General features: G+C 49.4%; 1 protein-coding gene across 2 annotated transcripts; it reads right to left on the reverse strand.

Moving 5' to 3' along the window:
* Positions 1-32,657: 32,657 nt before the first annotated feature.
* On the reverse strand, positions 32,658-35,336 carry C1QL2 (complement C1q like 2). 2 transcript variants are annotated; one of them, XM_012468483.2, is made up of 3 exons: positions 34,466-34,849; positions 34,166-34,420; positions 32,658-33,557 (listed from the first exon to the last, which is right to left on the reverse strand). In XM_012468483.2, the coding sequence occupies exons 1-3, from the start codon at positions 34,847-34,849 to the stop codon at positions 33,378-33,380; spliced, it is 819 nt and encodes a 272-aa protein (XP_012323906.1). In that variant the 3' UTR covers positions 32,658-33,377. The 2 variants fall into 2 exon arrangements, with proteins under 2 accessions (XP_012323906.1, XP_012323905.1); XM_012468482.2 differs by having other exon boundaries at positions 34,166-35,336.
* Between the last annotated feature and the right edge of the window lie 36,130 nt (positions 35,337-71,466).

The following is a 71,466-nucleotide window of genomic DNA, read 5'->3' on the forward strand; positions in this document are numbered from 1 at the left end:
GGGAACGGCTGGAGCACCCCAGCACGGAGTTCCTGCTGCACCGGGTGTGTGTCATCTGTACACCCACTGAGTTCCTCTTGGAGCTGGGAAGCCCCATGTGCACAGACACCAGGGAACACAGGAGAAAAGGTGGAGTAGGCAGGCTCCAGACCACTAATGCTGCCTGTGCACTGGGTGCCTGCCCTGTCCCCACCAATGGCAGTGCTTGGCTCTGAGGAGCAGAGACTGAGCCACAAGCCCTGCCCTGAGGGGTCCCACAGTAGCAGAGAAAGCCAAGTACCACAGATGACAGTTGATTCAGGGACTCTGATGGAGCACATGGGGAGAACAGGGGTGGCAGGGATGGAAGACACCTCTATGTAGGCAGAGGCTCACCAGGGTTGGGGAACCAAGAGGGGTGTGAGCAAAGCGTGGAGGAGCCCCACAGCCTAGCCCAGGTGGAACTGTTTCCCAGGTCATTCCAACTTCTATCAGAAAGGAGCCAAGCTGGGAATGAGCCCATGGATACAAACATGGCCCTTCACAAGGCCACTTCATTTCTCTGAGCGAGCTCCAAGCCAAGTCTATGTTCGCATTCATGTGGTCAGCATCAGGGCAGGATTTCTGAGGATATGCGAGCCTTCTGTGGGCATCCATTTCACAGACCAGCAAATGAAGGTCGGGAGACATGGAATGACTTCCCCCTTTAAGGCACCAGAGCTCAACTTGAGGTCAGGGCCAGGTGAGGAGTTGCAGAAAATAAAGACAGAAGAGCAGCTGGTGGCCCTGTCCTGGGGTGCCCTGGGGTAATCCCTGTGGGCCAGCATGTCCCCACTAAGGCTCCTTCAGATGGGGGAAGATGGGGCGGCAAAGGGGAAAGCCCATATCTAGCACATGTAGAAAATCGGCCGTAGGTAAGAGGGAGCTGGTCAAGGCATGTGGGCAGAGACAGGAGCTGGTGGACGCTGGGCTGCATGTCTCTGCCTAGCTGTGTGCACCTGTGGGAGCTGGGAGTGCGCTCAGTACCCTCATCTCATCTGCTCCCAGCCCCAGCTGAACACGCCAAGGCAGAAGGTCTGAGGGAGGAGGGAGGAGGGAGGAGGCAGCCTCTCAACGAGCTGGTGATTCTGTGGTCCAGCAGCCTTGGTGAGTGACAGCCTTCATGTGTGCTGGGGGTAGGGACAGAGAGGGGCTGCTTTTAACACCAAAGTTTGCTCAGGTGCTGTGAATCTGTGCTGCCACTGATGAGCTGTGTGTTATGGCTGCCAGCCTCCTGGCTGGAGGCAAGAAGGGCATTGCTTCCAAGTGCCCAGCCTGGCTCTGCCCAAGTGCTCTGCCAGTCCCTCCAATGGGACCTGCATTGGGCTCTCACCCTCTCTGGGCCTTGCTTTCCTTCTTTGCACAGGATGAGGATGGGCTGGATAGGCTCTGTTCTCTCCACCTTTGCTGTGGCACTCCTCCTGGAAAGGAATCTTTGTGGACGGTCCGCCTACACGAGAGCCTTTATGAATATTTATCACTTCATTCAGATCTCACCTCGAGACCGTGAGGTGGGCATTGCTTTCCCTGCATCTCAAAACATCTTGGCTCAGAGAGGGTAAGACATTCAGCCTGGCCACAAAGCCAGACAGCAGCAGAGCCATATTCTAAGTCTGTCTGAAACCACAGTTGAATCACCCAGGAAACACCTTTCTCCCAGGAAACACCTCCAGCTAGACTGGGAACTGAGGTAGGAGAAGGCTAGACCAGTGGCTGTCGAAGTATGGTTCCCAGACCTTCTGTTTCAGAACTCTGGGGGTGAGGCCCAAGAATCTGTGTTTCAGTAAGTCCTCAGGTTGGAGGAGTGCTGAGCTGGACCACACTGTCTTTGAGGAAGGGATTAAAATGAGCATGAGAGGGCATATAGGAGACCAGGTTAGACCACTTCCATTCCTATGGGCAGAATGGGGGTGACAAAGCCTCACCAGTTCCCACGGAGCACCGTTTTCAGTGAGGCCCTGTCCCTGGGCACTGTATTTGGCCTGCCTCATCCAATTGTAGCACGAATCCTGCTAAATCAATTTGGAAAGACTCCCCAGCCTCGATACTTGGCCACCCTCAATATCTGATCAAATTCCCCCGCCCACCCTTGACATCTGACCACACCTGCTAAGTCGGGTTGGTGAGAATCCCCCACCCTTGATGTCTCCTCTTAGTGATTTTCCATCCCCCAGCCCCTTGACTGCAGCTTGTCTGGAAACCCTTGTCGTCCCTGCTGTACTCAGAGTTGAGCCCTGTCTCTCTCCCCTATTGCAGTAGTCTTGACACTTACCAAAATGGTCCCGAATAAAGTCTTTCTTGCATTTTAACAAGTGTCAGAATAATTTTGTTTTAGCAGAGGGAAAGAGAGGACTCTCATTCTCCCTTCCCGCAGTTCCAAATACGGCATCTCAAACCAAAACGACTCAGAGGATAATTTTACCAAAATCACCCTGCAGAGCTCTGCAGGCCTGGAGTTTGGTCGTTATGAAATACTCCAACCTACGAAGGTAGATTGGGGTGGCAGCTGGAATTCGTCAGAGGCACACACAGTGGGCACCCTGGGCATGGGCTTTGACCCTAACTCCACCCCCAAACCCAGCCTCCAGCACTTGCTTCTGATCACAACCTTGTGACCCAGGTCGCAAGCCACGCCCCCTGCTGGCCAGAGCCGACACGCGCCTCCATAGGACAGCCTTCCTGGGGTTCCCGAGGCAATTTGCTGTGGCCTTTAGCTAAAAACCAACCTCTCTCAGACACTAAGCGGGTGGCTCTTCAGCACAGGACAACAGGCAAGCTAGGACTGGAGGTGTGGCCCAAGCCATGGACCCTCAGGGGAACAGGCAGCCCAGACAGAGGCTGGACCTATCACCTACTGAGCCTGGAAACGTCCAGCTGAATGCGTCAGTTAGGTCTCATCCAGAGAGAACGAGAGGAGGCTCCTTTCTTTTCTTTCATTTCCTTGTTTCTGAGACAGAGTCTCGCTCTGTCACCCAGAATGGAGTGCAGTGGCACAATCTCAGCTCACTGCAACCTCTGCCATCTGGGTTCAAGCAATTCTTCTGCCTCAGCCTCCCAAGTAGGTAGGATTACAGGCACTCCACAAACTCCCATCCAATTTTTGTATTTTTAGTAGAGATGGGGTTTCACCATGTTGGCCAGACTGGTCTCGAACTCCTGACCTCAGGTGATCCACCCACCTCGGCCTCCCAAAGTGCTGGGATTGCAGGCCTGAGCCACCATGGCTGGCCAGAGGCTCCTTTCATAGCAGGTGTTGTCTCCTTACAGAAATTCGTTTTCTCCCAAGCCTGTAGCTTTGGAGAAGCTTTCATGATCTTAGGCTATATTTTGTGTTTCCCATTGCAGGTTGTCTAGCAAATGAACTAGGATTTGGATGACTCCCCTGCCTACCAGGTGAACAACCTTGGTCAAGTCAAGGCATTCCCAGCCTCAATGATCCCATCTTAATAATGGAACTAGTAGTGGTCATCTTTGTCTACTCCTCAGAACCTGCTACCAACAGTCTGTAGGGACCTGGCTCACTCCATTTTCAGATGAGGAAATGGGTCCAGAGTGGGAAACGGATTCAACCAGATATGAGGCAGGAGTGGGGGCAGTGCAGTGAGATGTGAGTCTGTGTGAATTCACAAGAGCACCTGACAATTTATGACACCAGAAAGGTGGGAGGACCAGTCCTGGTCCTCAAGGAGCTCTCTGGGTACTGCAGAGGGCACCCATGGTCACCTAATCCACCCTGGACATGTGTGCTGAGGACAAAGGCAGCACGATGGCCATTTAGAACCCATGAGCCAAGAAATCTTTGGCAGCTTGGGAGAGGAGGCAACGGACCAGGGCAAACACCTGGCTCACAGGACCATAACAAAGGCCTCGGCATGTGGCCTGTGCCATTCAGAGAAAGATGCCGGCTACGAGCAGGGAGATGTTTGTTTCCACAGCCTGGACACCGCCTCTCTGTGGAGGAAGTGTTTCCTGTGCACAGAGCACCGAAGGCGCCTCCTGCCCATCCTGTGCTTCGTACCCAGCACCCCCTCCATCCTCCCAGACCCTGCTGGCAGAGCCCTCAGCAGTGTTTTCTGCTTGCCCAGCACTCTGTAGCAGCTGGGAAACTATCTCTGCAGTTGATTATCTTTCCCTACTTTCTCCAGAGTTTGGGACCTTCTCACGTGGCCAGAGCAAGTTGGTCCGAAGCTGTGCTGACTTTAACACCACCCATTCCTCTCCCGAGGAAAGAGCTTCTGTCCCTGGCTGCACATCAGAATTACTGGGACAGACCTGCAGAGGACAGATGCCCAGACCCATTGAATCAGACACTCTGGGGTTTGGTCCCCCACAACTGTATTTTTAAAGGTCCTCAGGAGATTCCAATGTATAATCAGGGATGAGAATAGCTGATGTAGAATCCCAGAATGTCAGGGTCAGAGGGACCCTTAGAATTGATCACAAGAGGGCTGGGCACCGTGTCTCAAGCCTGTAATCCCAGCACTTTGGGAGTCCAAGGTGGGTGGATCATCTGCGTTCAGGAGTTTGAGACCAGCCTGGCCAACATGGAGAAACCCCATCTCTACCAAGGATACAAAAAGAATTAGCCAGGCATGGTGATTGGGCACCTATAATCCAAGCTACTGGAGAGGCGGCTAAGGCAGGAGAATCTCTTGAACCTGGGAGGCAGAAGTTGCAGTGAGCCAAGATCATGCCACTACACTCCAGCCTGGGCAACAGAGCAAGACTCTGTCTCAAAAAAAAAAAGAAAGAAAAGAAAAAGAAAGAAATGATCACATGAGTGAACACCCCCCCACTACACACACACACACACACACACACACACAGAGAGAAGCATGTGCTTTTCAGATGGGGAAACTGAGTCTTAGAGTTTTGCTCAAGGGCACACAAGTCAATAATATGTAAGCTTGGACTCCTGGCTTACGGCTGTGTCATTTATTCCAGAAACAGTATTGTGCCTTACTACTATGTAGCAGACTTCCGACTTTCTATATCAATGACCAGCTGAAATCTCACCACCTCCACCTTCCTAACACACCCACAGCCCTCATCTGAACTCTCCCCTCCTCCAACTTGACAGGGTCTGAACTGTCTGCTTGTCCCTCATGCCAGGATGCATATCTTTTCACACACATCCTAGATCTGACATCCTTATAGGAAGAGAGAAAGAAAGAGAGTACCTTTAGAGGAAAATGGGCAGATAAAAAAACCAAAATTGGAGTGTCCTAGGACAAGCTCTTCTCAGGACCAGACTGCTTTCATGGCACTGGGAGATGCCACCTGGCCATGGGACCGTGGGAGGGGTACAGCATTTGTTCTCCCCCTGGACAGGACCCTTGCCTTCCACAATGCCCCCAGTAGGGTGGAAGGCTGTTACAGCCCATAGACCATTACAAGGGTTCTCCTATCACCAGATTCTTGTCAGCCTTGAATCAGGCCATTGTCACCGCCCGCTGCCACCCTTCATCCTGCTGTATCAGCACTCTAGCACTACACCCCAGCTCCAGTGTGGCAAGAATCCTCAATGCCCTAGGGCCCCCCAGGAAGGTGTACATGGAACGGGCTCCAGGTTACAGATGCAACTTGCCTCCTAGAAATGTTCCCTGCTCTAATCACTTTTTTAAACTCCACAAACACAATCTCTGCACCGTGATCAATTATTTAGCACAAAATGATGCATCGTGTTAGCAACTAGATGGCATTTAATATGCCCCCAGAATGCTAATGACACACCATCCCCGTGGGCCTAATGCAAAGTTTCCCTTGCCCATGTTTTTGAAGTCTTCCCGGAGTGGAGAGGAGCCAAGATCTATATGCTTTCGGGTGATGTCGGACTTAGGAAGCCCCCAGAATGTAATCAGCATGGCCGCTGCCGTGAGGTGTCCTTGCAACTTATTTGTTTTCTTTCTGCCTTGCAAATTACTCCTTTTGCAAGGTTGTTTGTTTAGTGTCAGGAGGTTATTAAACAAACTTAAAGCTTGGGCCCTTAGTCAAATCAGGCAGGAGCGGGGCCGGGGAGGGGTGATTCAATATTTAAGAGGCTGCTCCTTCTGCCATGCTGCCCACAAAGCAAAGCGACCTGCAGCTTGAAGGCCTGGGCCTGAGGACACGATTGGCTGTGATCAGAAAGGCCTGACTGTCTCATATTTCAAGAGCTGAGCCCCGGGACGCTGCCTGACAAAGGTGTAGAGGTGATCAAGGAGGAACAATCTCTGCATCACATCCCGTGGCTCCTGCTGTCCTCCGTCTTACTCTCCTGGTCAAGTGCAGGGCCCTCTTGGAAACATTGGTCAGGGCATCTGCCCTAAAGACCCTCAGCATCCCTGGGACTCAGACTCCAGAACAAACTCCAGCTATCTCCATTCGATCCAATTTTGTTACCATTTCCTGTGCATTTGCTGTGCACCAGCCTCTCCACTCATAGTTCACAATGGTGCCTACCAAGTGTTGAGCCCCTCCTGTGAGCCTGTTGCTATGCCAAGCATTTCGTATATGATATGTCTAATCATATACGAAATGCTTGGCATAACCTTGAAGTACTGAGCCCTTCAAGGCTTATGGTACCACGTCCATTTTCAAGAAGAAAATTCAGAGGTTCGGGGAGGTTCAGATGCCTCCCCGTGTCTCTTAGCTTGTATGTGGCAGAGGCAGAGTTCAAGCCAGGGTGTATTTGGCTCACACCAGGTTGACAGTATTTGGACTCAGAGAAGTCCCCAGAAACGAGGTGTTATGGGCAGAGGAGGGAGCTGTGGATAATGCGAATTTCACAGATGAGGAAGCTGAGACCTACAGACACCGCATTGCCCAGGGTCAGGCGACTAACCTCCATCTGTGTCCTGACTGTGGAGGGAAAAGTGGTCATACAAATCTACACACGTATTAAAACTCACAGCACTGCACCCCAAAGAAAGTCCACTTTACTGTATGATCATGTAAAAATATTAATAACCAGTTTTTTAAAAAGCAATATGTCTGGCATGAGAAGCATTTTAAGTAAAACACTAAATTAGGTCTCAGAAAATATTCTCATTTACCTTTCTAGAAAACTTTTACATGTAAAAGTTTTTACATGTAGAAAACTTTTACACATATATGTTACATGTTACATAGATCATTTGTAATATGTAGAGAAAAAGCTGGGGAAATAAAAGGCATATTTATTAACTGTGGTCACCTCTGGGGCTAGGAATGGGCTGGGAGGGGTACGAAAGGGTGTTCGTCTTTCATTCTGTGTACATCTGTACTTGAATTTTTTCATACTGACCCAGGTGTTACTCTCATTTAAATAAAGAAAAACTAAAAGAAAAGTTAAAAAAAAAAGTACAAGTGAGGACTCTAATTCATTGCTTAATGTTTTTAAAACGAATGCTCCGGAGCTAGGACGGTGTTTGTCAATACCAGGGTGACAGCTGAGGTACTTGGAGAAGGGACTCCATGGATTGGGAAGAACGGGAATGAGGCTCGTGGGCAGTCAGGTATCCCAAGAGTCCCACTGTGCCAGTACCAAGACGAAGGGCAAATCAACGCTTACATCTGCAAGGCTGTTCGCTGGGCAGCATGAGTCTACAGGAGGCCCCTGGCACCATTGGTGCCCACGAGGAGGACCTGAGACTCTATTTGAGAGGACAGGTGAATGTATAAAGAATGAGTGACAGGAGATTGAATAGCAGGAATGGCATGTGCTCTGCCATTGTCTGACCAGCACTGGTCCATGCCCACTGACACAGGTGCTTCTGTGTCATTTCACCTACTCTAACCCTCCCGCGAGGCGGCTGATACTCGTTCCATTTTACACACAGGAAGTGGCGGTTCTCTAAGATTCAGTATCCTGCCCACAGCCACACAGTCATGCAGTAGTGGGATGTGCATTCAAACCAGCTCTGTCTGAGGCCGAAGCCCATTCTCTTTCCAGTGATGATTCTGGTCCACGCAGTGGCTCTTATCAAGTATCTTGCCCATGACACAGCCTGGAAGACTAGAGCTGTCCCTGCTCAGTGGATGGAACATAGCTGTGAATGGGATAATTAAAAGTAAAAGAACGAAGTCCCATATCTTCCCCCAAAGACCAATTAATCATTGGTTAACATGTATGAAAAATAGAGATACCCACTTCAAAAACATAATTTAAGAAAAAGCATGCTGTAAAACTCCATACAGCATAGTCACATTGAATATTAGTGATCTTTGAAGATACTTTAGAGACATCTAATTCCCCTCTACGTGAGGACCAGAGAGGGCAATTGTTTAGTCTAAGTTGCACAGCAAGCAAGTTCCAGACCTGGCACTGGAGCCCAGCCTCTGGATCACTCAGAGTTCACTGCACAACATGAGACCACCTGGAAGCAGTCAGCGGGCTGCTGTCTCCGAGGCCTAAATCTTCCTCATCAGCCAAATCCAAATCCGCTACTTGCTTCATATCATCATCTCAGTTCCTGACATTTGCTTAATCAGCCTCCTAGTGTTGAGCGGATGCCCAGCCAAGGCTTCTGATCTCAGAGATGGCTCCCAGAAAAGATGACACGTTGAATTAGTGTAAACTTCTTCAGATACTCTCTCAGGAAAAACAATATGCTGGTGTTGTGCTATTTGCATACTGGCATGAACCCCAGGATCACTGGGACACATTTCCATTCACTTTGGTCCCCTCACAGCCTGTTCCTTAGCTGGTATGAGATGCTCATCTCTGGGACACGGATGGGCCTTGTCTCAGCTGGGTGTCTGTGGAATCACGGGAAAGGCTCCATGTGGCCGCCCTGTGCACAGGAAGGCAGCCAGTCTGAGCAGACAGAGGCCCGAGTGGGGAGGGTGTTTCCTGGGCTGGTTGGCTGGAGGGTCTGCAGGCTACCTCAGATCCCGGCTAGAGCAGAGTTCAAGATGCGAGGCATCCTGGGTCCCCCACTCTGTGTCTGTGTCCTCTTCCTCCAGGATCAAATCACAGACATTGATTCCAGGGCCTGAGAGAGTGCAAGGAAACTGAGTGGTACCTGGTGAGTCCCAGCAGAAGGGTGGATTATCCCCCGTAGAACTCCTGGAGAGTGGCCTCCCATGAAAGCTTCTGAAGCTTTGTTGAGCTTGTTTTGTTCTTGACCCTTGGTTTCCTTCTTATTCGATAGCCAGCTCCATTTTGTTCTACCAGGTTGCATGGGAACTAGCTGCTAGCAAGACCATCAGCAGCATCTTCGGCAGCGGCACAGTTGTTCAGGCACTGCCTTGGAAATGCCAAGACTCACCTGGGCTCCGGTCCTGTCCCTGCCACTTCTGCCTGTGCATGCCTGGTCACTGCACATCAGTGCTCAGCCTCCTCCCAGCGCTGTGGGGAGGAGGGTGCTTTGGAAGTGGAAGCTTGTGGCACTGTGAAAAATGTGACTGATTGGCTTAGTCCATTCTGGCTGCCACAGTAAAATGCCACAGACTGGGTGGCTTACACAGCAGACATTTTCCTACAGCTCTGGAGGCTGGAAAGTCCAAATTGAGGTGCCAGTTCTGGCGAGGGATCCTTTTCCTGTTGTGCAGATGACAGTCTTCTCACTGTGTCCTCACATGGCAGAGAGAGTGTGAGAGACTAGTGCCTCTTAACTAGTATGACACACTTGTCTCTTCCTATGGTGGCACTAATCCTGTAGGATCATGGCCCCACCATTCTGACCTCATTGAAACTTAATTATCCCTTTATGACCCTTATCTCCAAACACAGTCACATCGAGGGAATTACAAACTTACGACTTTGGGAAGGAACATGATTCAGTCCATAGCATTAATGAAAGAACCTGGGTTCTTCTCTGACACCTCAGTTTCCAGGAGGAGGAGGAGGATCAGTGTCTTCCTCTGGAGATGGCCAGTGGCCTCCTGCATTCTCCTGTTGTTCTTTTCTGTCCCTTTGTGGGGCTGGGTAGGAATGTTGGTTCTCTGGCGAGAATTTGCTGAAAAGCAGTTGCCTCATGGCCAAAGGTCACCCACAGTGGTCAAGACTGGCGACCAGTTTCCTTCTCCCCATCATTCTCCCTCCCACCGTAGACTCTGGGAAGGTCTGAGTGGAAGCAGCCAGAGTCCCTCCCAGAAAACTGTTTCCTGGGTCAGGGTCTCTCTGTGACCAAGGATTGTGGAGCCCAGACCACAGCCCTCATTCCAGCTCCTCAGCCTCACAGCCCCTTTCTACCTGCACTCCAATTTCACAAACACCAGCTGAGCCCCACGGTGGCCACGAGCCTGTTGTGGGCTCCATGATTCCTGGTCCCATGGTTTGAGGTGATGCCCCCAAGTCTGAGCCTGGAGGAACTCTATTGCATCAGGCAGTGAATGAGAGGAAGCAGATGCCTCAGGGAGCACCCACCCCACCCCTAGAAGCCTCTGGCTGTGCCTCCTACCAGGACTGGGAGCATCAGTTCAGTCCAGGGGCGGGGTGAGGGTGGTGGCCTCCAGGGCCTTACTCCATATTGAAGTGCACTCCCCGCCACCCGCCCTCCCTGGACAGCTCCCATTCAGCATCTGGAGCAGGAGTCTTTGTGCCGCCATCTCCTAACGAGGGCACTAATTTCTGAATGCTTACTTGATGACTTTAATTGAAAAATAAAACCACCCAAAGCTAAGTAATTAAAATCTCCCTGTCTGGATTTACAGCATTAAGACAGAGGTTAAATAGTTCCTCCTCCCCTTCTCTCCCAAATCTTGGCATCGGCCGTGTTCCTCTGGGCAGGCAGCGCACAGGCTCCACAGACCATCAATGACTTTTCTCACCCGCTCCCTACCTTCTATCCAGATTCTGGAACTTGCAGCTTAGGGTATGCTCACTCACTGAATCCCTTCATTAATTCATTCTCTCCGTGAATACCTACTGTGCGCTGGGGGCTGTCCAGGCCCAGTGGAGGCAGCGGGAACTGACAGATGCCTCTCCCTGCTGTGCCATGGGACTGTGGCTGCCTCATAATATGGGGATCTTGGCTGTCAGAAGTGGATGGACACTTCCAGCTCATCTGGTCCAACTCCTCCTTGTATGGAGGTCATGGGGCAGGGGTGCCCCTCACCCCTATTCATCCCTGAGCAGCTGATCCATGGCTAGAGACCACTGCCCCCCCAATCCCTTCTCCCCAGCCTCATAGAGTTAGTGACATCAAGGCCTCCTGACACCCAGCCTGAGACCCTTTCCCTTGCCCCTCCCATCCCCTCTCCCCAACTCAAAGCAGTTTCTCTGTGATCCTGGATAAAATTATCAGCATCTTCCATGCCCCCAGGTGTAAGTTCTCTGCAGTCAGCTCTACTCCCTGAGCCAGTCACACTTGCTGGCTGTTTTGAGGGTGACAGACACAGCCCCACCAGGGATTTCATGACAGGAGCACCCAGGGCCTGCTCCTGGATCCATCATCAGACCCCAAAGCCTCAGACTTTGCCTTTCTATGGGGTAGGAGAAAGAAAGGCACGGGCTTGAACTTCAGTTCTGCCTTTATTCACTTCAGGCCTTTGGACAGATCACAACCTTGCTGTGCCTTGGTTTGTTCACATGTAAGAAGGAGATCATTTAGCGCACTGAAGGATGTGAAGGATGTGAGCTCACATGTGAGCTCGTTTCTCCATCTCCTGTAGGTAGCCCACAAGCCCTACCATGGCTCCAGTACACAGCAGGTACTCAGGACTGGACACTGAATGACCAAGCTGGGCTGGGACAGGGCTGCAGGAGCCCAGCAGGCTGGCTGATGACCATTTGGCAGGCTGCAGGCAGGTGCTTCTTGGGAACGCCTTCTGGCTCGCTCCCTCTCCGGGATACTTCCTACCCCCGGCGCAGACAGTGAGAGCATCACTCCTTCCCAGACAGCTGGGTGGTGCCTGTGCCCTCCTCTTTGGTGACACATCAGTTTTGGGCCTGCTGGGGTCAGCTCTGTCCCTGCCCATGGCCCTTTAGGTTGTACAAATAGGAGACTGGAGGGCCTTCGCCCTTTTTGGTCAAGGCCTGCCTCACATCCCAGGCCCTCCTCCCTCTCGGATTTCTCACCTCCATCTCCCATCCTTCCCCTCTTTACCCATCATGAGGAAACCTCCACTTCTAGCTCTGTGTCACCACAAGTGAGATGAATTAAATACAAAAGGCACCCCAGGACTGTAAAGTTCAGTATCACAGACCCCAGGGAGCCCATCCCAAAGACCCAGGGAAAGCCAGTGTGGGTAGAGAGCGGGTCGTGTCGGGGAGGCTGGTAAGGCATCCTGGGCTGGTGGGGGAGGGGCTGGTGCCCTAGAGATGGGACTATGGAACTGGTGGATACACCTCTGTAGGGCAACAGATGGGGCCCCCAGAGGAAAGGAAGGGGCAGTGCCGAGGTGGCACCTGGTACTGTGAGCCAGACAGGTTGGGGTAGTGGGAGACCAGAGGAGCAGAAGAAAGTGGGAGCTACTGCTGACATTGGAGTGAGTGAAAACTGGGAGCCTGGCAGAGGGCGATGGCCACAGGGATGGAGGGAACAAGATAGGTGTAAGGGCATTTACGAGAAGGGCCATGGAACCCAGGACACTGAAGACTCAGAGCTGCAGGGGCCCAGCACTGGGGGACTCATGGGGGACCAGAAGCAGGGGCTGGTTTGGAGGGAGGAAGAAGCACGTCGTGCTGGTGCCCTTTCCTCCCTCAAAGCAGTATCATTCCCAAGGTGTCCGAATTTTCTCCAGTAAACACGTAGGACTTTTATGAGCCAGAAAAACAATTACAAAAGCTATTTCTGACAAAGAAAAATAAAAAGGAACATTCCCCTCCCCCCATCGGCTTCGGAAAATCTGATACTTTAAAAAAATCTCTATGGAATTATGGAAGAAACAGGCAAAATGAAAAATGTGTTCTCTCCAGCTTGTAACTAAAATGTCAGCACTCTGGAGGAGGGGACAAGCGGAGTTGGGAGAGCCAGGCCTCCCTCTTCCTGCCACACAGGGGGACCCCCAGCAGGGCAGGACAGACCTCAGGCTTCCACACCTGCCGCACTGCCCTGGATGGATGGAAGCCACCTAGCCACGATTTATGGAGCATCAGTCACAAGTCCCAGCTGTGGTCAAGCGGGTGTGAGCATCTCCTCCTCAGGTGAGAGCTGTTCAGGTCAGCCACAGTGGCCAGAGAGGGCAGGTGGGAGGCCGCCATGACCCACGCAGGCCTCAGTCTTTCTCAACACTGGGGAGCTCTGGCCTCCGGAAGGTGGGAGACACAGACTGAGTGAATGCAGTGTGATCAGCGTTGAGGTTCAAGGGCTATGGGAGCAAGAATGGAATCCAGCCCTGTGGCTAGCAGGGAAGGCTTCCTGACAGACAAGTAGAAGGTGAGCAAGGGAAGAGGGTGAGGCTTTCCAAGCAGGAGTAGCTGGCTTGGGACAAAAGCTCTGAGGAACTGTGGTGTGGCATGAAAGTCAGGAAAATGGAAATGTCATTGGTCTGGCCTGACTGTCACATGGGAGTGTTGGGGTTGGGGAAAAGAAGGATGGAAGGGCCCCAGTGCGGTGGCTCATGTCTATAATCCCAGCACTTTCGGAGGCTGAGGTTGGAGGATCACTTGAGCCCTGGAGTTAAAGGCCTGCCTGGACAACATAGTGAAACCCTGTCTCTACAAAAAATACAAAATTAGCCAGGTGTGGTGGCATGCGCCTGTAGTCCCAGACTTGCAGGCTAAGGCCGGAGGATCTATTGAGCCCAGGAGTTCGAGGCTGCAGTGAGCTGTAATCGCGCCACTGCACTCCAGTGCCCAGATGACAAAACAAGACCCTGTCTCAAAAAATTTTTAATTAAAAAAAGGATGGAAGGGTCCGTAGGGGCAGGTCACAAAGACCTATGTGCCAGCTAAACAACTTAGACCTTTACCTTGGAGGTAATAACAGGGAGTTCTTAATGAATCTTAAAGGATAGTGAGGGAGTGGGACTAACACAAGTAGTTTTGCACTACCCAGAGGGCATGGGCCGCAATCCTGAGCCATTTTCTTAGCCACAGTGTCAGGAACTACCAGGATTTACTGGGTGGTTGAGATGAGTTGTGTTTGTATGCTAATTTCCTATTGCTGTGCTCACAGACATGGTGGCTTAAAGAAATAGAAACTCATTCTAATAGTTCTGGTGGCCAAAAGTCTGAACTGAGTTTTATGGGACTAAAACCCAGGTGTGGGCGGGGCTGGTTTCTTCACCAGGCTCCACAGGAGCTAAATGCCCGGCTTGGCTCGTAGCTGCCTCACTAATCTCTGCCTCCCTGGTCACATGGCTTTCTCTTCTGTGTCAAATCTCCCTCTGCCTCCTTCTTATAAGGATTCTAGTGATGGTATTACACCCACCTGGATAACCCAGGATAATCTCATCTCAAATTCTTGACTGAGTCACATCTGCAAAGTCACATCTTTTTTCCTATTAAGTGACATTTACAGGCTCCGGTCTTCCAGGAATAAGAACATGGACATCGTCGGGAGCATTATTCACCCACTAGAGTGTGTCATTTATTAGGCACCCACTGAGTGCCAGGCTGTGGACTGTGGATTCTGCAGTGGGCAGGTGAACAAGCAAGCATGGTGCCCATCGTCATGGAGTCTTGGAGCTGCTGCAGGGCACTGGGTCTGCCATGTGTGAGGAGGGAGGGGCACAATCGTGCTGTTCACCTGGGCATCTGGGTGGCATCGTGTGCACTGGAGAGGAGGAGCAGGTTGTGAGTGTGAGTGAGGAACTGGAAGCAGGGGAATATTCAATGTACTTAGAAACCTGAGGCCATTGGCACTGGCCAATCAGAAGAGACTCAAAGCAGGAGCAGGGACCTCAAGGACCCGGGATTGTGCCCGTGGTTAACCCTTTAGCTGCTGCAGCACAAGGAGGTCCAGGGGTCCTGGGGGAGAGGCCAAGGCAGCTTTGGGGTAATTTAGGGCAGTGGCTATTCATTAATCAGTATGGAAGTATTTAAATGAAATACATAAATATCTTAACCAAACAGTATGGCCAGCTGGCTATCATCCCTGGGTGAGGGGGATTCGGACCTTCATTTTGAGCTTGTTGACATTGGAAAGGCAGTTGAACTGCTGAATGGAGCTGGGCAGAGGACTGGGAACAGAGGTTTCTAGCATGAGGGTGGGTGCAGTGTGTGATGGAAAGGCTGGCATCCCCCTCCACACTCACCATCCTAATACCTGGAAGATTGCGTCATTGAAACCGGCTCTTCTTAGGCATTGATGGAGTGTGAACAATTCCATCGCCTTCCTTTCTTTCCCCTTAACTTTGTCCTAAGCATTTCTCTATTTTTCTTAAAAGCCTTTTTATTAGAGAAGAGAATATACCCGTCATGTAACTGCATTGACTGGAGCCAGCTCTCAGGACTGCAAATCTGCCTGTGCCTGGGCTGGCTCATTTGCGTCTCCACTGTGACTCCGGGGCCGGAAGGGGGCCTCAAGCCCAAGGTCCTCGCTACTCTGGAAGTGTGGAGGAGGATTTCAGCATCACTCATTCCAACAGAGAACTAGAGCTCTCCGTAGAGATAACAATACAGGAAAAAGAAAGAAATGGAAATTTCAGACAATTTGACTTCCTTTCAAAGGAGTGACAGAAACAAGCTTCCTGATCTAAAGCAAACTGGGAATTTCCCACCCACTTTCTTGCCGGATAAACTGAGACCCAGAACTGTACACATGAACAGATTCTACAGTGTTTGGAATGAAGGTTGATCTTCTGCTCTCTTAGGTGCAATCTGTGTATCCTCTCTGTGTTTGTTGAGGCCGTGCATTTGTGCTAAAACATATCTAAGCCTACCATGTGTGAGTCAAGCTGTCATAGCCAAATTCTCCATGTATTTCCCATGTATTTCCCAGAACTTACTCCATTTACTTCCAGCTACTGTTGCATTGAAATCACTCCAGAGTGCTCACAATCTGTGAGTAAACCCCTTATGTACTATACGTTGATCCAACCTTTGTCACATTGGCACGTGGGGAGGGCCAACTAGTCTGCGTCTCCAGCACATGGGAAACTAGTCCCTTGTGCATACAACTCCTATGATATCCCAGAACAGCGTCATCCCTCCAGGGGCACTCCATATGCATTCCCTCCACAAGCACTTATGAAGCGTCTCCTCTACAAGTAGACAGGAAATAAAATGCTAAATGTAGATGCAAACTCCCTGCCCTCCAGGAACTTCCACTCTAGTAGGAAGATGGACTTTAAGCAAATGAAGAAACAGCAGTGTGGGAGTAAGAGCTGTAAAGAAAACTAAAGGCAGGGAAGGGGATGGAGCGATAGGATGTGCTATGAGAGATAAGGAGGTGAGGGCAGGTTTCTTTGAGGTACCGTGTCAGTGGAGACCTGCGTAAAGTAAGTGGGGAGCCGTGGTAGTACCTGGGGAAAGAATATTCCAGAGAGAGCAGCAGCAAGAGCAGGCCCTGAGCAAGAGAGTGCTTGCTTAGCTGTGAAATGTCAGGGAAGCCAGTGCGCCTGAAACAGTAGAAAGAAGAGGTCATAGAGATTGGCAGTGGTGGACAGCAGAGATAATGCCACGAATGAATGAATGAATGAATGAATGAGCGGGCCTCAGGACAATGGAACTGAATTCAGGCCTTGCTAGTTACATGATCTTGAGCAAGTCACTCTAACTCTCTGTCTCCCATTCCGCATGTATAAAATGAGAATCATCATAGGTCCTCAACTTACTAAAATGAGAATTATGCCCCAAAAGAGTTTAGACTGGAAATCAAGACTTGATCTGGAGTCTCCATTCTGCCATTTTCTAGCTTGAGCAGGTCACTTCACCTCTCTGAGCCTCCATGAAATGGGAATTATGGAGCCCACCCTACCAATCTCAGAGGGCTGTAGTCTGGATAAAATTACATGGCCCCTGTGGGAAAGGCTTGTAACCTGCCTATGTCATACATATAGGGGGCTTATTGAATACCTATGGGTGAATGAGGCCTGAAATTCCCACCCAGCGGGCCCAAGTAGGAAGCTCCCATTCCCCTGTCAGCTCTTTTTGGGGCAGTTCCTCCCTCCAGTTCTTCCCATCCGTGTTCTTTGGTTCCTATTTGTTTCTTAGCCCCGTGTCCTGCAGCACTCACAGAGAATCCCACTTGCCCTGTAGGAAACGTGGTGTTCATTCCTTAGCGGGAAGGGAACCATCCTTCCCTCCTCCACAGATGCTCCATACCATGTCCTGGAGATCTTTCAGCAAGAACATCCAGCCCCACCTCTCCCCTGCTTCCAACACATCAGTGGTTCCCCATAGCTTCAGATGAACATCTCAGCTCTCTCCCAGGTCACACAAGGCCACACGGCCCTACTGGACTTTCCGGTCTCCGCCTTGCTAGCCTTTGGCTACAAAAATAAACAATGTTAACTTCTCTGCACTGTACCCAGTCTCATGCCTCCACACCTTTGAATATACCAATTCTTTTGCCTGAAATGCCCTGTCCAGTGCCCCTAACTGCTACTTAATTACCTGGAGAACTCCTATTTGTCCTGCAAAACCCAGTGTGGATTTCGTTTTTGGGGACAAGTCTTCCTAGATTGTGTGTTCTCTTTTTCACAATGATGTTGGCCATTTCTTCTGCTGCGCTTCCCTAGATTTTATACGTGCTTGTCCCTTTGTCTTCACACCATGATGCCCCTCAATGTGACTGTCCCTCTACCAGACCATGTGTGAGCTCCTTAAAGGCAGCATCTAAATCATCTGTACTTCCCCAGAACTTACTGCAGGGCTTGGCACACTGTAGATAGCCATGAAACCTCTATTAAGAGGAAATAAAAGACATATTGGAGGAGACAGCCTTTCTGCCCCCAAATTCAAAGTGATTTAGAGCCATCTCCCTAAACTGGACAGGAGTATATGGGGCGTCTTCTCCAATCTGCTGAATGTGGCAATTTTGAAGTGAGGGGACTTCCAGTTGCCTGCATTTTAAACTTAGTGAATATTACAAATGACCACATTAGTGAGATGGGCATTTTGGAGGCACCTCTACTGACCCACCTAAGAAAAGCTCTAAATGTATGCCCCACAGACAGAGACTAGTGAATTTGAAGCCTCACAAATGGCCCACATTGAGTAGGAAGCTAAATTCGATTTGCATGTCAAAGGAGCGTTATCTGGTACCTGATGTAAGACTAATTTTATTATTAAATTATCAACACTGATTTACTGAGAAATACGGTACTGCCGGGAGCTATTTTTAACCTCCTGCCTCAGCCCCACTCAGCAAACAAATCATCCTTTGAAGGACACTGCATTTGCAAAAGTGAATTAGGTGAATAAATATCCATGTATTCATGAAGTTTCTTTATTGAGAAATAAATAAATAACAGCCCCTGAATGCCTCCATTGTCCCCCTGGCAGGTTTCCACGAGGTTGACAGCGGGCACAGCAGAAGGGGCGGCTGTTTGAAATGCCAGTCCAAGAGTGGGTGGAGAGGCGCTGGCTTGAGTTCCCACCTGGGAACTGTGTGTGGTCCCGGGACCTGGGCCAGGGCAGAGGGGATTGGTAATGTCTTGCCCAGCCCAGGCACGAGGGCGGGGGCTGTCCTGGTCCAGCTCAGTGTCTGGAACATCCCACACTTAGTGCAGAGGACATCAGCTCCTCTGGAAACAGGCTGTCTTGGTTCTCCCACTTACTATTGCTGGGACCTTGGGTGAGTTACTTAACCTTTCTGTGTCTCAGTTTTCTCATATGCAAAATGGGGATAATTCCTACCATTTTGCAGTGGTTGGGAAGATTAAATTAGATGCATAACACATACAAAGCACTTGGAAAAGTTCCTGCCACATAGCAAGAACCCAGTAAGTGTTTCTTACTGTTAGAGTCTGCATCATTATCAGTATAGGTAGAAGGGCATGAACAGAAGTGTCCCTTGGCGGAGCTATATAATATCTTGGAGGAGTATGGGCCTTAAAGTCAGACCCAGGTTCCATTCCAGCTCCACCTGGCAGAGCTGTGTGTCTCTGGGCAAACTACTCAACCTTTCTGTTCTTCAGATTCCAAATCAATGAAAGAAGCATAATCACATCTACCACTGCAGGGAAAAATGAGATTATGAGTGTAAACTCTGTAACATGGTGCCTGTGACTGAGTAAACTCTCAATAAACAATGGATGTTTAGTAACAGGAGAGTTACTCCTATTAAGATTAATACAGTCGGCCTGGAGCGGTGGCTCACGCCTGTAATCCCAGCACTTTGGGAGGCCGAGGCGGGCGGATCACTAGGTCAAGAGATCGAGACCATCCTGGCCAACATGGTGAAACCCTGTCTCTACTAAAAAAATACAAAAATTAGCTGGGCGTGGTGGCGTACCTGTAGTCCCAGCTACTTGGGAGGCTGAGGTGGGAGAATTGCTTAAACCCGGGGGGCGGAGGCTGCAGTGAGCCGAGATTGCGCCATTGCACTCCAGCCTGGTTCCTGGTGACAGAGTAAGACTCTGTCTCAAAAAAAAAAAAAGATTAATACGGTCAATTATTCCATTCCTTGAACACATTCTTAGTGCTCCCTACTCCCTCTTCTTCCCTTCTCTCTCAAAACCTGGTGCTCCTCTGTGATAAAATGAGAAGAAACACACCTCAATAAAGTGGTTCAAAAAAATCAGAAAAAGAACAAGAATCCTCTCTGAAGGATCCTGACTGATGCCATTGTTATTTAAACATGGATATTCCCTGAAGTAACTCAGGAATGGAAAACTAAATGCCTCCTGTTCTCACTTGTAAGTGGGAGCTAAGCTATGGGTGCACAAAGGCATGCCGTCATACATACGATGGACATTGGAGGCTCAGAAGCGGGCAGCGAGGGAGAGGGAGAGGATAAAAATCTACATATTGGGTACAACATATACTGCTCGGGTGCTGGGTGCACGAAAATCTCAGACTCCACTCCTGTACAATTCATCCATGCAACCAAAATCCATTTGTACCCCAAAAGCGACTGAAATTTAGAAAAATATATTAGATGTTGGTATTTTATTTGTCATGGGTTACAATAATCTTGGTGTTTTGAATAATGCATTAGAATTATTCATCTTAACTAGAGAGTTTTTTGGCACCCTCTTAAATTTTGCAGCTTACCCTAGTCCAGGCTCTGTGTAGAGGTTAGAAGGAACCTCCTCGTGGGAAGAAAAGAATCTCCTTTTACCTGCAGAGATGGATGGAGGGAGACAGTGGGCAGGGAGGCAGCAAGGCCAGATCATGAAAGACCAGTCCACCGGGTTTGGGACTTGAAGGCAATTGTGTAAGCTCAGAGAGACATGGAGGTTTACCAAGCAAGCAGCTAAGCGTGACAACTATGATTTGATGGTGATTGGACGTCCTCTGCCCCATCCCTCCCTGAATAGGAACATGGAAGAGTTAATCAGGAAAACTCTAACTGAGCCTCTGGCCCCCTGCAGCTGCTGGAAAACCCCCATTAACCACTGGCTTCTCACACAGTGGAAACAATTACTTGCTGTTTGAGGGTTTGGACCATAGGGTCCCTAACTTGGCAGCCCCGTTAGTCCTGGGATATGAAAGAAGGCAGCTGGCAGTCAGGACTAGTTAGCCAGCTCCCCAAACACAAATCTCACAGGCACACTCTCAGAGCAGGCCCTCTGGTCCTGGAGCTCAGAGCGGAAAGCACCTCCTCCCCTCTGCCAGCCTCCTCACATGCACCGGGCTGGGCAGTAACCTTGCTTGTTCATTTCCACAAGCAGCCCCCATCACGAGGTACCTAGCAGCAGAAACAGAGTGAGACACAGGCCCTCTGCTGTGATGTGAGGCTCTCCCTCTGCATCCGGACCTCCCAACATGGGTGCTGACTACAGTGCAGAAGCCATGAAGTGGCCCTACAGAAATGAGGGTGCGTAGGCAAGGTACCATCCACAGGGTGACCAGCCAAGCAGAGGGTGCAAACTGTGCCAGGGGCCAAGCAAGGGCTCAGATAAACACTACACATGGCACATGGTGCAACAAACTCAAGACATGAGGGCACGAGGCATGCACAGTCCAGACTTGCCATTCTGCAGGGGTTGCAGGAAGCACCTCGAGAGAGAAGCCAGATCCCCAGGCCCCTCACATACTTGTAGGAGAGCTCTTGAGCTTGACTCAGGATTTCTGCCTCACCACTGGGTAGCTTCTTATTCTCTGATGCCAGTCACCTGGGCCTGTCAGAGGCTGTCAGGCTAGCTGCTGGGCTAGCTCACTCATGGGGAGCCAGGCAAGAGCCCTAGGCCTGTCTCTCTCAGTAAGTGGCTGTTTGGAGAAAGTGAAGAAGGGGTGGACAGTGGATTCTGGAAGCTCTGCCCCTGGACTGGGAGATTTTTTGGAGTAGAGATCATCTCATTCTCAGCACCTACACAGGACTGGCATACAGCTGTGCACTGACTGCATGGATGATGGATAGGTGGGTGGATGGATGGATGGATGGGCAGATAGATGGATGAATGGATAGATAGATGGATAAATGAATAAATAATGGATAGATGAGCGGATGCTCTAGCTAATATATCCAGGAGGCTGTGGGAGAGCTGAGATATAGCCTTGGAAAGTGATCTGCTCTAACTGGCCTGATAGAGAGGTAGGAATCTATCTGCTTGCTCTGTCCCCCATCATGTTTACCACATTCAGACCCCTCACTTTGAGCCATCAGAAGCCCCGAGAAGCAGAGAAGACTGACTGGGAGGCCATTCTCAGTAGAGTTGTAAACTAGCTGTGTGACCCTGACCAGTGGCTTCCTTTGTCTTAGCCTCAGTCTCCTCTGCTGAGGGGTGATGAGGATGTTATAATTGCATGTCCGGTGACCACAGTCCTTGCAGAAATCCAGTGGGAAGGATCACAGGAGCTATCTGTAATTCCACATGCTGGTGAGTGCAGGAGCTGGCATGTCACTACAAATGAGGGAGGGAATGGCTCCCAAAGCCCTTTAGAAAGAATCAAGTGGTATGACAATGTTAAGTCATTGAGGCTGCGTGTGTAGGGATCTGCATCTGCGATTCTAGAACACCATTATTTGGGGTCCTTTAGGCAACTCAGGGACCCTTCCTAACCCCCAGCTCCTGCCCTGAGATGCTTCCTCTCCCCAGTCCCTGCCTCCCCCACCAGCCACCCCTCAGCCCTGGATACCTCCCACTCCCAGTCTGACCCTACTGAAATACAAACTCCAAACACACTTCAAAGAGAGTCAGCGATGAAGTTTATTATGTGTGTTGGAGGCAAGGAGCTGGGAAAAGGGGAACTAATCAATGGCATAAAACTCTTCTATCTTTCCAGTGAGAGGTAAGAAGGACCCAAACACTCCTAAGACTCTTTTGAGCCAGATACACAGCCATTGCAATTGACAATGTCATGTCCCATGTGTACAGCATAACACACACACACACACACACACACACACTATCCCACACACAAACATCCCTCCCACAATACACCCACACCATCACACACATAAGTCTCATCTCCCTCCATGTATGTGCATGCCATATGCACACCAATGCACACATCCCAACACACATGTAGAGAAAAAGGCTCCAGGAGACCCTTCCCTGAGGAAAGCTCACCTCCAGGCCCATGGCTGTGTGGTCCCCTCCCTGCCAGACTGGCATCGCAACCTCCTCCTGGTCCCCCTTCAAAGAGCTGGAAGCATCTCCTCTGCTTCGTTTCTCCTCTCCTGGCTTCACCTGGACTCAGTGGCTCTCTGGAGTGCTACCTGCTCCCTGTTCTGTGTGGCACATCCCCTGCCCTGGGCCTTGGTCTGGCTCCTGTCCTTCACAGAGTTATGTGGGACTGGGACTCATCTCACGACATTTTGTACCTCAGGGCCCAGCGCAGTGTTCAGTGTAGATGTAGACGCTACATAATTGTTTGGAGAATGAATATGGAACCAAGGCATTTCCAAAGGGTGTGAGTCTTTTCTGCTCAGTCTCATTGCAAGCTCTTCCTTAGGGAGCTTGCAAAGTTAATGACCATAACTTACACGACAAACCCCAACTGATGGGTCACCACCTCCTGGAAGCCCTCCTGACCACCCGAGCCCCTCTCAGGACATCTCATTTCCACATAGAGGTTCCCTGTGCCCAGATCAGCCATCAGGTCAGCCCCTCCCCATGTATCCATAGAGTATATCAAGACACACTGCAATACCTCTGTTGTGTAAAAAGTAAGGGCTTTGTGGCCACACAAACCTGGGCAGCAACTCAGGCTCCACCACTTCTTAGCTGTGGAGCTGGAGCACAAGTGAGTTGACTTCTCGAGTCTCCGTACCCTGGGCTGTGAGATGAGAAGAATAACACCCATTTTGCAGGAGTTCCGGGAGTTTTAAATGAGGGCATGTGAGTCACAGGCACCTCCCAGTAGGTAACTGACATGCAGGAGGGAGTACTATTGCTGTTATCATTGATAATTATTATTCTTGTTACCAACCAGATTAAAAGAAGGTGACAACCACGCCCCCCACCACAGTGCTGGGCACACAGTGGACACCCAGTAATCAGGTTTCAGGTGAAGCATGTGGCAAAGCTGGCTTTCACAATCTGCAGGCCAGTAGATGGCTCTCACTGGACTCCGTGCCTTTGAGCAGCATCTGGGTTTCCCAGGTATGCATCATGGAGCTGGGAAAGAAAAAAGAAAGCAGCCTTCCAAGGGCTTGTAAGCTCCATATTGATCCCGTGGAGGCAGGGCAGGTCTTGAAAGAGGCTGCAGCCTGGACTGCATGCTCTCAATATATCCTCCTGAATGGGCTCAGCTGAGCACACCCCCTTCCCCAACCCTGACCTGAGAACTTTAGTGGGATTAGCAGGCATTCTTGCTATGCATAGCAAGAGGCCCTGAACCACCGGGCTATGTGTGCCAATTTGAAATCAGGCTGCGACGGAGCTGGGCTGTCAATGGCAGTTTGCATATTCATATGGCAGAGCCCTGAGACTTAGTCATAGCTCCAGGCCCAATTACGCAGGGGATTATTAGCCTGGGAGCTAACATGGGAGCCCCACCAGGATCTGCACAGTCATCAGTCTTAAGCTGCACATGCATTCCCAGCATGTATTGGGACTCGCAAGAGCCACTGCTCAAGTAGCCACCACCGTGCCTCATCCTCTCTGGGAGACCGAGGGATGAAGAGTGGAAAGGGCACTGAGCTGAATTCTGGCTTTGACATATATAACCACCACTGAAAATGGCCTCTCACGGCCAACAAACATATGAAAAAATGCTCATCATCACTGGTCATTAGAGAAATGCAAATCAAAACTACATTGAGATACCATCTCACGCCAGTTAGAATGGCGATCATTAAAAAATCTGGAGAAAACAGATGCTGGAGAGGATGTGGAGCAAATAGGAACACTTTTACACTGTTGGTGGGAGTGTAAATTAGTTCAACCACTGTGGAAAACAGTGTGGCGATTCCTCAAGGACCTAGAAATAAAAATTCCATTTGACCCAGCAATCCCATTACTGGGCATATATCCAAAGGATTATAAATCGTTCTACTATAAGGACACATGCACACGAATGTTCATTGCAGCACAATTTACAATAGCAAAGACCTGGAACCAACCCAAATGCCCATCGATAATAGACTGGACAGGGAAAATGTGACACATATACACCATGGAATATTATGCAGCCATTAAAAACGAGGAGTTCACGTCCTTTGTAGGGACATGGATGAACCTGGAAACCATCATTCTCAGCAAACTGACACAAGAACACAAAATCAAACACCACATGTTCTCACTCATAGGCGGGTGTTGAACAAGGAGAACACAAGGACAAAGGGAGGGGAGCACTATACATGGGGGTCTGTTGAGGGGAAGGGGGGACAGTGGGGGGGTGGGGAGTTGGGCAGGGATAGCATGGGGAGAAATGCCAGATATAGGTGAAGTGGAGGGAGGCAGCAAATCACACTGCCACGTATGCACCTATGCAACAATCTTGCATGTTTTTCACATGTACCCCAAAACCTAAAATGCAATGAAAAAAAAAAAAAGAAAAGAAAATGACCTCTCACTTCCTCATCTGTGAAATGGGTACAATTATCAATTATCTTCACCTCACAGGGTTACTGAAAGGGCTGTAGACATGTTTGGAAAATGTCCTTGGTGGCTCCTAACACATGGGCATGCTCATAAATGCCAGCTACTGACACTAAAATCCTGCCCTTTCTCACTCCAAGAAGTCTATTTGATGATTCCTGAAATGCGTTGGCTCAGGAGAAAATGAAGAGATCCCTAATCATTATCTCCATAGCACCATCACCCACTAACCCCAGGTCTCAAGCACTTACTCTGTGCCTCATACTGCTACGACATCTCATTAATCCTCCCAACTACCCATGTGGTAGGAAGGCTGATCCCATGTTATAGATGGGGAAAAGAGAGGCTCAGCATGTTAAAAAATCTGTTAAAGTATTGCAGAGCTAATCCATGGTAAAGGTGGATTTGACTCCACCAACTCAACTTCATAGTTGAGTTCCTCTGAACATCAGTAGCTTAGAAAAGTAGCCGGGTGGTATAGTTGGCAAAGTGACTCTTTCAAAATAAATATTTAAATGCTGATGATAACTAACTTTTATGGAACACTTCCCATCGACATCGCTGACATCCATTAGCTCATTCACTCTTCACATTAGTCTTGTGGAATGGGTAGCATTTTACAGAAGAGAAAATCCTGTGCCAGGTGCAGTGGCTCATGCCTGTAGTTACAACTTGGGAGGCCAAGGTGGGAGGGTTGCTTAAGGCCAGGAGTTGAAGGCCAGCCTGGGCAACATAGCAAGACTTCATCTCGAAGGAGAAGAAAGAAAGAAGAAGGAACAAGAAGGAGAAGGAGGAGACGGAGAAGAAGAAGTGGAGGAGGAGGAGGAGGAGGAGGAAACCATGGCTCAGAGATGTTCTATGATAAGCTGCAGGTATCCAGCAGGCTGGTAGGAAACAGAGTATTGGATTATTAGAAGCAGGACCTTTGACATTTGCTGTGTGATTTTCAGCAAATCGCTAGCCCTCCCTGTGCCTCCATTTTGATCCTCTCACAGGGTGATTGAGAGAACTGTTGAGATATTTAACTTGCTGCCTCTCGCTTTCCTCCATTATTGAGATTAAGCAAGATAACACAGATAAAGGACTCAGCTCAAATTTTTTTAAATGCTTAAACTCACTTTTTCTCTCCTTTCTTTACTCTGCACTGTGACCTGGTTGCTTTTAAAGGGCTGGGCTATTTTGGTCCACTCCGCTGCTGCCCACTGCTCAGTCTGGTTGCAGGGCACACGTCAGATGCCCAGTGTGTCCTGGCAGCCTGGTGTCTGCGTCAGTCTCTTCAGCTGGCCTGGAGTTACCAGGCATCAGAGCAGAACACCCTGCCCTTCCCTCTCTCCTTCCCCCACTGTCAGGCACAGTGCAGCAGGGAAGAGGCATCAGAGCCCTGCCCTGGACATAGGAACTGGAGGCAAAGACAGGAAGGGAGAGGGAAATGGAGCCATTCTGCAAAGATCAGGCCTGGGGACCTGGGGACACAGCTGAGGGGCTAAGTGAGAGCTGAGTTCCTGCCTGCCTTGAATTCAGAAAACACCACATCTGCCTGAAGGAAGGGGCCTCTTATTAATTCCCACAAAGACCTGTGTGGGCAAGCAAACACACACCACTGAGAAGCACAGGTCTGCCAATCAGCTCCCCAGGGGCCAAAATCAAGGGTGGCACTCTTCCTAGGAAATCCTGGGGACTGTCAGGGTGCCTGCCTCCAGCTGCCTCCACCCTCCCTCAGATATAATTGCATCTTTAATGAGGTTTCAATATAGGCAGCAGCCAGGTGTGTGGGGTGTGATGGGGGGTAGATATCTCATTCTCTAAGCATACTGGGCTCTGCCCTAACTGGAGCCACTCCACACACTTATAACCCCCAGGAGTGCCCTCCCTTCTCCCAGTGCTAACAGAGGCAAAACTGGACTGACTAGAGTCAGTCGATCTGTCTTTGATTCACTCAATTCTAGAAAAGGGGCTATTGAGTATAGGAAATACACCACAAGATAGAAATCAAGGGCAGAATCATCTGTAAATTGGATAAAGACCTTGTTTATACTGCTTTGGAAATAAAGGAGGACTTTCCCACATGAGGGCACAACCCATAAGTGAAAGAGGAAGCTGTCAGCAGAGACTCTTCCTCCGCTAGACCAGGGGATGCTGGAAGCAGCTTACAGGCCCAGTGGTGGAAGATGAGTTTCACCAGCTAAAGGTCATCATCAACAGTACAATGAATGCACCTCGGCCAAAAGGAACAGGGGCTCTGTGTGCACCGCTGAGTTGTCCGGGAGTGAGCAAGAAGGGGAAACCAGGCATGGAGCAGTGTTTAGAGTTTTATGCTCTCCGTGTTCAGTCATGCATATGGGTATTCTAAAAGTCTGAAAAAGTACAAATCAAGCTGTTAACAAATCATCTCTGGGGAAGGAGATTGAAGTAAAGGAGAGGGAATTTTTGCTTTCTGTTTTATACTTCTCTATGTTGTTTGCATTTTTTGCTAGTGCACATTATGTCAACAATTTTTCAAAAGATGTGTTTCATTTGAAGAAAATGAAAGAATCCAGACAGCAAAAGCACCAACCAAGGGACCCCACTGGAAATGAGGCTTCTGCCCAAGCAGCTCCGGAATACAGAGGGACATTCCTGAGGCCCCAGCGGGGAGCCTAAAGCAGCCCAGAAGCTGCAGTATGAGAGTGGTCATAAGTTCGTGTCAACTAGATGTTTCCGGTAACTCCTAGAGGTGTAACCAGGGGCCCAAAGGTTGTAATAAATGCACTTTTGCATATATCTGTCCCCTTTCACCCAAACCTTACAAACTCAGGGCTGGGAGTGAGAGTGGGGGGTAGATGGAGACTCATTGATTAAAAGGTAGCGATTCAGCTTGCTGGGAAGACCCCCTATGATTCCACTGTGAGGTCAAAAAATCTTTTCAAGATTTACCTTCTCAGGATCTCCCAGGATGCCTCCATCCCTCTATCCATCCATTCTGAAAATATTTATTGAGCATCTACTGTGTTCTGGGCACAGAACATTCTAAGTGATGAAAGACACCAGGTACGACCTTGTGAAGCATACAGTCCATGGGGAAGACAGACCACCTGACATGGGATTGAGCACCTACTGTGTTCTGGGCACAGAACATTCTAAGTGCTGAAAGACACCAGGTACGCCCTTGTGAAACCTACAGTCCATGGGGAAGACAGACCACCTGACACGGTATTACAACAGTGTCGTAACTGCCATGCAGAGAAGCTCTCAGCAGGGCTCTCTGGCCCCCAGGGCAGGGAGAAGAGAAGCCGTGGAGCACCAGGGTTGGGGTGGGACTACTGGAAATCACGTGCCGGCTGAGCCTCAGGAGTGGGTGCTAACCTAGCGAAGAGGGTTCCAAGTAGGGGAAAGAACGTGACTGACACATGAACAGTCAGAAAGGGAGAGCAAGAAGCCGGAAACCAACTGATTGCAATGTTAGGAGAGGTTGGGCACTTCCTTTAAAGGCCTCCAGAAAAATCTCTGGACACTGGCTTCACCACAGAATGCTTGATGGGGAATCTTGTTTGTAGAAATGCACCCTCATTGTGGTTTGTCTTTTTAAGGTCTCTCCTCCCCGCTCCACCCATATTCCCTAAAGGGTCTGGGCTCTGGGGTCACACAGACCTTGGCAGCAGTCCTGGCCCGCCCTTTGGGGAAGTCATTTCACCTCTCTGAGTTTCAGTTTCTCAGAGAGAATGAGAAATGACAATCATCTGTAAAATGGGACTTGTCATACCTACTTCATAGGGGCGTTGTGAGGACCCAGTGTGCCCTAGCACTAATTCCTAACACATAGTGAGGTCTTAAAAAATCAAAATTCAGCTTTTTATGCTTGGCTGGGAGAGGTAGGTGTTGAGTGTATGACAGGCCCACGTGCCTCATCACGGTATTCTGTGTACTGGTGTCTATTTTTGAAATCGGTATGATAAAATGTTTAAACTGCTTCTCATATCATGTACTTCAATTGCTGCTATGATCCATGCTCCTTCATGGAGGGAAATTAGAATATAGCAGTAACAAGAGATCAAAACATTCCCCAAAAATTCCCCTTTTTCATCTGCTGAGTTTGTCCTCCCTGATACTGAGAGGGGCTCCAGAGAGACCCTGCCCTGCCCAGCCCATCCTGACACTGAGTTGGAACTAACACCAACATCAGTCTCCAAAATCAGGTGTAAGAAGAAAACCTGGGAACTTTATTTATTTTCAGTCTAAAAAGGGGGAGAGGAATTATGCATTATAAATTCTTAAAACATAAACTGAAACTGTGCACTCTGAGAATTAAAGTGCAGAGTTTCACCTGTGACTCAGGAAAGAACATCTCTTCCTGCCTAAGATTCTGGGAAGTGGCAAGCTGAAGGGAAACAGCCCTTGAATTAACCCTAGCTCTTTTTGTTCCAACGAAAGGAAACTGGTTTCCAAACTTGGTTAGCCAGCTGCAATATAGATACTGACTTGAATGTGCAGGTCCTTTGATGAACAGAAATACAAAAAGATGGAAGAATTTAAAAGTGTAGATTGACAGTGGTATACATAAATTATTCATAAGTTAAATAAATATATTGGATGTGAGTGCTCAAAAACTGTTTAACCAATAGAACTGTATGATCAATGAAGTCTGGAGCAACGAGTCTGTGCAGTGGTCCCTCTGTGGTGGCACTGTGGCCTGGTGCAGAGGGGGACCCGGATGTTTTGTCTGGGATGCCCAAGAAAGCCATCTGCTCACAAAAACAGGAGAGAAATGTAGCAGAAGGCATAACTTCTATCAGGATTTCCGGGGGCAGGTGTGTATCACATGTACTTAGGCAGTCTTGAAAATGATAGTCACATAGATGCTGGCTTTGAGAATGGGGAAGTGCCCTCCCAGCATTCAGAGGTAGCCAATGCTCACTCCACTAAACTGCACCTGCAGGATGGCCCCCTCCCAGTGTCACCCAGAGGGGAAATGAGAGAGCTGTTCTAGGAGAAAGTAGTCAGCAGGCCCTGAAGAGAGGGGACTGGAGAGGAGGAGAGTTGCTGGTCAGGACAGACAGGTCCGAACGGAGCATCTGGAGTTGGTGACCTAAAGCCCTGCTGGGCCATCAGCACTGGCCAGGCTTTTCAGCCAGATTCCTCGGAAGTGGGAGCCCCTGTCTGGGGTGCTCTCTGGGGGGCTGCCTGGGCCAAAGAAGAAGCTGGCTGTTCTCATCTGACCCTCTGAAGGTTGCTGCCATGCCCTACATCAGAGGAAGGGGTGGGAAGTGTGCCCCACCTATGTGCTATCCTCTCAAAGGCCTGAGAACCCTGGGAGGTTGACCTGCCCTTCTGTGCAAGCAAACAGGGGCATAGTCTGTAGGTCTGAGTTCAAGTTGCAGCTCAGACTCTTACAAGCTTTGTGCACTTGGGCAAGTCATGGACCTCTCTAAGCCCCAATTTCTCTGCCTTCCAAATGAACAGAATAATATCTCTCCAACTTCTGGGTGCTGCCAGTATGATAGTCCCAACCCAAGAACATAATTAGAAAAGGAGCCCAAAAGCAAGTAGGAAATTAAACCAACATGTTATGATTATAATTGTTAATAAGTCCCTACTCGACTGGAGACAAGGGTAAGTATCTGTTGCAAAGGGTTTCTTGCATTCCACATGCACTCCAAGGCTGACGCCACCACATCAGTGACAATGGTGGGAGGCCTGCCACCCCACTCCACCCTGCCCCCTTCCAATAGAGTCCTCTGGACAGATGATGGTGTCATGCATCTTGGTGGGCCATGAGGGTCCTGCCTGGGATCTGGAAGGTGTGCATACGCAGAGAGACTGTTCCTGAGCTTGCTAGCTCCTGCCATGCGGTACCTCCCATCCGCCGCCTCATCAATCCATCATTCTCTTAGCAGCTGACACCTCTGGCAGCACCTCTGGCAGCCCGGGCATTAGAATTGCAAGAATCCCCAGCTGCACCAGGGAATACAGATGGAGGAATCTCAGATTCAAATTTGTCTAAGTATTGTGAACAGTCAGACCCAGGCAAGGCATCTCCACTGCCCTTTCGCCAAAGGGGAGTGGCAGGGGTTTTGTTAGAGGTACAAATTGCTTCTTAATGCAGAGGATAAAGCTGGGTTCGGGCACCTCCTTAGAAATTCCTCCCACTCCCAGGAAAGCCACTACTGCATGTCAATTTTAATTTTTGAAATTTAAACCAAGGGCTTTGTGTCTAAGCTCCATCTCATCGGAGGAAGGGGAGGAATAAGTCAAAAAGGATTAGGTACCCGCTGGGGATTGCAGATCCATAGCAATTAGACTTCATTTGGGTCTCAGACATTTGGTTTTAATCGCATTTCTGGATGATACAATCAACAAAGCATCAGAAATTGATACCTATGCAACTGTAGATGGGCCTAACTCTGCCCTCCCCAGTTCCTGGGCTCAGCTGGGTTAGGGATCCACAATCAGCGAGAGTGGGGTGGGGTGGGGAATTGGGGTTGGGATTAGGTCTGGAACTGGGGGAGGTAATGGTAGTATGTATATATATTTCCCCCTATTCTCTTAAAGCACTTTATCCCTGGACTCAAAGCAGACATAATCATTGCTCATATTCAAAAGAATGACAATAAAACATTATTCAAATAAAATAAGAGCAAAAAGAAATAGCAACAGCAACAGGACTCAAGGCAGGGGGTATAATTGTCTTCTAAATGGGAATCACAGCTTTCAGCATTCTCCAGGAACTAAAGTCCAGCACAAAGCAATCTGGAGGCAGAAATGCAGCCATGAGCATTGTCACACACCACACTGACGTGGTCTTATGAATACAAGTGTGTGTACGTGTGCAATGTGTATTATGTGAGGACAGTCACATAACCACATAGGAGGCACACACATGCACATACACAGGTACACACACACACAGTCTCCAGCTTTACACAGATACACACACACCCTGGGGTTTCCTTTTTGTGCACACTCTCACATTTCTTTTCACACAACCAGTCAAAATGAGCTAGGTAAGTACTAACAGGTCGATGGTTGCTCACTGGTTATTTTGTACACGACCTTTTTGTAACTCAGCGATCTGACAACAAAAAAAGTAAAAAAGAAAAAAATCAAAACCGTGTGGGGTGTTTTCCTAACTTGTGTGTGTGTCGAATGCTGAAGGGACACCAAATACACACGCGGGTTCAGAGCAGGCGCCTACATCACATGCTTAAGGGAAGGGAAGCCCGCAGGAAAGGGGCGTTCCTCCCCCAAGGAGCAGTGTCCACCTCACCACACAGCCCAGGGGGAGTTTAGCAAGCTGGACGATCCGCGGGTTTGCCTCGGTTTACCAGCTCTCTGGAGAGCTGTGGCCCTGGTGACTGTGAGTAAATGGGTCTGCGCTGAGTGAACCATCTGCGCGAGTGGGAGCGTGTCTGCTAGGGACTTCTGCACGTCCTTTTAGGAGCCAAACATCCTACAGATCCCTCCCTGGCAAGTGTCACTCATGCCTCCCATTTCCCATAGATGCCTCCTCTTCCCTTTCCTTCCCCAGAAGCCCCTCCCCTCTGACCTCCTCCCATTACTGGGACTAAGTTGCTCCTGTTGCCCAAGACTGGAAACCCAATCATTCCTCTCCTGCCTTCCTCTAACTCTCCCCAGACGCCCTTCCCCGCCTCCTCCCCTCCTCCCAACCCCACCTCCGACCTCTCCAGCTTAGATTGGGAGGCAGCTCCCATTACCGGTGTCTTTTTGGCCACTCCTGGTGGCAGGGACAAGGCGGCAGCTGCGGAGCAGGTCATAGATGGGCCTATCCTGGGCCCAGGTAAGGTCATTATGCCCAGGTGGACATCTAGAGCCCTGGTCCAGGGGCTATGCTGACATAGAGACAACAGAACCCATAGTCTAAAAACAATTTAATGCATCGCGGTGAGTCTGAATCAGAGGGAGTGCGATGTGGAGAGGTGAATTTTCCGTTTGCTGGAATTCTGCTGTGGGTGGGGTTTTGGCTGATGGACAGGGAAGTCTGCACAAGTGTTTCGGGTCACAAAGAAGGACGCCCCAGGGAGCCCACGCTCCCTCTGGCCTACCTCCCTTGGCCAGGGCCCGGAGCCCTACGCTTCTAGGTTCTGGGAAGGGAGGAGGTGGTCCGAGGAGGGCAGGCTCCCGGCCCGGCCTGTCCAGTCTAATCAGGTTTGCAAAGTCTGTGCCTCTGCCTCAAGGGCTCAGGCGTCCCTTCCTCCCTCGCTGGGATGGGGATTGAGACCAGGAGCACAGCCCTGAGAATGATGAGTCGCAGACGCACTGAGGCCAGGAGCAGGGCAGGGAGGAGAGCAGGGATGTGTCTTTTCCAACGAAGATGTCATGAAGTGTTATGAATCGGGAGTGGCCTTTGCCAAGGAGCAGCGCCCCCGCGGAGACCCGGCGGCCTGCAGCCACCCCACCTCGCACCTCCTCCCGCGCCCCTAATCCGGGTACAGAAGAAAGCCCGAGAACGTGCTGTACTTGTTATTATTGCCTCCGTGAGCCTTCCCGCCATCCAGCTTCACATACACTTCGTCCCCTGAATCCAAGTGCAGCACCACGCTGTTGCTGGCGTAGTCGTAATTCTGGTCAGCGTCCTGTGCGATGGCACTGGCCCGGACCTGGGGGCGAGCAGTGGAAGCGGTTGAGCCGGGCACCTCTTCCCGCGCCCTTTCTCAGTCTGCAGCTGGCGCGCCACGCAAGCGCCTTCTGCCTGCTGCTTCGGGGTCCACACTCCCACCCCAGCTCCAGGCTCTCTCTCCAACTTAGCCAACTCCTTCCCGACGCCCCCGCCCCCTCCTCCTCGCGCCGGCGAGTCTGGGAAAGAGGGAGAGGGAAAGCTTCGTGAACACTGACCCAGAGTGGAAGGGTGGGACTGCCAGGGGCCAGGGCCCAGAGGAAGGGAGGCTGCAGGACAAAGGGGTGACCTGGAGGGAGCTAAAGAACTGAGGTTTCCGAGAAGCCCACGGAGATGCAGGCAGGGACGCAAGTGGCCAAGAGAGTGCTGTTTGTGTATGGGGATCTCTGAGCTCTCAAGGCCCAGCATTTGGCACTACGTCCGGGTCAGCGCGGCCTCGGCGCATTGGGAAGCAGAGATGCTGTGGCAACTAGACGCGCTTCCCGGGGCTCGCTCGGTAGCCCGCGGGTGGCGAGAAAGAAGGCTGGTTCCCTGGGAGGATCAGGGCGCGGACTAGGGTTTGTGGGGCCCGTACGGGTAGGGATCACTGACCTGCCCGTTCTTGCAGAGGTCCGCCCACATGCTGGTGCCGTCGCCGCCGCGCATGAGGATGTGGTAGGTGAAGAAGTAGATGCCTCGCACCTGGCAGCTGAACTTGCCGGTGGTGGGGTCATAGTGATTGCCGAGATTGGTGACCACGTCGTCGAACTTCAGCACCTCATAGCCTTCGTGGGGGCTCTTGAGACCCACATAGAAGGCGATCTTGGGGCCGCTGAAGGTGGCGCTCAGCGCACTGGTCACTTCACCCTCGGAGTCGCCACCTCCCCCAGCCCCGCCGCCCACAACCCCGACGCCGCCGGCCGTGCCCGCCGTCAGTTGCAGCCCTGGCAGCCCGGGCCGCCCTGTATCGCCCTTCTCTCCCGGAGGGCCCCTGGGTCCAGGCGGGCCCGGCTCTCCAGGGGGCCCCCGCGGCCCTGGCTTGCCCGGTCGCCCCGGGTCGCCCTTGGGTCCCTGGATGAAAGGAGGCGGAGGGTTGGCGCTCAGGTCCTGCATGACTTCCAGGGCGGCGGTGCTGGGTCCGGGCGGCGGCGCCTTTGCGCCCGCAGGCCCCCCTCCGGGTGCGGCAGTGTAAGGGTCGCAGATCATGCGGCAGGTGCCCATCATCTCGTAGTGCGCCGCGCCGGGGGGCGCCGCCTGCAGCAGCAGCGGCACAGCGATGAGCAACCCGAGCGCCATGGCCAGGAGTACGCCGACGGCCGCCAGGCAGGCACGCCGCCGCCGCTGCCACAGCCGGGAGGCGACCGCCACCAGCTCCTCCTTACCGCCCGGAGAGGTAATGGTGGGGTGGCGCGGGCGGCCCCGCTCCCCGCGCTCGGGGGCCGACTCCGCGGGTCCTGGCCGCGTCCCCGACGTGGCGACCCCCCGCCCCGGCCACCCAACTACTTCAGCGACCGGCGCCGGGACCCGGGAACCTGGGCCCACCGCGCTGGGGCTGCTCCAGAGAGCCGCGGACCCCGGCGTGCATGGCGTGGGGCGCACCAGACGAACCCGGCGCCCCGCGGGTCCGGCGCCGGCCGAGGAGTGCTTGCGCTGGCAGGGGAGTCCGCTTGCAGCGTCCGGCTCCGGCTCCGCTTCGCTGCCTCCCGCCCGGCTCTGCTCAGCTCCGCTGGGCTTGGCGGGGCTCCGCGCGCAGTGAGGGCGCCCCGGCTCCGCGGCGCGCTCTGCTCTGCTCTCTCGCTGTTCGCTGGCTCCCGCGCGGAGGGGGTACCCAGCTACCCTGACGTAAGGAGTCCGGGACCGAGCGGCGGAGGCGGCTAGGCAGCGCGCGCTGCCATCACTCGGGAGACGGCGCCCTCATGTCATCAGCCTCCTATCCGGCGGCGTCCTCGGCAGAGGCGGTGACGGCGCAGTTCCCCCTGGAGGCTCCCAGGAGCCACAAGTGGGCGCAGCGGGCGAGGCCCCAAGCCGGAGAGGATCAGACACGCCCACACGAGGCCATACTCACGCGCCTCCCACCGACAACACACACAGACACCCACGCTCGCAGTGGCGGGGCGCACATAGGCACCCCCACATGGCCACGAAAGCAGAATCCAGGTGTCAGCAGGGCTCCTCGGGGGTCACCTAATCTACCTACCCCGGCCTGCAAAGAGGATCAGATCTTAACCCACAGGAGAGTCCGATGAGGGCCGGCGGGCAGGAGTTTCTGAAAGCCCTACTGGGTTATTTCTTCAGAATTGAATGGATCTCGCTTCTGGAAGACCTTTCACAAGCCTTGACTAAGGCTTGTGAATCTTAGACTCCCATAGAGCACCCCACCAACCTTTGGGGCGACTCTGAAAAGCCCAGGGCTCCTAACACAAGAATATTCACCTCAGCCCTTTTCTTCCGCTAGAAAACGGCTGGCCCTTGTTCTCTGTGTGAAGCTGATGTAGAAACGCAAATACTTGATGCCAGCACGTGGCGGTGATCGTAGGACACTCAGCTTCTACTCCAAGCCCGGCCACTGCCAGGCAGATGCATGGGAACATTCCCTTGGACATCCCCAGCTTCCTCCTCCTGAGGTGGGTTTAGTTACTTTAGAAAATAATCCAAAGCCACTGTGAGCCAGTCCTGAATAAACCATGACCTCAGATGAGAGCAGAATAGTCTATGAGAGCAGAATAGTCTATCTCCAAAGTAGCCTGTGAGGCTGAGGAAGGATGAGAGGCTCTCCTGTGAGGGAGAGACCTCCAGGGGAGAAATCAAAGCCCCAGCTTCTGCTCTTGCCCTGAGTAGCTGTGTGACTTTGGCAGGTGGTTCCTATCTCTGAGACTCAGTTTCCCTAAAAGGCTAGCTCCTTCCCTAGCACCCCACTGACATGGGAATCACACCAGGCCTGGCCTGGGAGGAAAATCCAAGTGTTTGGTGGAGTATGAGCATCTCTGGAACAACAGTGCATCCTCCTAAGGCAATTGCTTTGAAACTAACTCTCATTTGTCAGGTACTGGGTTCTTACAGGTTAGTTAAGATCTATTTTTGTCCTTCTAGTCACTCAGGGTCATTTTCCCCCTCCCAACCATGTTGCTCCAGCCTGTTCCCTCCATTTCCTCCACATATATTTGTGGAAAGGATGACTGAGCCTAGCCCGAAGCCAACTTTACCCAGGAGAGAAGGAGCACATGTATTGGTACCTATTACGTATGCATTGGGCACTTTGCACATGCTCCTTCATTCATTCCTCACATTGCTGTGGGTTAGTGATCATTTTCCCATCACATTAATGAGAAAAAAAAGGTTTCGCAATTGTAGGGTGTTTGCTGAGTGCATTCCGCCCACACAACAGAGCCAGGATCCTCCTGGCATCCAGATCAGGGGCTCTCTCAACCTGGCAGTGAACACAGCTTCAACAACTACCTCTTGGCCACAGCCTTCACTGGTTTCCTCAGACTTGGGAGTCTTCCTCCACTCTCTGCCTCAGAGTCACCCTGAGAGCATGTGATTTCAGGAGCCACACTGCCTGCTTCCAGTCCTGGGTCTGAGATTTCCTGTGTGTGTGACTTTGAGCAAATAGCTTCAGCTCTCTGAGTCCTGGTCTCCATGTGTAGAATGGGAATGGGAAAAGAACCTACCTCAGAGTTATGGAGGAGACTGAATGAGTCAATTAAGGCTTTAGAACAATAGCTAGCTCAGTAGAAGCTTAGCTATTTTTATTATCTATTGATGCTTTCAACCTCCCCTGACAGGGTTATGATCACCAGGATGAGACATGTGGGCAATATGCTGGGTGGTGTGGGGAGCGTCAGAATTTTAAAAAGAAGAGAAACCCAAAGATCATTCACATCCTTTATCTTCTCCAGAGCATAGAAGGGGACTGTCCCATGCCTCCCACATTCCCCAAGACTATCCCGCTCTGTCTTTCTGTCTTTCAAAACTACCCAGAGTGTTCCCAGTCACCAGTTCCACATGGACAAACATTTTCCAGGCAGATATTCACTCAGTTTGAATACCCTAGCCTTGAAGACTGCTGGAGACTGCAAAGTCCCAGTGATTTTGTCCCTGCAGTATCTGGGCAAAGAAGAAGCAAGGAGGGGCAGATGTTTGAGACCCTAGCTTTCACCTTGGCAGACCACAAGCAAAGCTACCTCTTCTGGGGACCAGCATTCCTGGAAGCACCTCCCAAGGCCCACCCCTCTGCCAGGAGGCAGGGACAGCAGCTGCTAGGGCAGGCAGAGCCCAGGCAGCCTCCACACAGCAGCCAAAGAAGTCAAAAGTCAAGAAGTCTTCCCCCTGCTTCTCCTTCTTCTCACCCATCATGGCAGGGCCAGACAGCATGGCCTGCTGGAGTGTTTGACGTATCTTTTTTTCTTCTCCTGAGATGGAGTCTCGCTCTGTCACACAGGCTAGAGTGTGCAATGGTGCAATCTCAGCTCACTGCAACCTCCACCTCCTGGGTTCAAGCGATTCTCCTGCCTCAGCCTCCTGAGTAACTGGGATTACAGGCACCCACCATCCCAGCTAATTTTTGTATTTTTAGTAGAGATGGGGTTTCACCATGTAGTCTCAAACTCCTGGCCTCAAGCGATCCACTCACCTTGGCCTCCCAAAGTGCTGGGATTACAGGTGTGAGCTACCACACCCAGCTGATGTACCTCTTTATTCACCTGGCTTCTGCTCCTCCTGAGTGATGCATGTCATTGGTGACTATCTTCTCTTCAATATTAATTATGACCTATATTAACATATTGCCTTCCATTTAGACTGTGGTTTTTACATTTCAAGACCCACCCAAATCCGTTCTACATTGCCTTTAGTAATCCAGCAGGAGATCCTTCTACCAACATCCACCGACAACCTACTATGTGCCAACCAGTGCTCTCTACCTTCTCCTTTCATAGAGGCCTGTGCTCTGTGACACAGAGTTTGATGCTTGGTTCCACACTGTCACGTCTGGTTCTCAAGTGGCCCCCGCCAGCAGCGAGCCCCGTGCTTCATCTACCTGCACCACTGCGTCTTCAGCCTGAGATTCCTGTCTCCTGCATCTCATCTGGACTCATGTCTAATTATCCTTTCAGTCTCAGCTAAGTGTCACTTCCTTGACTGAAGTCTTCCCTGACCCTTCTATAAGCTAAGTTGATAGTTCCTGCCCATGTACCCTTTAGAGTACATTGAACGTACCCTGCCATGCTGTGTCTCACCACCAAGCGTTTGTTTATTAGTTGGCCTCCCTCACCAGGCTGTGAGCTCCAGTAGGGCAGGAATGTCACTCATTCATTTTCATTTTTTGTGTATGTCATCCATTTGCTCCATATGTATTTATTGACCCCCATCTTATGCCAGGCACCATGCCACGTGTTGAGTGCACAGTGGTACACGACAGTCTTGGTTCCTTCTACTCCACCTGTTCTGCAAGGCACCCTCAGCTCTCCCATTTCTTTCTACCCGTAGCACTTGGGTTTGCACCTAAACAGCTGCAGCATGGCTGTTTGTTGACAAGCTTTCTCTAAATTAGACCTGTGCCCCATTTAGAGTGTAAGCTCTTTAGGGACATCATGTGGAATACATTGGCCAATCTCCTGCCTGCATCCCCAAAGGGAAGGGCAGCAGGAGATGAGTCAGGGAGATAGACAGGGTCAAGATCACCCAAGGCCTTGAAGTCTATGTTGAAAGAGGTGAATTTTCTCCTGAGTGTAATTGAGAACTGCTGAAGGAGTTTAAGCAGAGAAGTGATGTGATCCATCTATGTTTTACAAAGACCACCCTGGCTGCTGTGTGGTGAATGGGTGTGGTGATGAGGGGGAGGCGAGGGGGCAGTGGAAGTGAAACCAGTTTGAATGCTATTGCATGATCTAAATAGAAGATAATGAGGGTTTGGTCTGCGATAGCAGAAGAGAAGTAGGTCAATTCCAGGTATATTTTGAACTTGGGTCCATGGGTCTTGCTGGTGGATCTGCGATAAAAGTTAAGGGAGAAGAAGGAAAGAAAAAAATCAAGATTAACTTCGAAGACTTGGGTCGAACAACTGGGTGAGTGAGCATGCAAAGTGGGGGATATTTAGGGAAGAGTAATCTGTTGACCCTGCTGGGAGGTGGAAGGAATGAACTCAGTTTGGGAAATGTTAATTTTGAGTTAAATGTTTGAATGAAGGCATCATGTGGGCAGTGGGCATGAATCTAGTACTCAGCAGTGAGATTTAAAAATGGAGTTACTGGCCAGGCGTGGTGGCTCATGCCTGTAATCCCAGCACTTTGGGAGGCCAAGGTGGGGGCAGGTGGATCACTTGAACCCAGGAGTGTAAGACCATCCTGGTCATCATGGTGAAACCCCATCTCTATTGAAAAATATATTAAAAAAAAAATTTTAATGGATTTATACACAAGCAAGTTTTCGTGGAGATTGGAGGGAGAGAGAGAGAGCACAAACTCATGATGAACAACCCCTCCATGCTCACCGCAGCCATTTAAAAGATGGATAGAGGAGAAAGAAACAGAAGCAGCCAAAATAGGGAAGAAAGCCAGGAAAATGGACTTACAAAGGGGAGTATTTCGAAAGGGAGGATTGTGATCGGTTCTTTGGAAAGTCCACAAGAGACAGAGTTAGGTGAGGATAAAAAGGTATCCATTGGGCATAGCAAGATAGAAGTCACTGGGGACGATGGCAGAGAGAACACTGTGTGGTCACAAAATCATTTCCTTTTCCCCTTGGGCAGGGCCCAGCTATATTTTCCAGCCTCTCCTTCAGACTGGTGAGGACATGTGACAGAACCTTGGCTAACAGAATATGAGCCAAGTGATTGATATAAGGCAGTTCAGACCTATAGCCTAAAAGCTCCCGTGCAATATTCCAAGCCCTTCCTTTAACTGGTGGCAATAATAACAATAGGTAATATTTATTGAGCAGTAACTATATACCTATGCCAAGCATTTTAGATATATTAATTCTTTTAATGCTCACAGCACTATGAGATATGCACCTCTGTTTTACAGATGAGGAAACTAAGATAAAGCTATATATTTATAAATGTCACTGTCATATATAATCACCCCAATAATTGCTTCAGATTATTCTGGGATCCTGGGCATGTGTCCCTCCAGATCTGGAGCTCCCAGACACTAGGTCAGTCTGGCTGAAGAATTCATGCAAATGTTACTCATCTCTCCCAGCCAGTCGGTAAGCCTCCCAGTGGCAGGAACTATCATGAGGACATGGCAAGGGTCCAATAAATATTTTTAAATTATTGATCATTTTATGTTGCTTGAAAATTTTACATACATGACTTCATGTCATAGTTTGCTAAAAAAAAAAAAAAGTGAAAAAATTTAGAAGATACTCTTTATGCTGAAAAAGTAAGAAAGGAGGGCAAAGAAAGAACTCGATTGGCCAGGCAGGTGTTAGCCTTTGCAAAAAAACAGAGAAGGCTTTCTTCTTTCCTTCCTTTCTTCTTGTCTCCCTTCCTTCCTTCTCTCCTTCCTTTCTTCCTTCTTCCCTCTCTCCTTCTCTCATTACCTCCTTCCCTCTCTCCCTCTTTTTCTTCTTCTCTTCTTCCTTTCCTTATCTATTCATTTATCTTCTCATTCATCCTCCATATACCATGCTCACCTACCATATGTAGAATGCTGTGCTGGGGTGGGTAGGGTAGGAGACACGAAGATGGTGTTTTTGCTAAAGACTTTGCAGTCTAGATGAAGGAACAAGACTAACAGATAGAAAGCATGTAGGCATCCATCTGTATTTAGGTGGTATATACAAGGAGTACAGGCAGGAAGAGGTTGCCAAATGCAAGTCATTGTGTCCATCCTTAGCACTTGAAGACTATGGCAGGATGAAGAGACAGAGAAGGACCTTCAAGGACAAGTGAGACTTGAACCTGTGAGAGATCTGGGTGGATAGTGCCAGTGAAGCCACCCAAGTGGTGTCTGGGGCACAGCAAAGAGGCTGGTCTGTGCAGAGCCAAGGGTTTGTGCAGGCCTGGTGTGGACGGTATGTTACATGTGCCGCCTTTCCCATCAAGCCTTCTCCCATGACCCTGCCCTCTGCAAGCATTGATTACTCTGTCCTCTAGCTCCGTTTTGTTTTGCATTACTTTTGGCCTTTTCAGATATACTACAGTAAGCCTGGTCTTGTACTTCTCTTTGCACACTGCACCTCCAGACCCTTAGTCTCCCACATGTGTCTAGTGAGTGATCACTCTGGAAGAAAGAGAAGGAAAATTATGTTTTCTACTACCTGTGCTGGGCACTGGGCTAGAGCTCGGTATTTTGTGGGGCATACGTGCCATGAGCTCTTCCAATCCTTGCAGGCTGGAACTGATACCCTACAGTGGAAGGCAGAGGGTGGATGAGGCTGAGTGCACAGGCTCCTGAGGGGTTGGGTCGTAATGACCCACAAGCCTGTTTCCATTTCAAGCCCTAGCTCCCAAGATGCTCACAGCTGAAGGAGGTGGAGAAAGAATGTACCAGTCATAGCCCCTGAAGACATCAGACAGCCCTGCTCAGTGACCAATGAGAACGTGCCCACCAGGTCCATTAACCCAGAAGTGGCTGCAACACATTTGAGCCAAGAGGGTCAGCCAGCGCCAGAAAGCCCTCACCTGGCCCTCTCAGAGACTGCCACTGGGGCCCTAATTATCGCACCTCTAAGGCACTGGCCCTGGCTGGGTCTTCATGAAGCTGTGAGTTTGTTCCAGGTCTGGGCCTGCTTTCTCCAGAGTCCAAGTCCCCTGGGAAAAAAAAAAAAAAAAAAAAAGACAGCTCTCAGAAACCCAAAATGAGAATAATTTAAGCAGGTTCTCCTGCACTGAGCTCAGCTTATTTCCACACTATGCCAGCCAGAGAACCAATCGTTCAAGCCACCTTCCCCTCCCAGCTTTTTTCAGTCCTGTCGCAGGCAGGGTGGTATGGTTTGATTATTCATCCATGCAGAAACTACTTATCCAGTGCCTACTATGTGTGAGATGTGAGATCTAGCAAAAAGCAAAGACATTTTACCCCTCACTAGCTGAGAAGCCTGTGGGGCTACTTTTCCAACCTCCTTCTTTGCGTTCATGATAATATCTGCCAACATGGACCTTGCCTCCCCAAACCACCTATGCCCCAGGGCTGGGGTGGCACATGTGACAAGTGGCAATCCTCAGATGGCCCTTGCCACATCCCATCTCCCCTGAGTGGCTTTTCTCTCTGTGAATCTGTATGTTCTTCAGGCAAGGATTCTGTCATTTGGTCTCCTCATTCCCACCGGGCAGGTCTGACGTGGCACTCAACATGCATTTGTGGGATGGGGCAGAATAAGACAGGAGATCCCAGCAAAGTCTGTGTTTTTCCCTGGGTGGCACAGCAAGCCACCAACCACCCTAGGGGCCACTAGAGGGGTGTGGCTATTCGTTTCTTCTTGGCTGCCATGTTAATAAAGCTATGAATTGCTGGAGGAAGCAAGCTTTTAATTCAAAGAAGTTCATCGAGACCATATGGACTTCCTCTAGAGGGAGACTCAGCCCTTTGTCCACGCAGATGTAGAACTAGCCACGGAGTAGAGTTCACCTTCCCAATGCAGGTACCATGTGCTGGGAATTGAAGACACAGCAAGACAGGGGATCCAAGCAGTCCAGTGCCACAGTATTGCTGAGCCTCAGTTGTCTCTTCTGCACACTCCTGAAGGGTGTGGATATACCATCATCCTCACCTTGTCACCACCCTCTGTGTCCTTGTATCCAGTAGGTGGGATATGGGAGAAGTAACAGACAGTGAGTCCAGCTAAGCCCCAGTGCAGGGCAAAAATACCCCATTACTCTATCAAAACTCAATCCCACCAGTGCCTGCCTGCTCCTTGAGCAGCTGAAATCCAGGCCTTCCCCAGGGCGCACCTGCAGGCCTGCCTCTGTCCGTGGTGCTAATGGCTGTGACTGCTGGACTTCCCTTGGCAGGAAGGAATCAGGTTTCGGAAATCCAGGAATTAGCTTATGTTCCAAGCTTTGATGTGCAGCCATAGCTATGTGTGGAAATGTCAGACACCCCATTTATGCCTTGCCCTCCCTGTGTGTGCCTATGCAAGAGACTTCCTTCCTGCCTAGGCCAGAGGCTGGGTGGCTGAGAGGAGCTGTTCTTGCCTCTCACACTCCCTGTTTCCTGCCTCTCAGCTATTTGCTCTGTGAACCCAATCTGACACACACACACACACACACACACACACACACACACTTCTCATGAAACACAGCTGTAATAAGGCAACCATGAGCCCTCTCCAACAGGCAGGAGAGAGAGAAATCAAGCATGAGGCTAAAAATGCAGCTTTGACAACAACAAAAGGGCTTCCTCCCAACTCGTTATATCCTGCATGCTCATGTTTTGTAAAGTATTTAGAAGGAACACATGATCCTGGCAGATTCATTTAGGAAGGGCCTGCAACTCTGTGAGACGGCAGCCAGGCAGTGGGTATAATTTTGGGGTCTTTGGGAACCAGAAAAATCCTCCAGCCCCACCACCCTACCAAAGGATCTGGGCTTCATTGGAGTCACTTTGGGGACAAGACAATTTCCAAAGAATTTTCCATCCTTGAAAGAAAAAAAAAGCATTCCTGGGTAAAATTGGCTTCAAAAACTCTGTGTCAAAAGACTATTTTGTAAAGACCTTGTCTCGACCAAAAAAAAAAATTTTTTTTAATTAGCCATGCATGGTGGTGTGTGCCTGTAGTCACAGCTACTCGGGGTGCTGAGGTGGGAGAATCACCTGAGTCTGGGAGGCGAAGGCTGTTTTGAGCCAAGATTGGACCACTGCATTGCAGCTTGGGTGACATATGAGACCTTGTCTCCAAAAAGAAATAACAATACATTTTTGTTTGTTTCATGAACTTTTCAGAGCTTTTGCCACACCAATAGTCATCGTATTATTTTTCCCTGACATATTTGACCAGTTTATTTACTTAGTAGAGCATGGGTTCTAGAACATTCTAGCTTGAGTTGCACACTTAGCTCTGGCACTGACCAGCTGTGTTGCCTTGAGCAAGCTTCTCACACTCTCTGTGCACTGTTTCCTCATCTGTGAAATGGGAATGACGGTAGCACCTTTTCATAGGGCTGTCATGGAAGTTAAATGAGTCAAGGGGGGAAGACCTCTCAAAAGGGAGCCTGCCATGTAGAAAACCCTAGAAAATTGTTATGCTGTATTATTCACAGGGACACTAATATTTGTGAAACCCATTCTCAGAAATTCTGGGTTGAGGCATAGTCTCCCAAAAGCCCCCACAGTAATGCTTTCTGGGGTATGATTTGAGAAGAGGAAATCCTTTAGAAACTTGCATTTCTCAAAATGAGGACAAGGATTTAACATCACAGAAGGAAGTGTGTTCCCACTGCCCTCTTTCCTGCAAACCCAGGACCTATCATGGTTCTACAGTCCCTTCCCCTCTCCAAGCCTCAGTTTCCCCCCCTCCAGATAGGTAGGTGTAATCACTCAAGCCTTCCTTGAATTTGGGGAGTTGGGGTTGGGGGAGATATGGAATGAGAATCTCCCTGTTCCACATTTGATTCCAAAGAAGATGAAGAGGAGGAAGAAAGAAAAAGAAGAAGGAGGAGGAGAAGGAGGAGAAGGGGGAAGGGGAGGGGAAACATCTCCCTGGACAGGCTCTGGAGGAGAGAAGGAAGGTAGACCCTCGCTCTCTCCTGGGCAGTGGACCCAAGAGGTCTTGATCAATTCCAGTCCCCCAGCCACTCAGTCGATCCCCAAGTCCTGAGTGGAGGCGCCTCCACTGCTCTCTCCTCCTACTCCTTGCAGTGAAAGTTAACATGGAGTCATAGGTCTAGGCTGTGGGTTCAGGGGTTCTCTCAGGAAAAGAGGATTTCCCCAGGTGCCAGAGTAGTTCACTCACCAGGAGGGTGGAACCAGTAGGGGAAGTTGAGGCAAAGCAGCGCTTCAAGTGGCGTTAGTCATTGCAGCTTCCTCCGCCCACCTGCCCACGCACCAAGCTCTCAGCTCCATGCTGCCATAAACCAGGCCTCACACACCTTCTCCATCCTCTGAAACCTCAAACAATCGCTGTCAGCCCCTGTGCCATGCAACAGAGCCATTCTCTGAGAGTTGAGTGCAGCTATCTCCCTGAAGCCCCCTTAAAACACAAATATCTCAGGAAAGAGCACTTATCCAGTGACTAACACCTCAGTCTGAACTAGTGTGATACAGGCTTTCTAAATGAAAGAAGATGTTCGGTGCATCCTGAGAGCTGAGTGCCAGGGCTTGGTAAAGGCCGACCAGAGGAAGGCAGGGCATGAAGTGGAAAAAGACGATCTTAGCGCCAGAGCTTGGTTCAGATTTTGGCCTTTCATTGTTGGGTGACACCCTCTCTGATCCTGAGCTTCCTCGCCTGTCAAATTGGTAAAATACTAACAACTCCTAGGTGCCGATGAGTAGTACACAAGATCGTGTATTCAAAGTGCCTGGCACACGCAGGGCACGGTGGTGTGCACCTATAGTCTCAGCTACTCAGGAAACTGAGGTGAGATCATTTGCATTCAGGAGTTCTGGAGTGTAGTGCACCCGCAATGCCCATCAGGTGCCCATACAACGTTCAGCATCAATACAGTAACTTCCTGGAAGGAGGAGATCACCAGGTTGCTTCAGGGAGGGGTGAACCAGCCAAGGTCGAAAATAGAACAGGTCAAAACTCCCATGCAGATCAGTCATGGGATCCTGCCTGTGCATAGCCACCGCACTCCAGCCTGGGCAACATAGCGAGACCCTGTCTCTTTTTTAAGTGCCTGTCACATAATGAGCACTTAAACATTTTTGTTCTCCCACCCCTTTCTTCTCACAGTGGAAGAAGCAACATGAAGATGAGGAAGGGATGAGGCTGAGGCCCAAATCAGCTGTCATGCTGGGAGATTTATTTTCATCAGGGCTGGCCTGGTTGTTTCGGGGGGAAGGAGGAAGATGTGGGGATGCCTCTCCAGCTGCTGCACCTGAAGGCCCCCACATCCCCTACTCCTGCCTCCAGGCCTGACGGCAGGAATTGGAGGGGTCGGGGGGAGGTGGACAGCAAAGCCCCCAGACAGCCTGGCTATCACCCTTGCCCCTTCTAACTCTGCCCAGAGACCTCTGCCTCGTCCTCAAGCTGCCAGTCAGCAAAGCCATTCTACATGCAGGAGGGTGAGCCAGCTGGCTGAGCTCAGCCCGGGGTTGACACAAACACGGGAAGGGTCTGCAAGAAACATGAGACAGCCGTGGCCTCTGTCCCTGAGAGGAGCAGCGAGGGAACCGCAGGGCTGGACTTCGGCATGACACCAGCGACGTGTGGGGAATGCAAGCGGGTCCAGGCCAGGGAGCCACCAGTGAGGGAGCAAGGGCGGGCCGGCCATCAGAGCGGGAGGGGCTGAGCTTGGCATGGGAGTTTCCCTGGCTGACTGTGTCTTCCAGGGACCCTCACTCCTCATGTCCATCTGAATCCTGGAGTGAGGAGTCACCACCCCTCTGTGGCACCTGCTTTTGGGGCTGACAATGGAACAAGCTCATGGACAGGAGTGAAACCCCTGGCACACAGCAGGTGCCACAGAGGGGTGGGGAAGTCTGCCCTAGATCAGAGATCATTCAGGGCTCTTGGAGGAGGAAGAACTACATCTCTCTTATCACTAACAGGAAGACAAGCCAGGCACTGCACAGAGAATTGGCAATAAGTGTGACTTTGCACCAAGAAGGGTTTTTTTTTGTTTTTTTATTTTATTTTTATTTTACTTTAAGTTCTGAGATATATGTGCAGAACGTGCAGGTTTGTTACATAGGTATACGTGTCCCATGGTGGTTTGCTGCACCTATCAACCTGTCATCTAGGTTTTAAGCCCCGCATGCATTAGGTATTTGTCCTAATGCTCTCCCTCCTCTTGCCCCCCAACCCCGTAACAGGCCCCAGTGTGTGATGTTCCCCTCTCTGTGTTCATGTGTTCTCCCTGTTCAACTCCCACTTATGAGTGAGAATATGCTTTTCTGTTCCTGAGAATCACAGTTTTCATAGCCCAGTACAATAGTCACAGGTATATGACATATAGTCATGTGACATGTAGGCCCGAACAGTCTGGTTAATGGAATGCTTTAATAAAAAAGCACATAGATTACTGTATTATAAGTTTATATTTTAAGATATTTTGATGATTACTTTTTAGAAATATTTCCCTTTGTAACCTTGTTTATTTTACTTTATGCATATGAAAGAACCATTCAGAGGAGGGGTCCGTGGCTTCACCAAGATGAAACAGAAGTCATTGGCACAAAATAGGTTAAAATGTTCACCCTAGAACCAGAAGTTTCTGACCCAGGCCTGTAGCATGCTATATGACCTTGGGCACATAACTTCTCTATGCCTCAATTGCCTCAACTATAAAATGGGGATAATAAGACTGTGACATATGATGCTTGGAGGGTTAAAGGTGACTAAAGTCTTAGCACACTGTCTGCCTTCCAGTGAGTGCCCCAGCATGGACACTGCCCCATCATCCTGATTCCTCCTGCCTTTCCCAGGTACAGGGAGCTTCGCCAGCCTGCCTGCATCTAAGAGGATTCCACCAGAGAAACAGAACCAGTAGGCAACACATATTAAAAGATGTGTTGCAAGAAATTGACTTACACAACTGTGGGGGCTGGCTAGGCAAGCCTGAGATCCACAGTGCAGGCTCTCAGGAGGGGTAGTCCAGAACTCTCAGGCTGCCACTGCAGTCCACAGGTGGAATTTCTTCTCAAGAAAGCCTCAGCTCTGCTCCTAAGGCCTTTTAGCTCATTGACTCATGCCCACCCAGATTACTGAGGGTTATCTCCTTTATTTAAGGTCAGCTGACCCAGTGCAGTGACTCACACCTATAATCCCAGTAGTTTGGGAGGCCAAGGGAGGAAGATTGATTGAGGCCAGGAGTTTGAGTCCAGACTGGGCAACAGAGCAAGAGCCTCATCTCTACAAAATATTAAAAAAATCAGCCAGGTGTGGTGGCACACTCCTATACTCCCAGCTACTCTGGAGGCTGTGTCTTCCAGGGATCTTTGTCCCTCATGCCCATCTAAGTCTGCAGTGAGGAGGCACCACCCCTCCATGGCATCTGCTTTTTGAGGCTGATGATGGAACAAGCTCATGGACAGGAGTGAAGCCCCTAGCACACAGCAGGTGCCACAGAGGGGTGGGGAAGTCTGCAGTAGATCAGAGATCATTCAGGGCTCTGTTAACTTGGAGGAGGAAGAACTACATCTCTCTTATCACTAACATCAGGAAAGTAAGCCAGGAACCACATGGAGAATTGGCAATAAGCGTGACTTTGCCACCAAGAAGAATCAGAGGTTTTTTGTTTGTTTTTTATTCTATTTTATTTTAAGTTCTGGGATACATGCGCAGAACGTACTGGTTCGTTACATAGCTATACATGTGCCATGGTGGTTTGCTGCACCTATCAACCCGTCATCTAGGGTTTAAGCCCTGCATGTGGGAGGATCACCTGAGCCCAGGAGTTCAAGGCTGCAATGAGCTACGATCATGTCACTTATATTCCAGCCCAGAAAAAAGAGTGAGACCCTGTCTCTAAAACAAAAACCTCAACAAAAACCCAATCAATTGTAGATGTCAACCACATTGCTGTGGCTTAAATGTCTCCTCCAAAACTCTATCTGAAACTTAATCCCTAATTTAATAGTATTGGCAGGTGACGGGACCTTTCAGAGGTAATTGGGTCAGGAGGGTATTCATGGGTTAATGGGCTAATAGATTAATGGGTTATCTTGGGAGTGGATTAGTTATCACAAGAGTGAGTCTGTTACAAAAATCCAGCTTGGCTTTGTCTCATGAGCCCCCTGTCCATATGATGCCCTGCACTGACCATTAGCAAGAAGGCCTTCATCAGATGGCCCCCCCACCCTTGGACTTCCCAACCTCCAGAACTCTAAGAATAAATTTCTTTTCTTTAACTGAATCCTTTCTCAGATTCAGTTAGTTATAGCAACAGAAAACGGACTAAGATACACATCTACAAGATACCGCCACAGCAACTCCCAGATTAGTGTTAATGGAGTAACTGGGGATTGTAGCCCAGCCAAGTCAGCACCTAAGGCCAGCCCTCATATCACCCAAGGACAGGACGGCAAGGTCCTGAGAGTTTCATGTAGGGGAAGGGGAAGGAGAGAGTAAGGATGTCAATGTGGGCTCCGCCACCAATTTCCCCAGTGCTCAATGAGGCCTGCCCCATCTCTCATTCAGATCTTTGGCTAGGCTCTGCCCCAACTCACCTCTCTTATTTGGGGCATGTGAGCCCCTCCAGTGTGCCAGGATCACGTGGTACAGGCACACACAGAGAATGCCATGTCCATAGGAAACCCAGTGAGCCTGAAGGCCTCAAGGTGCCATTTACATGTCATTCACTTGAGCCAGGCCTCACTGGGGATGCCAGGGTGAACAAGACATGACCAGTGCTCTTGAAGGGCTCCCACCTGGTGGAGGTAGTGGTCAAGTAAGGGGACAAAGGCCCCTCAGAAGTACAAATCAGGTGGGTCAGGCGCAGTGCCTCACACCTGTAATCCCAACACTTTGGGAGGCCGAGTTGGGCATCACTTGAGGTCAGGAGTTCATGACCAGCCTGGCCAACATAGTGAAACTCTGTCTGTACTAAAAATACAAAAATTAGCCGGGTGTGGTGGTGCATGCCTGTAATCCCAACTACTCAGGAGGCTGAGGCAGGAGAATTGCTTGAACCCAGGAGTCGGAGTTTGCAGTGAGTTGAGACTGTGCCACTGCACTACAGCCTGGACGGCAAAGTAAGACTCTGTCTCAAAAAAAAAAAAAGTACATGTCAGGAGTGGGGACCACCTGGAGAGCCAGGAGCACCTTTGGGAGGGGACTTGGGGAGGGTTCTGCTGTGCTGCTCTAGCCCACTCCGGGCCAGAATCTTGATTCTAATTGCAGGTAGGCTTCACCCTATCAAAACCCCCTGAGATGAGGACTCTATGAAGAAGCAAGCTGTGCTTTAAACCTCCCTCTCTGCTGAGAAATCTGGACCAGCTCCTGACTGACTGCATTTCTGCTTCTGCCCCTCCTCAGGGAAGCACGAGGCTCTGTGTGTCTACGGGTGCTCTGTGAACAACTGCAGATGCTGGTGGGGCTGCATCCCTTCTCTGCCTAGGACAGTGCCTACTGACTTCTGACTGCTGTCCCGTGGTCCAGGCTCCAGGTACACCACTGCAATGTCACTTCCCGCTTGGGGTTCCAACTGAACAGAAGCCCTATCTTGCACAGCCCTTGAGCTGTCCTGGGTAACACGCCCCCTGGTGGCCATGGGCAGTTATACTGTTAATCCTTTCTCAGATACCTCTAGTGCAGGCCACAGCAGCAGGGGTTCCTTGTTTATGGAAAGGCCAGGGAAGAGTTCCTGGAGAAACAGCCCATCTGATCTTAGTTGTATGAACCAGAGGATAAAGAAAGGAAGGGATTTCTGGGCCTCAGAAAACCACATGCCAACACATGGAATTATTAATCAGGAGGACTCTTGAACCCCTAGGCTGGCAAAATCCGGAAGGGCAGAGGGAGGAGGGGTAATATTTCTGGTTGGTAGAAATAAAGTGGGGATGAGGAAGAACATGAGAGTCTCTCGACAAACCCGAAAGTGGGAGCGAGCTTCTATCAAATCCTGGGTCAACCTGGGCCCTCATTAATTGGGAAACTGGAGAGTCAGATCCTCTAAAGACAGTGGAAATGTTTGTTCTAAAGAACCCCTGCCAGGTTCCCATTTACATGACTCATAAAGAGGCCTTCAGGCAGAAAGGATCCCAGCGCACCAGCAACAGAAGTGCTCCAGGACCAGAGGGAATGAGCAGGGAACCACCACCCACGCTAAGCGCAGGCCCATTGTCGGCATGAGGACCCTCACCCCAGCAGATCACCTCCCAGAGGGGGGCAGATCAGAGATTAAATTCCACACCTTTCTACAAAATCATAGCAGAGTTTGAAAGTGCACAGGAGAGCAGGTGAGAAGGTTTCGAGGGACGTATGCAGGCCTGAGTTATCTGATGTAATCCTCATAACAACCATTCCAGATTTAAGTAATTAGTTTCATTTTACAGATGAGGAGACTGAAGCTCAGAGAGGTTAAGCAACTTCCCAAAGGTCACACGGCAGTTAAGTACCATAACTGGTATTTGAACCTAGTTCTATGTGGAGCTCTCACAGGCTTTTTCTGCATTTCACAGAGGTCTGTATATTTAGAAGCATGTCTTCCACAGCCATCATAAGTCATCCTCACCAGGAGGGAACATTGCCACCATAACTTGAATTATAGACATCATGGTCTCCATCTGATGGATAAGACTGAGGCCTGGAAGAGAGTCAGTCAGTCTATGTGATGAGCCTGGACCACGCTCTTCAGCGCCTCTCCTAACCCAAGATCCTCTGGGTCTGGAGGGACAGTGCCTTGAGCAACTTCTTGCAGCTGCATTTCTCCAGCCCATAGCCTAGAAAACTGAGCCCCGCTCCAAGCCTCCTCCTCGGGGTAGGAACCAAGGGCACTGATGGGGGCAGGCGGTGCCAACCAAAAGGTGGTGAGGCAGTGCCCCTGGCTTTAAGTGCAGCCAGGTTATAAAAAGCTTGGTCCCCACGCTGGCCCTAGCTCTCCATGCATTGAGTGCGTTACGTCCCCTCTCTGGATCTGTTGCTCCCCTGTAAAATCAGAGGGTGGGAGAGATACCTTCAAGCGCAAACACCTCGTGTCTGCCTGGGATAGTGCAGCAGATTGCGTTAGTTTGTTGGGGCTGTTGTAACAAATGCCACAGTCTGGGTGGCTCAAACAAGACATTTCTTCTCTCCCAGCTCTGGAGGCTGGAAGTCTGAGATCAAGGCGCTGGCTGACGGGGGATTTCTCCTGAGGCCCCTCTCCTGAGCTTGCAGCCACCCCTCTTCTCCCCGTGTCTTCACATGGTCATCCCTGTGCATGTGTCTGTGTCCCAATCACCTCTTCTTATAAGTACACCAGTCACAGTGGATTACTGGCCACCTGTACGACTTCATTTTACCTTAATTATCTCTTTAAAGGCTCCATCTCCAAATTAGTCACATTCTGAGGTACTGAGGGTGAGGACTTCAACATATGAATTTGGAAGACAGGACCCAATTCAGCCCATAACACAGATGGAAGACACAGCTTGTTTTAAAAAAGAAGTAGCAGTCCCAGCCTTTTAACAGTGAGTTGCTGGTATATTTAAAAGAAAATCTGATTCTTTTTCTTCCAGGCCCACTTCAATGGCACTAATGAGGCCTATCTGTCTGCAATCTGATATTAGGGGTCAGAAATAATCTTTCTATTTGCCACTTACTGGGCACCAACCTCCTACCTGACACATGTTGACTCAGGCCGGGGAGGAGGTACAGACCCTGACCCCAGGAGCACCCCATCTTAGAAAGAGACAGAATGTGCTGGGGTCAGAGTAAAAAGTGCATGTGCTTCAGTGGCAGATCCCAGCACAGCCGCCACCAGCTGGGGGACCAGGGCAAGAGCCCTCTGTGAGCCTCAGTTTCTCATCTGGGCAGTGGGACTCACACTGCTGCAGCAGATATCGTGTGCCCACATCTCGGCACACAGGGACCACCCTTCGAACCGCCAGCATCTGCACCTCTGTGCCCGAGGCGCAGAAAGGGCCAGCTGCCAGAGCTGCTTTTCACTTGGCTTCTTTGCGCCAGAGGCTGAAGAGCCCTGGAATCACTGACTTGCTGGAGCAGCCATTCACCAGTGGCCACGGGAACTGATGCGTAAATACTCCAGCACCCTGGTCCTTTGAGGGGGACGCTCAGTGACACGCGTTGCTCACCTTGACGTGCCCCTCCCGGCGTCTCCCCTCCCAAATGCGCTACTTGCACTGGCTCTCTTGTTCCCATTCTGCTTGCTGGCAGGCTGGAGCACACACGATCACACATGCCTGCCCATGGCAAGTATTCAAAAGTGCTTGCTATTTTGTGGGTGGCGGTGAAGGGAATAGTATGTTTACAATACTTTAGGCCAGGAATGTGCATCTCCTCTGTTTTCTGATCCCTTCAGGAGTAGGGTGGATTCCATCCCCTTTTTTGTAAGCCCTCAGAAATGCTCTGGGCTCTCTGCACACCCCGGAGGTCTCCCCTCCTTCCAATGGCTCAAAGCAGAGCTTCGGCCCTCACCCAGCTCCCTAGCTGATTTGGCCCTGTGACGATGTGGGGCGAGGACAGGGGAAACAGCCGGCCCTGGCTCCTGACAGGTACTCTGCTCCCATCTCAGCTGCCGGACCCTGGCCCTGGCATCCCAGGAGACCCAGTAGTGAGTCGTCCTTGACCCTTCAGGCCCCTTTCCCCAGTCCAGTGAGACACAAGCCTGCCTCCTTTTCCTGAACAGCCTTCTTCTCTTTGGCAGCTGGAACCCACCCCCTACTCCCACTCCAGACCTACGCTCACACTCCAAGTCACCCCCAAGTGGCACCGCGTCTGGGGTTCCTCCCTGAGCTTTCATAAGCATTGTGAATGCCCAATTCCTTGGTTGCCTGGGGAGGGCAAAGTTTACAGGGGCGGTGGGCCACAGATGGTGGCCTTCAAGGCATCATTCAAATGGAGAGGGGAGAGCATTCTGCCCAAAGGCAGGCCTATTTGGAGTGAGCAGGGCAGACTTGTGGTGGAGACTCCATACTTATGTGTGCTCTCCAGGGGCCTGGTGACCCCTTCTCTCTGCTCCCTGTACCCAGGATTCAAACTCAGGCTTGTCTGATTCCCAAAACTGTGGGCTTCAGTTTTGGGAAAACTGAGAAAATGGGACCTCAGAATAGGGATAAGGATGAAGACGGAAGAAATTAAGTGAGGCCCCTCTGCCTGATCCCCTCCCTACTTTGGCTTTGGGGTTGGGAGAAGCTACAGAGGCTGCAACCACTCTCTGCCCCCGCAGCTCCCTCTCCTGCTCTGTCCACTGGGCTGGACCCTTCTGCTTGGCCCGTCAGGGCTCCCCATGTGTCCTCCACCAGCCAGCAATGGCCAGAGAGCCCAGCTGGCCCCAGCCTATCCCCTGCCCACCCTGGGCCCTGCTCAGAGGACAAGACTGAACTAATTCTGTCAGGAAGGGTTAGTCTTGTCTCAGGGCTGGCTGAATACGAAAGGACGAGACAAATGCATGCGGACAGCCTCGATCCAGAGCACTGTCAAACATGCTGGCCACCTTTCCTGGAAGATCACTCAGGCTCCCTGCATCCCATCTTAGCCATCTTGGGAAGGCTGGCCTGAGGCTCCAGAGACATGATGGGAGATATCAGGTGCCTGCAAGCCAAGGGCCCTCCGGGGAAGGGCATCAGGACCCACTGCTTCCTGAGAGGGCAACAGCTGGCTCCTTCTCCTGCCCCAGGTGGAAACTGATCAAATACCTGATTCCAGGATGAATCCAGCAGCATGAACCCCTGCCTGGCCCCACGGTAACATCTGGCTGGACTTTTGGCCTTCAGTCAAGTAGATACAAGGAGGGCTGATGACTAGGTGAACACAAAAGGGCCTCCCTGTGCAAGGGTTCTAACTTATTTCCACACTCTTCCTACACAGACAGGCTGGCAAGGCAGCCAGTAGCAGGCACAGCAGATGGAATGGCAGGAATGAAATCCACAAGACTCCAAGCCCCTCGCAGAGTGAGTTTGCCGTGGGCTACACCAGGAAGCTGAGCCCCTCACCCCAAGCCTGCCAGTGCCCACATGGTGGTCATTCCCTTGTCACCAGTTCTGGAGACTCAGGAAGTCCCAGAGTCTTCTGGGACTTCTCTTGCTCCACTGGCTTCTCTTGGTCCATTAAAAGCAAGAACCAAAAACTTCACTGAGGGGATGGAATCCCACTAATAAGCATGTCCATGCTTTGGGTCATCTTAGGGGCACAGAAAATCTGAGCATCTCCCACAGCACCAGGCAGAACAGATTTCTTGTCAATTAGCTCAGCTGGTTGGAGGTTGCAGCCATGAACATGCTGGCCTCAGGGCCCTACAACACAGATAGGTTAGGGCATGAATGGAAGTTTGGCTATTATTCCTACCCGAGACTCCGGCCCTACCTAGCCTCTAATGAGCTATGTGACTTTGGACAGGCACAAAAGTGTCTTTGCTATGATTTGAAGGCATCTGCCAAAGACCCCCAGTGCAACAGTGTTGAGAGGGGGGACCTTTAAGAGGTACTTAGGTCATGAGGGCTCTGCCCTCTTGAATGGATTTGTCCTCATCAGAGGAGTGGGCTCATTATCATGAGAGTGGGCGTATTATATAATTGAATGTGGCCCCCTCCCCTTTCTCCCTTCCCCTCATGTCAGACTCCACCAGATATGGTCCTCCAGTCATGGACTCCAGACCTCCAGAACCATGAGACAAATGAACTGTTATTTTTTCATAAATGATTCAGCCTGCAGGACTCTGCTAGAGAATCACAAAATATGCTAAGACACCCCTGAGACTCATTGGCCACCTGTCTGTCAGCTTTACCCCAAAGATGACTTGGGATAGCCAGCTTTCCTCAGATCACCTCCTACTGGCTCGTTACAACCACCTGCTATGTGCCGGGTGTTGGGTTCTCAGAATAAAGTAAACAGGTTGGAGAGGTGGCTCACGCCTGTAATCCCAGCACCCTGGGAGGCTGAGCTGGGCAGTTCCCCTGAGGTCAGGAGTTCAAGACCAGACTGGCCCACATGGTGAAGCCCTGTCCCTGCTAAAAATACAAGAATTTGCTGGGTGTGGCGGTGGGCACCTATAATCCCAGCTACTCGGGAGGCTGAGGCAGGAACATCACTTGAACCCAGAAAGTGGAGGTTGCAGTGAGCCAAGATCGCACCACTGCACTCTAGCCTGGGCAACAAGAGCAAAACTCCATGTCAAGGAAAAAAAAAAATAGTGAACAAAGCAGGCAAAAATACCTTCCCCGAGAAGGATCACATTCAATGGATGTGCCCATATTCTTTCCTCTTTCCCAAGGCACTCAGAAATATCAACACTCCCCTGAACTCATCACTGGGAGTCACATCTCAGTGTGTCAATGTTGACCAGCCTCCACCTGCTGTGCAAGGCAGGCCTACACTATAATGACCCTCCCAACAGGGTGCAGAAGGAAGGCCCACCATCAGCCCAGTGGCCAGCATACCAGTTAGACCGCCACTGTTGCCAGGCAGCTGTCTGCCAGCCTTTAGGCACTAGAGAGCCCGGGGGCCTTTCCTGAGCCCTTTTAAAGAAGTGCTTCCTTTAGTCGTGGACTCTCAGGCCTGCTCAGGGCGGGGAGGGTGCTGCCCCACCCCAAGGCCCTCCCTCCAACCTTTCCTCTGGTGATCACCATGATAGCAATGTGGGAAGTAGAAAAGTTCCTCTTCAAAGTGTTCTTTCTTGTTAAAGAATAAATCCTTCTTGCTTTTTGCTAGTAACCCTTTGTTAAGCTCCATCCTATGTAGCTGTTAGACACGCTCACAGACACGTGGTATATTCTTTACTTTAACCAAGATATCTGTGCTGGACGTGCTCACAGGCATGTCCCAGCTCACAACCATGCCCCTTCCTTATTTAGACTTCTCCATTGCTTTTACCTGTTTAGGAAAGTTTTAAGTTATTAGCCAATCAGGTTTTAATTTAAATTGTGAGGTCTGGTTCCAACCAATGGAGATCAGACACAGCAGTAAGGATGACCCCAAATGCATAAGGGATAAATATGTCTGCTTTCCCTTTGTTCACTATACTCTTGTGTCAAGACGGCTGGCAAAGGTACCTTCCTGCAGGAGGTAAAAATTGCCTTGCTGAGAGATCCTTTGTCTCAGTGCTAATTTTTCTTTGCAGCACCAAGCATCCGTTTCCAACAGCAACAACCCCCAGTCTGAGGCCTTGGGTGATGCTTCCCTCAGGAAAACTGGCCAAAGAATAGACAGCAGATACTTTCTCCCCTTTCCCACCCCCACAACACGGGCCAGCAGCACAGCAGCTGTAGACAAGATTTCATAAAGAACTAGAGGACAAGAAAACGGAGATTAAGGAGCCCTAGGTTCTAGGGTCTGGCTCACACAGAGTGGCTTTCTTCCCGCCAACTTCTTAGCCTTTGCAAAGGTCCTGCCTGGCCCGCCCAGCCTCCTGGGCACTGGCCGAGTTCCACACCAAGACTACCAGACCCCTCCAAGTCCAGGCTCAAGAGAGAAAGCCAGACCTTCTCTCCATCCACCTACCTGAGTGAGGCCTGTCCTCAGGTTCCTGGCTCACAGATGGGGGGACTCAACTGGGACTCACTCGCTTCCTCACTGCTGGGCTTCGGCCTGGACACAGCAGCTCAGTGCAACACAACCGCACCACAGCTGATCAGGGGAAGCTCAAGCAGCAGTTGAGGGGGCTGGGGCTTTGGGGGTGCAGTGAGGGGACTGCTTCCCTTTAGTGGAGATGCTGCTGCGGGTGAGGGGTGCAAGATGAATCTGAAGGTTCTAACGTCAGCCCACAGGCTGAACTGAAGCCTGGCCTGAAGTGTTCCACCTGAGCCCCCACCTAAGTGGCTGAAGAGTTCTGTTTCCTCCCGGCCCACAGAGCTCCTGGGAGGGAAGCTTTAGTAGCTATTTCCTTAGGAAGGCAAGTGTGTGTGCAATGTTTCCTAATAAAATGCAAAGGCTGTTGGAGGCACTCCAGCCCCCTCATTTAGCTCTGAGGTGTAATTAATACATAAATTAAGCTCCTGCAGACTCACAAATGTCCAAGAAAAAAAATTGAAAAATATAATTAGTTTGCCCATCTGACTCCATCTGTCAGCTCTGAGCTCAATGCTCAACGTAGCAAATCTTGAGGGCTTTGGCCCCGCATTGGCTGGGCCCGGCGCTGCTCCTGCCCTGCCCCAGGGAAGTGGGCCGTCCGCAGCAGTTACCCAGAGCCCGGGCTCTGGACACAGCCTCCGTGGCAGCAGGGGTCTGGAGTACACGCACTGCAGGCGGGAGCCTGGGCACTCAGCGCAGCGGCCAGGACCTCCTTTGTGGCCCTGGGAGCTGGGCAGGGGTGGCGAGGGCACCCTGTGGAATTTCCACGTGCCTCTTGCAGCCGTGTTCCTATCTGCGCAGACCTGAGAGTAGGCGGCAGAGCCCTGAATGGGCTAAGACTCGCCGTCCCCCTCCAACCTGTCACCTCTGTCACTTACTATCTACAAGAAGAGAAAGGCTGCAAAGGGGAAGGGAGCTCGAGAGGAAGGCGCCGAGGGGAAGAAAGGAGACAAGAGGGCATTGGGGGAGCCACCCACGCAGGAGGAGTAGAATTAACAACCACCCACCCCAGCTCCCCGCGACACACACTTACACACGCTTGTGTTACGCCCACGGCTCCCATGCACGTCCGGTCACTCAGTATTCAGCACTCTAGGAAAAGGACAAACAAATGGCTTGTCTTTCATCCCCCAAAATTACTGATATCATAAAATTAATACATATTTGTTTCAGAAATATTTAAATAAGACACAGGGTATGGCGTTAAATGTTCCCCCAAATACTTCTTCCCCTTACAAGCCTCAGTGGGGATCATCGTTAATAACTTTTGTCTCAGGAGCGGTGGCTCAGGCCTGTAATCCCAGCACTTAGGGAGGCTAAGGTGGGAGGATCACTTGAGGCCAGGAGGCCAAGACCAACCTGAGCAACACTGTGAAACCCAGTTTCTAAAAGAAAAAAGAACTGGAAAATTTAAAAAGAGGAATGAAAAAAAGTTTAAATAATAATTTGGTGTGTATTCTTTTTTTTTCTTTTCTTTTTTTGTAACAGAGTCTTGCTCTGTTGCCAGGCTGGAGTGCAGTGGTGCGATCTCGGCTCATTGCAACCTCCGCCTCCCAGGTTCAAGAGATCCTCCTGCCTGGCCTCTCAAGTAGCTGGGACTACAAGTGCATGCCACCACACTGGGCTAATTTTTGTATTTTTAGTAGAAACAGGGTTTCACCATGTTGGCCAGGATGGTCTCAATCTCTTGACTGCGTGATCCGCCCACCATGGCCTTCCAAAGTGCTGGGATTATAGGCATGAGCCACCACACCCAGCCTGGTATGTGTTCTTTAAAGTACATTAGTATTTGGTGCAATCATTTTTGAAAGGGAGATTGTACTATACCTGTTGTTTGGCACCTAAGGTGCTCTCTCAGGCACCAGGTCACATACATCTTCTTGGGTGTTCCACACTTAGGTTTTAAAAGTAAAATTAAAATAAGAAAATAAACAAAGGTCAAAATGGGTTGAAAAAAAATTATTTATACAGTGAATTTTCTACTTTATCATACCAAGAAGATGACTTCTCTAATTATTCTTTTCTTTTCTTTTTTTTTTTAGACGGAGTCTCACTCTGTCACCCAGGTTGGAGTGCTCAGGCTCACTGCAACCTCTGCCTCCTGGGTTCAAGCAGTTCTCCTGTCTCAGCCTCCCAAGTAGCTGGGATTACAGGTGTCACCACATCAGGCTAAAGTTTTTATTTTTAGTAGAGACGGTTTTCACCATGTTGGCCAGGCTGGTCGAAAACTCCTGACCTCAGGTGATCCGCCTGCCTCAGCCTCCCAGGCTGCTGGGATTACAGGTGTGAGTCACCACCCACCGGCCTCTAATTATTCTTTATGTAGGACAGTATTAAAGATATTTATCTTCCTAACTCTATACTCACTTGATAAGAAAAAAAAAAAAGAAAAGCAAGGAAGAACCCACGATATATAATGGTACATCTGAAAATGAAGCATTTGTACGTGTGCTCACATGAGTATCTATGTATGTATGTACTATATCCATATGCATGTATATGAATAGACTATTTCTGGAAGAACTCACAAGAAACTGGTAACATTTGTTGCCTCTGGGAAACAGATTGGCGACTAGTAGAAGGTGACCGACTTCATTACAAACATATTTCTTCGTGTCTTAGTTTTCTGTCGCGTCCATTATTACTTTTTTCCTTTAGAAAGGATTTTGGTTTTGTCTGTTCTGTCTGAAGAGGAAAATTTTAACAATAAAAACAAAATGGCATTCAGTTATAGTCCCACCTCTCTGAATTACTCAGATCTACTGATTTACATGTAGATTAAATGCAAATGAGGGTGACACGAGGGTTGGTTATTTAGCAGCTCAACAACACACCCAGTGCCCGGTTCCTTCTACCCTTCTGCTCTGCCCCTTCCGCTTGTGAACCTCGTCCTTGGGCTTCCTAACCTCATTGCTACAAGAGTCAGACACATGATCAAAACAAGACAGTGCCCAGAGGCGGGAAAGAAGCCACCTCTTCCTTCCTATTTTTAGCAGAAAAATCTTTCCCCCAAAGCCCTCCTGCAGACTTAGCCCACTGGCCAGATTGACGTCACACGTCCATGCCTGAGCCAATCACTGGCAAGGAAAGGGGACCCCTTTGGATGTCTCGGGGCAAGCAGGGCCCTTCAATGCTATCAGACCAACTACCCCTCTTGAAAACAATGACTGTATTCTTGTAACCACCCACCCTCAATCCAGAAACAAAATTCACAGATAACAGAATGTACCTACAAATACACATTTCAAAAAAGAATCAAAATGATGTCCCAGCTGTAATATAAAGGAGAAAGTAAAAGTAATCCAAGACAAAAGAATATGTCTTATAACAAGCAAAGGCTCAGGCAGCAGACTCTACAGAACATAATGAAGTGGTGAGATGCTTGCAGCTGCCCATGGAAATGCCAAGGTTGCACCACCATACACATAGACAGACGCCGGAGATGACTCATCCAGCACGAGGCCATTGTACTGACGCCATGATTTTCCAAAATGGCGAACAACTCTAGGTAAAGTCTCAAACAAAATGCAGTGCCACTTTCCATTGATTTATACAGTAGGATAATTCCCAGGAAATTCAGGGCATATTTTAAAACATGCAAAAAGATACTCGGAGCTTATACATCAAATGGAATGAAGTTTTAGACTTAAAAATGATTTTCATCTACATAAAAGTAGATGAAACATCAGAAAGACATGTGGGATATGGGGCCATTTCCTCTTAGGAAAAACTGTCTCACACATTGTAAGGCATTTAGCCTTCCTAGACCCCGTTTATTGAAAGATGATAGCAAGGGCCCTCCCCACAAAGCGTCAAAGCCCCCACCAATTTCCGGAACACACTTAGGGAATGGTGCTGTCCCTTTCAAGAACTCCTGGCTTAGACCAACCCGCCTCTCCCAGTCAAGGTGACCTCAGAGCTGGGTGGTTACCTGAACACCATTCAGGTTCTTGCAGGAAGCGTAGAAGGTGAATAGAGGTTGGACGGGTAGTCAACAGTCTGTTCATCACAGGAGCACTCGCATATAATTGTCTCCAGATTTTCCTATATATACATATTTCTAAATACATAAGGATGTGTATTTAAAATATGGCCAGGCATGGTGATTCATACCTGTAATTCCAGCACTTTGAGAGGCTGAAGTGGGAGGACCAGCTTGAGCCCAAGAGCTCGACACCAGCCTGGGCAACACAGTGAGATCCCATCTCTACAAAAAATTAGCCAGGTATGGTGGCATGCGCTGCAGTCCCAGCTACTGGAGATGCTGAAGTGGGAGGATCACTTAAGCCCTGGAGGTTGAGGCTGCAGGGAGAACTCCAGCCTGGGCAACAGAGTGAGACTCTGTCTCAAAAAAAAAAAAAAAAAAAAAAAAAAGCAACTGATTTGCTAGATGGGCAGAACTTCATGGCACATACATGGCTTCCTTTTTGTTTTTCTCCCATCACTGCCCCATCACTGTTTTTCAGTGCTGGTCAGTTAGCTCTCCTCTTCCAACCCCTGGATGACAGCTGGGGCTGCCCCATAGCTTTTCAGTCACTTTGAGCTATGTCATAACTGTGGTCACATTTTCAAGCATGAGAGGTTCAGATTTGTCTCAATCAAAACTCAGTCTCACAAGAGCCACATTTCTCCCCAGTTCAGTGCCTACCCAGTGGGCAGGAGGAGGGGCGAGTCTGTTCTTTCACTCTCTCGCTGCCACCCTCCATCCAAGTTCGGGGTGTTGAAGAGTGGATTAGAGGATGGGGCAAAGTCTTAGAGGACTGGACATGGGTGATCCATCACACATATCCATTCTATCTTGGCCTCCAGGGGGAGTTTTGAGGATCCCCCTCCCCAGGATGATCTCTGCACTCCACAAAGAATTCCTTGATGTGACTATGCACTCTCTGGCTGGTCTTTTGTGGCATGCCCTCTCTGGTCCCCAGTGGTTCACCCCTCCCAGCTGGCCTTTCCCTGGGGAACCTCTCCTACCCAGCAGGTGGATCTCCTGAGTGGTCTTCTTTCAAGATACCTGAAAGCCCAACTCCTGGGAGGTTCACTTGCTCCTAGGAAACTTGTGCATCTTTGCCTTGCCTAAGAGTGGAGAAGCAGCTTCCCATAACGGACCCTGTAATAGGAAAAAATCAAGGTGTTTTGCCTGCTCTCATACACTGCTCAATGCAGAACTCCTAACACCAGATGTGTTTTCACATACTAAGCAATTCTGCCGTGGACACCAGCTGGGGGTCCGCTAATTCAATTCAGTTCTGGTCCTGTCTACCTGGATCCCACAGGTCGACGGCTCAGTCCCACGAGACTGGCCCTCTTCAGATGCCAATCTCAAGTGCGGGTTGTGTCTGTGCTTTGACCCATCGACTACATTATTGGGGATCCCTCAACCCCCTCGTTGGATGAGATTAATCTGCTAAAGCAGCTCATAAAACTCAGGGAAATGCTTTATTTGTGCTTACTGGTATATTAATAAAAGATGTAATAAAGAATACAGATAAACACAAGATGAGGAGTACACAGGGTAAGGTCTAGAGGGCCAGCAGCTTCTCCCTGTGGAGTTGAGGTGCACCACCCGCCCAGAAAGCAGATGTGTTCTCCACCTGAAAGCTCTCTGAACCTGGTACGTAGCTCAGCTTTCTTTCTTTTTTTGAGACAGGGTCTCACTCTGTCACCCAGGCTGGAGTGCAGTGGTACTATCTCTGCTCACTGCAATCTCTACCTCCAGGGTTCAAGTGATTCTTATGCCTCAGCCTTCTGAGAAGCTGAGATTACAGGCACTCACCACCATGCCCGGCTAATTTTTCTATTTTTAGTAGGGACAGGGTTTTACCATGTTGGCCAGGCCGTTCTCAAACTCCTGATCATAGGTGATCCACCTGCCTCGGTCTCCCAAAGGGCTGGGATTACAGACGTCTAGCTCAGGGATTTTCATAGAGGCTTCATCACACAGGCATGATTGATCTTTAACTCCATTTCCAGCCCCTTTCTCCTCTCCAGAGAATGAAGCATGGGGCTGAAAGCTCTAAGCTTCCAATCATGGCTTGGTCTTTCTGTTAATAAACCCCTATCCAGAAGCCCACCAAGAGTTGCCTCACTAGAATAAAAGATTCTCCTATCACCCAGGAAATTCCAAGGGCTTTGGGAGCTCTGTGTCAGAACAAAAACCAAATATTAGAACAAAAGGTTCTCCTAGCACCTCTATCTACAAGAATATTAGGAGCGCCGTCTCAGGATAAGGACAGAGACTAAACATTGAAACAAAAGATTCTCCTCACACTTCTATCACTTAGGAAATTACAATTAACCCTTGAATAACACAAGGGTTAGGAGTGCCGACAGTGGCCCAACTCCTGCCTCACACACAGTTGAAAATTTGTGTATAACTTTTGACTCCCCAAAGACTTAACTACTAGCCTACTGTTGACCAGAATTCTTATGGAGAACATAAACGGTTGATTAACAGATACATTGTATATGTTTTATATACTGTATTCTTACAATAAACTAAGCTAGAGAAAAGAAAACATTATTAAGAAAATCATAAGGAAGAGAAAACACATTTACAGTGCTCTATGGTATTTATCGATGCCATAAGTTTATACCATGTGTTTACAAGATGAATCGTCTGTCTGAAACGTCAGGCAACCTCAGCTGCAGATCCTAGTCTATGATACATATCCAGTAATTCAGCTTCTTCCTGTGATGTCATGATGTTACTTCTTGGGAGCTCTTCCAGCATCACTAGTGGCACTTCGTATGGGTTCCATGATGTTATTCAAGGTTTTCAGTATTGCACTAAACACCATGAAAATAAATGAGAACTGAGAGAGATCATTGTTTTTACTGCAATATGCAATCTACTGGAGATTGCAATCGTAAATTGCAATATGCAATTTACAATTTGCAATCTACTGCTCACGTGGAGATGGTCAGCCTCTCATGGTGTTTTAACCAGATACTCACAACACTTGAGCTGACCACAATAGCAACAGGAGGTAGCTACAAAAATATTACAGTAGTACAGTACTTACACAGTGAGTTTTATGCAGTTATGATTGAATACTTCATCTTCACATTTGTTTACATTTCTCTCAACTACAAATGGTGCCGTGTATAATCTGTGTTTGTGTGCATAAGTTTTGATACATTTTAACTTTTTACAATAGATTTGTGCATATTTCATAGTAGTGAATGATAAGATAGACTAGTATCTAAACTAGTACCTATATATATTTTATGCATTCATGACATACCTAACTTTTTGTTGTTGCTTTTTGATATTTCTGGGCTGCATAAGGGCAGTGGCATGATCATAGCTCACTGTAACCTGTAACTAAGTTTTTCAAATTGTCACAAATCTCAAAAAAAATCTAGTATATTTAGTGAAAACTACCCAAGTATAAGTTGACCCTTGCAGTTCAAATCTGTGTTGTTCAAGGGTCAACCTTACAAGAATTTGGGGAACTCTGTGCTGGAAACTGCGGACAGAGACCAATGTGTCTATTTTGTGTTATTTCAGGTGCATTTGCTTAAGCCTATAATCCCAGCACTTTGGGAGGCTGAAGCAGAACTGCTTGAGACCAGGCGTTTGAAACCAGCTTGGACAACCAAGAGAGATCCTGTCTCTACCCAAAAACACCCCAAAATTCATATTCTCCCTCCTCAGCTGACCTCACAGATGCTCCAAATCAGTCACCTACTTTGAGAATTCTTTATTTATTTATTTATTTATTTTCCAAGACAGGGTTTCACCATGTTGGCCAGGCTGGTCTTGAACTCCTGACCTCAGGTGATCCACCCGCCTTGGCCTCCCAAAGTGCTAAGATTACAGGCGTGAGCCACCACACCTGGCCAATAATTCTTTATAAAACAAAAGCTCATCTTGAATCCCATCCCACACTCTCAGGGACCCTTGTCACATTATTCCCCCAATTTTCTCTTTCTTTCTTTCTTTCTCTCCCTTCCTTCCTTCCTTCCTTCCTTCCTTCCTTCCTTCCTTCCTTCCTTCCTTCCTTCCTTCCTTTCTTTCTCTCTCTCTTTCTTTCTTTCTCTTCTGACAGAGTCTCACTCTGTTTTGCCCGCTGTAGTGCAGTGGTGCGATCTCAGCTCACTGCAACCTCTGCCTTCCAGGTTCAAGCAAATTCTCCTGTCCTGTCTCAACCTCCCAACTAGCTGAGACTACAGGTGCATGCCACCATGTCTGACTAATTTTTGTTTTGTTTTGTTTTGTTTTTCAGTAGAGACGAGTTTTCACCATGTTAGTCAGGCTGGTCTCGAACTTCTGACCTCAGATGATCCATCTGTCTCAGCCTCCCAAAATGCTGGGATTACAGGTATGAGCCACCACACCTGGCCTCCCAATTTTCTCATTGGGCTGTCACTCTGGTGCCCTGGGGACTAGCATTCAGCTAAGGGATATATGCCAGCTGCTCTCTCAGTAATATGGTTTGAACATTTGCGCGCCCTCCACAATTCATGTAGAAATGTAATCCCCAGTGCCAACAGTAGTAAGGGGTGAGGCCCTTAGGAGACAATGAGGCCACAAGGGCTCTGCAGTCATGAAAAGATTAGTCCCTTATAAAAGGGCTTGAGAGGCTGAGCCCCACCTTCCATCCTTCCACCATGTGAGGACACAGCATTTGTCCCCTCCAGAGGATACAGCAAGGGTGCCATCTTTCAAACAGTAAGCAGCCCTCACCAGACACAAATCCACCAGTGCCTTGATCTTGGACTTCCAGCCTCCAGAACTGTGAGAAATAACTTTTCATTATTTATAAATTACCGGTATCAAGTGTTTTGTTATAGTGGCACAAACATACTAAGACATGTAGGCACCCACAACTCCATGAGCCATTTTCTTGGAGCCCCTTTGCTTGGCCTGAACATCACCCCTGTGCTGTCCCCCATGAAGAAAAAGGATAAACCAACAAACTCTATAAATTAACTTCAGTGAATCTCTTATGTTTCTAATCTTCTGCTTTTATAGCTTTGGAAATAAAGAAAGCTTAGGAAACTGCATAAAAAGCTAACTTTCTCTTAAATGACCCACATTCCCAATCAATATCTCTTCTCTTGAAACTTGGTGTGTATAAATCCAATACTTTTTAATGTATTTGTATATATATCTATAAACATACACAAATATATACATAATATATATGTATGTATCTGCCTGAATGACCACCTGGAGGTAGCAGGTTCTCTATGTGGAGGGTGCAGGCAGGGATGGGCAGAGGCAGGCTGGTCAGCTTCCAGGTATACATATATATATGTATGTGTTCAGAAAATATTTGCTATTAGGTTTGGTGGTTTTATTATTAACGTAAATGATGTCTTGCTGTACATATTATTCTGCAAGTTGGTTTTCCCACATGTGTTGGACATCTTTTAGGCCCCATTTCACACTCTTAGCCCACCTTTTGCACAAGAATTGCTGTGGCAACGAGCTGCCCCCCAGTGTAGCCTGACAGCTTCACTTCAGCTGCACCAGATATGTCTTCCTTTCTGCCCCAGGCGTCGTGGTATACAGGTAAATCTTGAAGTGCCAGGGAGTCAACCCTCCCTGGAGCAATCCTGCCCAATAGGAGAAGGAAGCCAATGAATAAATATGCCACCCTTCCAAGATCTCAGGCCCTCAACCTAAAGCATACTCTACGTGGTTTCTCTGGGAGTCCCCAGTTAAATTGAGTCCCGACTACACACAGCAATGGCCAGTGTTAAAAGAACAACGTTAGCCAAATTAAATTTAACACAGTTTAGTTGAGCAAAGGACAATTAGTTAATAAGGCAGCCTCCTGAGTCAGAGCAGGTTTAGACAGACTCTGGTGGAAGATTTATGGACAGAAAAAGGAAAGCGATACACAGAAAAGTCGTGAGGTTCAGAAACAGCTGGATGGGTTGCAGCTCATCGTTTGCCTTATTTGAACACAGTTGGAAGAATTGGTCACCTTTGACTGGTCAAAACTCAGTGATTTACACAAGAGTAGGTTACAGTCTGTTTACACTTCCTTGTAGGTTATAGTTTACTATGCATTGAGAAACCTTTAGGCTGAACTTAAAGTATGTAAGGAGGAAGCTTTAAGCTGCTTGTTGTTTTTTTTGAGATGGAGTTTTACTCTTGTTGCTCAGGCTGGGGTACAGTGACATGATCTCAGCTCACTGCAACCTCCACCTCCTAGGTTCAGGTGATTCTCCTGCCTCAGCCTCCTGAGTAGCTGGGATTACAGGTGCACACCACCATGCCTGGCTAATTTTCATACATTTAGTAGAGACGAGTTTCACCATGTTGGCCAGGCTGGTCTCGAACTCCTGACCTCAGGTGATCCACCCGCCTCAGCCTCCCAAAGTGCTGGGATTACAGGCATGAGCCACCACACCTGGCTACTAAATTTGATTTAACACTAGCTTAACAAATAGCTGGATGGGCTTTTGCTACCTCCTTGTTTAACTCTTCCCAGTCCTCCAACTCTTGATTTATGGCCCCAAATAAACGAATCAAATGCAGTCCCTTTGTCTCAGGTTTTTGGTGGAATCTAAGCTAAAACACTAAATAAAAAATACTGTTAAAAATAAGTTTATGTTGGTCATTATTGATCTACTTGGAGTGGTCCTCAAAATGTGGTCCAGAGTCAGTCCCTGAGGCCATTTCTGGGAATCCACAAAGCCAAAATTATTTCCATAGTCACGTTTAAGGAAGTATGGTATTTTCAAGAAATTACATCACCTGTAAACATGCAATAGACAGAAGGCAGAAGCCCATATGGGAATCCAGCTATCTTCTAGCAAGCCAGAAGTAAAAGATGCCAGGTGTGGTGGCTCAAATCTGTAATCCCAGCACTTTGGGAGGCCAAAGTAAGAGGATTGCTTGAGCTCAGGAATTTGTGACCAGCCTGGGCACCACAGTGAGACCTCCATCTCAACAAATAATTTTAAAAATTAGCCAGGTGTGGTGGTGTCTGTCAGTGACCCCAGCTACTGGGGAATCTAAGGCAGGGGGATCACCTGAGTCAGGAAGTCAAGGCTGCAGTGAGCTGTGATTGCACTGCCGCACTCTAGCCTGGATGATAGAGTGAAACCCTGTCTCAAAAAATAAAGAAAGAAAAGGGAAAAAAAAAAAAAGAAGAAGTAAAAGATTTGCAGGGAAAAAAAAAAAAGAAAATGTAAAGCAATACCACTCTTCTCACCAAATTTCTGTATTAGGAAAACATAGTCATTTTTCACAAAAATGTTATTTTTATTAACATAAATATTTTGACCTGTAATGGGCTTGTTTTTGTTATCTTCACATAAAGATTTTTTAAATTTCTCAGTTTTAACTTCTAGTACTGTAAATATCAGTAGATATAACCCATGTAAACAAAACTTTTTGGGGTCCTGAATAATTTTCAATAGAGCAAACGGGTGCCAAGACCAAAAATTTGACAGCTATTAATTGAGTTCATTGCTTTTAACTTCTGAGTCCAATGCATACCTTTTTATGATTATTATTTTTTGTAGAGACAGGGCCTTGCTGTGTTGCCCAGGCTGGTCTCACACTCCTAGGCTCAAGCGATTCTCCCATCTTGGCCTCCTGAGCTGCTGAGATTACAGACATGAACCATAGTGCCTGCCTCTTCTTTTCAGGTCTAATAATGCATTTGTTATCTCTCACATTTTTCTGTGAGATTTCTGTGAGATTTCTGCCCATGCTCATTCTACTATCTTGAAACTACTTATTTTCAGACTCTCTAGTTCAAGGACAAAGGTCCCCTGCCACATCAAGTGGCCACAGAAAAGCTTGGGCCGGTGATGTCCCCTCCCTTCTGCGTAAATGTCCACCTGGAGGCAGCAGGTTCCAACACGGAGGATGCAGGCAAGGATGGGCAGAGGCAGGCTGGTCAGTTTCCAGGGCACACTTTCGGGGCAGACAAGGGACAAAAGGTGACAGTGGCTCCGGAGGACACCAAAGATGGCCATAAGTGTCTGCTTTTATGGTGGCCATAGGAGGCAGTTAATGGAAAGATAGAAACCAATCAAGCTACCTCTGCCACCAATGAAAACGAATTATTATTTATTCAACAAAATATAGGCTTTTTAAGAAAAACAACAGCAAAAGCTCAACCCACTTCCTGAGTTCTGTTGGGGTGTAACGGCATCAGCTCTGAGTGCCGACTTATCTCGACAAGGTGGTTGCACACCCTGGGGCCACATACGCCTTCTCTGCTGCTGGTCAGCTAGGTGACCTTGAGCAAGCCACCCACCCTTCTGAACTTCATCTATTTGGAAAATAGGGACATTATTATCTCACAGTTTATAATGAGGCCTTAGAGTCCACACATTAATTGTTCAGAACACAGCTCAAAAAATCTAAAATTTCTGGTGGGGCACAGTGACTCACACCTATAAACCCAGCACTTTGGGAGGCTGAGGAAGGAGGGTAGCTTGAGCCTAGGAGTTTGAGACCAGCCTGGACAAGATAGCGAGGCCCCATCTCTACAGAAGATACAAAAATTAGCCAAGGGTGGTGGCACATGCTTGTAGTCCTAGCTACTCAGGAAGCTAAGGTGGGAGGATTGATTGAGCCCAAGAGTTTGAGGCTGCAGTGAGCTATCATCACACCACTACACTCCAGCTTGGGGGAGAGAGAGAGACCCTGTCACCAAGAGAAAAAGAGAGAGAGGTGGCTTCAGTGGGTAGAGTAGCAGAGATTCACTGGGAGCGTTAGCAACATCAGGGCCATTGCTTCAGCGGCCTGGAACTAAAGAGGAAGAAAGCAACCGGCTTCAGGAGATGGGAGGAAGGGAAGGAGGAAGGAAGGATGGAAGGAAGGAAGGAAGGGAGGGAGGGAGGGAGGGAGGGAAGAGGGAGGAAGGAAGGAAGGAAGGAAAGATGGAGGGAGGAAGAAAGGGAGGGAGGGAGGAAGGAAGGGAGGGAGGGAGGAAGGAAAGAGGGAGGGAGGAAGAAAGGGAGGGAGGGAGGAAGGAGAGAGGGACAGAGGAAGAAAGGGAGGGAGGGATGGAGGGAGAGAGGAAGGAAGGAAGGAAGGAGAAAGGGAGGGAGGGAGGGAGGGAAAGAATGGGAGGCAGGCAGATTTCTACTGAGGCTACCCCTCTATTCCCCTGGGTGGAACAGGCATTTATTTTGCGGGGGTGGCTTTGGACACCCCAGCACTGGCCATGGTCCATGAGAAACCAAGGGAAAAGGTGGGGTCTGAGAACAATTTATGTGTTAATGGGAAAGGAGCAGGGCAGTGTGGTCCTATGGTAAGGTTTCTGCTAAGAAGCAGACAGCATTCAGTAGCTTCTACCGTGAGCCACAGATGCTGACGAGATGTGTTCCAGCAGCTCACAAGAGGGCGCCACCACAGCCCGACGACTCCAGCATAGCTTTCTCTGTCCTTTCATCTCACTAACCTACATAAAGCCACTAATGTGTGTGCACAAGCATATTGCTTTTATTTTTTAGTTACATGACCAGTGATGTGTTTTAATAGACGTGAAATGCAGATTGGGTGAGGAAAAACTGATTTTGTAAAAATTCCTCCTTTCCCTTTTACTGGCTGGCTTACTCAACTTGCATCTCTATCTTCTAGCAAATTGTTTTGCTCTCAATGTTTAACCAAAAAAAAAAAAAAATCCTTCCTTATCGTTGGGGAATTGCAATGGTTTTCA

The sequence above is a fragment of the Aotus nancymaae genome, unplaced genomic scaffold (genome assembly GCF_030222135.1).
Source record: "Aotus nancymaae isolate 86718 unplaced genomic scaffold, 86718_ANA_hifiasm-v0.15.2.pri h1tg000029l, whole genome shotgun sequence".
Lineage (NCBI taxonomy): Eukaryota > Metazoa > Chordata > Mammalia > Primates > Aotidae > Aotus > Aotus nancymaae.

Bases quoted from the DNA above. Each gene is read 5' to 3' on its own strand.
- C1QL2 (XM_012468482.2), bottom strand. From the start codon at position 34,849: ATGGCGCTCGGGTTGCTCATCGCTGTGCCGCTGCTGCTGCAGGCGGCG. The intron at 33,558-34,165 runs GTCAGTGATCCC...GCTCGCCCCCAG, and splicing joins ACCTCTGCAAGAACGGGCAG to GTCCGGGCCAGTGCCATCGC.